This window comes from Micromys minutus, assembly GCF_963924665.1.
Source record: "Micromys minutus genome assembly, chromosome: 3".
NCBI classification, from domain to species: domain Eukaryota; kingdom Metazoa; phylum Chordata; class Mammalia; order Rodentia; family Muridae; genus Micromys; species Micromys minutus.
In genome coordinates this window covers 16,103,998-16,176,086 of record NC_137972.1, presented here as the reverse complement: position 1 = coordinate 16,176,086, position 72,089 = coordinate 16,103,998, and the positions used below count along the sequence as shown (strand labels likewise).

Below are 72,089 nucleotides of genomic sequence, written 5' to 3'. Positions count from 1 at the left end.
TATTTTATCAGTTATTGGTCTTAGAACATAAACCTTTGGTGTTGTGTTCAGGAAATTTTTCCCTCTGCTCTTGTGTTCTAAGCTCTTTCCCACTTTCTCTTCTTAGGGTTTCAGTGTACCTGGTTTTATGTGGAGATCTTTGATCTACTTGCACTTTAGCTTTATACAAGGAAATAACAAAGGAACTATTTTCATTCTTCTGCATGCTGAGTGCCAGTTGGATCAACACCATTTGTTAAAGAGGCTGTTCTTTTTCCATTGAATGTTTCAGCTCCTTGTCAATGATTAAGTGACCATATATGTGCGAGTTAATTTCTTCTATTTTATTCCATTGATATACCTGCCTATCTGTAGGAATAACGTGGTTTTTCACACTATTTCTTGGAAATAAAGCTTGAGGCCAGGGATGGTGATTCCTGGAGAAGTTTTCTTGTTGTTGAGAATAGATTTTGCTATTCTAGGTTTTTTGTTATTCCACATGAATTTGCAAATTGCTTTGTCCAGTTCTATGAGGTACTAAGCTGGAATATTGATGGAAATTACATTGAATCTGTAGATTACTTTTGGTAAGATGGCCATTATTACATTGTTGATCCTGCCATCCATGAGCACTGGAGATCATTTCAACTTCTGAGATTCTTCAATTTCCTTCTTCAGATATTTGAAGTTCTTGTCATATATATCCTTCACTTGCTTAGTTAGGGATATGTCAAGGTATTTCATATTGTTTGTGACTAATGTGAAGGGTATCCTTTCCCTAATTTCTTTCTCAGAATGGTTGTTCTTTCAGTAGAGGAAGGCTACTGATTTGTTTGAGATAATTTTATATGTAGCCATAAGCAGAAGTTGTTTTTCAGCTGTAAAATTTCTCTGTTGTAACTTTTAGGGTCCCTTATGTATACCATAATGTCATTGGAAAATAGTTGTTTTCTGACTTCTTACTTTCTGATGTGAATCCCTTTGATTTCTTTTTGCTGTCTAATTGCCCTGGCTCGGACATCCTGTACTAGGTATGTGCGTGGGGTGGAGTGGACAGGTTTGCCTAGTTTCTGATTTTAGTGGAATTGCTTTAATTTTCTCATGTTTAGCTTGCTGTTTCCTCTTGTTTTGCTACATATTACTTTTCCTATGTTTAGTTATGTGCCTTGGATACCTTCTCTTTCAGTACTTTTAACAAGAAGGGGTGTTGAATTTTGTTACATGCTTTTTTAGCATCTAGTGTTTTTTTTTCTTTCTTTAGTTTGTTTGTGTGGTGGACTACATTGGTGGATTTCTATATATTAAACCATCCCTACAGCCCAGGGATGAAGAGTTCTTGACCATGGTGAATGATCATTTTGATGTGTTCTTGGTTTCAGTTTGCAAAATTTTATTGAGCATTTTTGCATCAACAATCATAACCTAAACTGGTCTCAAGTGCTCTCTTTGTTAGGTGCTTGCTTGGTTTATGTATAAGTGTACTTGTGGCTTTGAAGAATGAATTGGGTAACATTCCTATAGTTTCTATTTTGTGGAATAATTTGGAGAGTGTTGTATTAAGTCTTCTATAAAGTTCTGATAGAATTATGCACAAAACTCATTTTCCCTGGGCTTTTCTTGGATGGGAGACTTTAGATAGCTGCTATCTTTTTTAGGAACTAGAGAACTGTTTAGATAGTTTGTCTGATCCTGATTCAACTTTTGCACCTGGAATCTCTCTTGAAAATCGTCCATTTCATCCATATTTTTAGTTTTGTTGAGTATAAGCTTTTATAGTAACATCTGTTAATTTTTTGAATTTTCTCAGTTTCTGTTGTTATGTCTCCTTTTTTTCATTTTATGAATTTGTAAATTTGAATACTATCTCTCTGCCCTCTACTTAGTCTGGCTAAGGGTTTAACTGTCTTGTTTATTTTCTCATATCTCTTAATTTTGTTGGTTTTTTGTATAGTTCTTTTTGTTTCTACTTACTTGATTTCATCTCTGAGTGCGACTATTTCAAGGCATCTACTCCTTTTGAGAATGTTTGCTTCTTTTTGTTCTAAGGCTTTCAGTTCTGATTAATCTGAGAATGTATGCTTGCTCCATTTTCATTTTGGAAGCACTCAAGGTATGAATTTTTCTCTCAGCACTGCTTTCATTGTGCCCCATAAATTTTGTATTTTTTGCCTTCATTTTTATTAAATTATAAAAAAAATCATTAATATTTTTGTACTAAGTTATTACTGAGCAGAACATTTTTCAGCATCCATGAGCACACAGAATTTTTGTTGTTTTTGTTGATGTTGAAGACTAGATTTAGTTCATGGTTATCATATAGGATGTGTGAGACTATTTCTATTTTTGAAATTAAATCATTGTTTTGTGACTCATTATACATTCGTTTTTGGGAAAGGTACTGTGAGATGCTCAGTGAAAGATATATTCTTTTCTTTTAGTATGGAGTGCTATATAGATGTCAGTTAAATCCACTTAGCTCATAATTTTTGTTAGTTTCACTGTGTCTATGTTCAGTTTCTGCCTCTATGATCTGTCCATTGATGAAAGTGGGATGTTGATGTCTCCAAATTTTATTGTGTGCAGTGCAATATATGCTTTGAATTTTTATAAAATTTCATTTATGGATGTATGATTCTTGCATTTGGAGCATAAATGTTCACAATTGAAAGTTTCTTCTTGATAAATTTTTTCTTTGATGGGTATGATGTGTACTTTCTTATAATTTTTGATAACTTTTGGTTGAAAATCTATTTTATTTTATATTAGAATGGCTACTTCCATTTGTTTCCTTTGACCCTTTTTTTGGGAAAAAAATCCCAGCCTTTTACCTTGATGTAATATCTGCCTTTGTCACTAGAATGTTTTTAATGCAAACAGCAAATCTCTGAGTCCTGTTTACATATTCAGTCTGTTAGTCTGTTTCTTTTTTTGGGAAGTTGAGTCTACAGATATTAAGAGATATTAAGGCATAATAATTTTGTCTCCTGTTATTTTTGTTGTTAGTGGTAGGGTTATGTTTGTCTGGCTATCTTATTTTGGGTTTGTTGTATTAAGATCACTTTCTAGCTTTACCTAGTATATAGTTTACCTCTTTTTGGTGGAGTTTTTCATCTATTATCTTTTGTATGGTTGTAGTTCTTGACAAATATTGTGAAAGTTTGATTTCTTTTGGAATAACTTGATTTCTCCATCTATGGCAAGTGAGAGTTCTGCTGGATGTAGTAACCTGGGCTGAAACTTGTGTTCTCTTAGATTCTGTATGATATCAGTCCAGGATTTTCTAGCTTTCATAGTCTCTGTTGAAAAGTCTATTTAGAAGATAGATCCGCCTTTATATGTTAGTTGGAAATTTTCTTTTACTGATTTTAATATTCTTTCTTTGTTTTGTACATTTGGTGTTCTTAATATTATTGTGACAACAGAAATTTCTTTTATTGTCCAGTCTATTTGGAGTTTTGTAGGCTTTTTTTACGTTCATGGACCTCTCTATTTTTAGGTTAGAAAAGTTTTTATATAATTTTATTGAAGATAATTACTGGGTTTTTAAGTTGGGAACCTTTTCTATCTTTTATAACTATTATCTTTAGGTATGGTATTCTCATTGTGTCCTGGATTTTTTGGATGGTTTGGATTCAGGACGTTTCATTTTTTGCATATTCTTTGACTACTGTTTTGATGTTTTCTATCGTATCTTCTGCACCTGAGATTCTTTCTTCTGTCTCTTGTATTCTTCTGCTGATGCTTACATTTATGACTCCTGACCTCTTTCCTTGGTATTCTATCTCAAGGATTATGTTTTGTTTGTTTGTTTGTTTGTTATTTCTTTATTGTTTCTACTTCTATTTTTTGGTATGTATGGTTTTGTTCAAATCCTTCACCACTTTGTGTTTTTCTATAGCTCTTTAAATGTTATTTTTGTGTTTTCTCTTTAAGAATGTTAATTGTTTACCTTTGTTCTCCTGAATTTCTTTAAGAGAATTATTTGTATTCATCTTAAATTCCTTCACTAACATCATGAATTATGTTTTTTTGAGTTCAAATCTTGTTTACTATGGTGGGAGAGCTGGGTTCTGATGTTGCCAGGTTGCTTAATTTCTGTTACTTAGGTTCTTTTTTGGCCTTGCCCCTTGCCATCTTGTTATCTGTGAAGTTAGTTTGTCTTGTTGTCTCTGACTAGAACTTGTTCCTCCTGAGTATCCAGTCCTAGGCAGTCCTGTGACCCTGTGCCTTTAAGTTTCTGGCAGGTTTCTTTTTGGACAGTCAGTGAAGAGAAAGTCAGGTCTCACCTGTTGTTTTAGAATTGAGAGTGCTTTTGGTTATTCAGCTCCCTGTGGGCAGGTTGTGTGTCCTGATGGCAGTGGGACCACCCTAGCTCTGAGCTAAGATGGACTTAATTAATCACAATACCTTCAAACATTTTTAAAATTAAATATATATTATGGCAACTTTAATGTTATTATAAATATATATGTATATATGATTTATCAAGTCAGTTACATGACAATTATATGATGTAAAATTGCACCAATATATAACACACTATCCAACTGATCAACTATCATATACTGCTATTTTAATTTTACATTACATAAATTCTGTCTTCATGGAAGCTGAAAAATGATTTTCTCTTAACATAATTTTCAGGCATATAATCTTACAAACTCAAAGATGTATTGTAAAAATTAACCAAATTTATGAGTTGAATGTAAGAGAAGTGTGTGAAATTCTATTTGTTGTACTTGTTCTTGGGAAGTTTACTTTTTATTTCAAGTGTGTTTATGAAAACTTTGGTTTGAGGGAGACTTAATAATATTGTCAACCCTGAGGTTACTAAAAATTATGGATATCCTGAGAATTTACAGATATAAAAACCCAAAGGTTCATGACATTTTGTACAGTAGTTGTGGAGTGTGACACTTTTATCCATGCTTGAACCCTTGTGAGTTTTCTCAACTAAATTGAGACATGCAGCACAAAGCATAGTAGAGAAGGAGAGTTTATTATTTTCAGGGTGAGTGTGGGCAATAACCAAAAGATCACTACAGACAAAAACACTCAGATGGCTGAAAAAATAGGCCTGGTGACAACTTACATATAATCTTGGTATTTCTGAAGTTAATGTTATATTCCTGATGGAGAATTTCTATCCAGGCAATTGGGAAAAATACTTGATTTAAATTTAAAAGGAAGGCACAATGTGGCATCCTTGATCTTTTTCAGATAAAATCCAAGTAGACTGTTGACCATTGTGAATTTTAGGGTATCGTGTGCTCCGTTCATCACCAGAGATGAGGCAGTTCCTTTTATTTTGAAAATGGTCATGTTACACAACATATTAAACACACACACAAACACACACACACACACACACACACACACACAGAGAGAGAGAGAGAGAGAGAGAGAGAGAGAGAGAGAGAGAGAGAGAGACAGAGAGAGAGAGAGAGACAGAGAGAGACAGAGACAAAGACAGAGAAAAATTAAAAATTTAAATGTAGAAATGCTTAATCTGAAGAGAAGACTCTTTGAGTAGTTACGGTAAAGCCCTGATACCTCCATTTTCCTCTCTTGTCTATATTTCATAATAATTCTTTCAGACTGCAATTTTCTTTTAATATGATTAATATTATTTAATTATTTTTACAGTCTACTCATTATTCCCATCTGGGTCCAACCTCTGACTGATTTTCTCTCTTTTTTATTTTAAGGTTTCTTTTTTTTTTCATTGAAGAACTTTATTTAAGAAAAAACAAAGATCAATGTACAAATTTTAAACATTTTTGCATAAAAGTATAAGAATATATTTTTGTCATTCTTGGCTTTCTTTTTTGAAAGGTTTGATAGTGTGCATTAAGATCTTATGAGTTACAATGAGCATAAAGTATATGTAAAACAGGATGCAACCTGGAATTAGTCAAGGATTTCTTGGTGTGTAGTAAATAAACATAATGTTTTTTTCTTTTCTTCTTTTTTTCTGGAACTTCATAGAGTCTGTGAGCTGTTTCTGGGGTGTTCAGAGCATTCTGGGGTTAGTATCCAATTATCAGTGACTCTATATTATTTCTATAGTTTTGTGACTTGGTTATCTCACTCAGAATGATATTCTCTAGATGCATCCATTTCCTTAAGAATTTCATATGGTCATTTTTTTCTGAGAGTTGAGTAGTACTCCATTGTGAAAATGCACCACAATTTTTGTATCCATTCATAAACTGAAGGACATCAGGGTTCTTTCCAGCTTTTGACTATTATAAATAGAGCTGCTATGAATATTGTGGTGCATGTGTCTTTGTTGTATGTTGGAGCGTCTTTGGGGTAAATGCGCAGAAGTTGAATAACTGGGTCTTCAGGTATTACAATGTCTAATTTTCTGTAAAATCGCCAGGCTGAATTCCAGAGTGGTTGTACCTGTTTACAACCCCACCAAGAGTGGAGAAGTGCTCCTCTTTCTCCACATCCTCGCCAGCATCTGCTGTCATCTGAATTTTTGATCTTGGCCAATATAACTGGTGTGAGGTGGAATCTCAGGGTTGTTTTGAATTGCATTTCCCGACTGAGCTCTGATTTGGGTTTAAGTTTGAATTAACAACATATAGGTTAAAACGCCAGATGAGACATTATCAGAGCAGAATGGCCAATTTATTTCTGGTGGTCCCATCATCACTGGATGCCAAGGAGGTCATATAATTTTGTTTATTTAGTGTAAGTAATCAGTATCCTTCTATGAAAGTGGGCTTAAGTCATGATAACGGGTATTAAGGCCAGGTTGGTCACAGATCTTGAATCTGGGTGGAGCTGGTATAGAAACTACTAACATGTTGAACAAAGAAAAATATTTTCCTTGAAATTCAGAAAGACAAATGAACTTCCAATCACAAAGACTTCCTTTTTTTCCCCTCTGAACCCTGTTTTGTATAATTGCTTCTCTAAACCTGAGAGAATGACTTGTCCCACTTACCTGCTCCTGCCAGGTAATATTCATTTTCTGGGATGCTAGCTAGACTTCCTCAATATGCATACATGTGAGATAAAGCAAATTGAGGAGTAGAGAGAGATAGATACAGTAATACAATAATACTTGGCTGGTGGTAGTTCCTACCATAGTGAAATATGTCAGTCCTTGTAAATCCTGACCTATTCTGTATAGACTATACAATTGTGAATGTTTTGGAAGTAATCTGATTTGTGACATTAGGCCTGCATGCTGTGATTGTCCTGAGTTTGGGACACAGCCTGGTAAATGAAAATTAGATGAAAAGAAACAGACTGATAAATAAAAAGCAGATGGAATAGAACATATTTATGGTTGATTCCTTTTTTACCTGCACAGGGAGAAAGTGGTTTCTACAACTTTAGTCACTGGCAGTTTTGTTTGCAGCTTTCAGAAATCCAGAAGGATTATAAAGCTGAGTCATAATTTTTCTTATGCTCCAGTTTCACCAGCACAAAGATAAACCTATAACACAGATGTTCTTTCCTCCACTGACCCCTCAAAGAAGGCAGGGATGTGCTTGAGCACATTTGTTTTGTAGAGCTTCTAGACCAAGGACTTTGGCTACTGAAAGGAGGTGATGATATCATGCTTCCAGTAGCCACTTTAATTCTTCTCTTAAACAAAGAGCTTAGGATAGGTATAATTAGAAATCACAGAGACATGTTAATTGTAGTGGTTTGAGCTACTTTTTTCCACTTGGATTCTATTGTGTCTGGTGTTGTATTGCAAAATATAGCAGTAGAAAAAAATTGTGGTAAGTATTAAAAATGAAATGGCGGCTACCGGTTAACACAAATTCTCACTCTGAGCAGTGCCGCCCGATCTGTGGTCCACAGAGCTGGATCTGTGCACCCTGCCCGCTTCTCTGCCACATGGTCCATGAGCTGCCCTTTCCTGGCTGCCTCACTTCCAGCTAGGAACTGCCACATTCCCCACAGCCCAGTAAAACCATGTCTCAAAATCAATAATTTATCAATCATTTTTATATGTTAAAATCTCAATACACAGTGCATCTAAACAATAAGTTTACAAACAAGTTGTGAAAGATATAAACTGCCCACCTAGATAAGACAAATTGACCGATTGAAACCCTTAAATATATCATATCTACCTATTGCAAATAAAAACCACATGGATCTAGAACCTCCTTCTCTGTCTTCATCTTGATTTTCCTCTGCTCCTTCTCCTCTTTTCTTCTTGGATTTTTCCCCACCTAACTTTCCTTAGTATCCAATGATAGGATGGACTCACCTTGTTGCATAATGACATCATCCTACAGAGAACTACAAGATACAACTAATTATCTACTAGACTTAACTATTTATATTTTATTGTAATCAACAAAATCCCTTCCAGAGGTAATCAATGATGAGCTATTAGATCCTTCACGAAAAGAATTACCAAGTTGAAACAGTGGAAAACTACTAGATTTAACAATCAAAAACTAACAAATTCAAGTGCTTACCTATTACACTCATTCCTCAAAGAAAAACAGGATTCAATCAGTGACCTACTGAACCAATCAGCTACTATTACTCTCCAGGCTGATGCAGACAATTATTCTTCCACTTACAGTCACTGGACCACAGATCTTATATGAATAACAAGAGTGAATTGAAAAATCACATCAACTACTAGTAATGGAGGATGTATTTTCAGGAGGACTGGAAAAATGTTTCTTGCCCACCATATTGTACTTTTCTGAAGAAAAACATGCATTTTTCACAGATAGTGACTATACCTGTTCATTTTCCCAGTGTCCTCTTTAGATGCTGAGAAAATGCCATTCAGTATTTTTTTAGTATAGAATAAAGTTTACTCTGTGCATGGAGAGGGGAGTTGATAGGGTAGTGGAAACAAAGGCAGAGAGAAAAAAAGTAAAGAAGAGAGGGGGGAGGGGAATGGGGAAAGATGGGACAGGGACAAGAAGAGAGAGTGAGAACAAGAAGGCAGGAGCCGATTCAGTATTTTTGATGAAACTAGTAACAACTAAAGTAGGGGCAGTTCTTGTCTTCAAACATGGTGACATTTTCCTCTGTAAACATTTCTTTTTCCTCAATTCTGGGGAAGGGCCTGTTCATGAGGTAAAGCACAAAAATGAATGTAAACCATGAGAAAATGATCACAGACTGACACTTCTGGTTTTCTTTTTCTTCTTGTGTTTTTGGATATTCCCTGGGTTTATATTTCAGATGTGATCCTGTTTCCCTAACCCCATCCTCCTACCCCTCCCATTGCTTCCATGGAGGTGCTCCCTCTTCCAACCACCTTCTCCTAATTCAGCAGCTTGGCATTCCCCTACACTATGAAAATGAGTCTTCATTGGTTGGTGTTTTATCCCTGGAAGCTGTGATGGGTTTGGTTAGTTGATCATTTGGTTTTTCCCATGGAGTTGCAGACCTTTTCAAATCTTTCGGTCCTTTCTCTAGCTCTTTCATTGGGGTCCTCGTGTTCAGGCTGGTGGTTGGCTGCAAACATCCTTCTCTATCAGTGTGGCTCTGGGTGAGCCTCTGAAGAGGCATCCATATCAGGTTGTTGACAGTAAGCTCTACTTGTCATCTGCAACAGTGCTTGGGTTTAGTGGCTTCATACAGGGTGGATCCCCAGGTGAAGCAGTCTCTGGATGATCTTTTCTCGAATCACTGCTACTCTATTTGTCCTTTTATTCCCCCCCCGTGAGGATTTTGTGTTCTTTTCTAAGAAGGACTGAGGCATCCACCTTCTGGCCTTCTTTCTCACTGAGCTTTATAAGCACTGTAAACTGTTTCTTGGGTATTCCAATCATTTTGGGCTAGTATTACTGCTTATAAGTGAGTACATTCCATGAGTGTTCTTTAGTGACTGGGTTACATCACTCAGGATGATAGCATCAAGATCCATCCATTTGCCTGTAATATCATGAAGTCATTGGATCTTAGCTGTCCTGACTGGTAAAAGGTGAAATCTTAGGATTTTTTTATTTGCATTTTCCTAATGACTAGGGATTTGAGAGTTTCTTTAGGTGCTTCTCAGCCATTTAATGTTCCCCAGTTGAAAATTCTTAGTTTAACTCTGTACCCCATTTTTAATAAGGTTATTTGATTCTCTACCAAACTGACATTTCTACACTCACATCTCTGAAGCTGTAGAGAACAGCACTATAGAAGGAGGAAACCAAGTCAGCTTTCCTGTTAAAGTGAGGAGCCGACCTTATAGATGATGCCCATGGTTCTCTCTTACAGCAGCTCTTCCGGATACACGACAAACCCCTTTCCTCTCAAGTACTTATGTGTTTGTTCCTGTGTTTGTTGGCCCTACTCATGGTCTCCAGCCTAAAATTTCCATTGACCACTGTCTTTTGTGTGTCAGTTAATACTTGTCCATTCATTTAAGGACACGGCATTAAGATGAACTAAGAAATCCGAGACCGAATAAATAAAAGAAGAGATTTGATAATTAATTAAGTCTGATATGAGAGTGAGTCAGAAGAGACTTTGTTGATGCCTCATGGAAAATAAAACACAGGGCTCTGTTTACCACCCTTTAAATATTACAGCCATTCTGCATGAAACGGTTAATTCTAATTATAATTCATGCTATTATAAGTAAAGTCATAATATAGTGTCTAAGATTTTTATGAAATAGGTAGAAGATATAAGCACCTATGTGTGTATTGTTCAAATGCCAAGAGAGGTTTATTTAAGTTAAACAAAGAACAAATTTTACTTCTTTTTACCCTGTGTCTCTGAAAATGCCTTATTTTGCTTAATATTGAGCACATTTCATATATTTTAGGCAATGTATTAGTTTTGATGGCCTTAAACTGTGTATGTATCTAAAGATACTGTCAACCTATTTGTCTTTCTGCCTCTAACTCCTTAATGGTGGGGTTTGAGGGGTGTCAGCATTCCTCTATACTCCACAAATATCAATATTTTATTTTATTATTTTTAGTTTACCATCATACCATTACTTGTTGTGTTTCCATGTTTTTCAACTGGTGACTTTCAAAACAAAATCCCATTGCAGTATCATGTACACAATTTGTACCAACTAAAATCCTGTTCTGTTTTGGGGAAATTTACAAATTGTATTCCAGTAACTCACTGTTACTATTAAGATTTTTTAATGCAGCTGTTACATAATCTTATCTTCCATCTCCTTTACCTTTTCTACATATACTGGTCGTCATTCTCATTGTCTACTCTAATTATGACAAATATTTTCACAGAAGATCTTCTTAAAGCCATATTGCTATTTTCTCAGGCATCTTACCAGGGTAGAGATAACTCTCTGTAATTTAAAAACTTATTACCCTTTCCAAATTATATTGGTTTGTACTTTTGAGGCCAGATTGATTTCTGTAACAGCGTGGTTGTTTTTTATTTTGCTTTATACTTAAAGCTTGCCTGAAACTCATAAGGTTTCAAGTGCCTCCTTCTCCATGGTGCTAAGATTTAAACTATGCATTGTATACCCCTGTTGTTGTGTTGTAAATAAAGGCTTTGTTTCCATACTGTCCCACTGTTCTAGATTCTGATTGATCTCAGGGTCATGATTCTTGTTGGTAGCAGGATTAATAATATCTTGGAAAAGTCTGTAGAGTTTCTCCCAAGTCTCTGCTCTGGAAAACAATGCTGCTTCCCTAATGAGGGGAATAAAAAATTTGCAACTTTGAACTCTAATTTGGTAAACTGACATCTAACTTTCATAAAATATGTCCTGTTCATCTTATTTCTATTTGGAACTTTAGCCCAGCAGAATAGTGTGGAAGTGGAAGAGGTTGTTAGTGTCATTCATAAAGAAGTAAAATTGTGTTATTTATTGTACATTCTATTAATGGTACACATAGATGTAAGAATTTAAATTCCTGTATTCTTTAAATTTTTTGTTGGTTTTAGAGACTATAAAACTCCACAAAACTGTGTTCAATTTCTGTTGAGTGAATCCAACATGTGTGTATACTGTAAGTGGTTCTAAAATTCTAATTAGATTATATATTTTTTAATTAATTTAACCTTAAATAAAACATTCATAATTTTTAGCTACAGCAAGCTTCCATATATTAGGATGTATTTGCCCATATATAAGTAATGAAACGGTAGCAGAATGCTAGCTCTAGTCTCCCCACATTGAGAAATTATTCCAGAGTCAAAATACAGAACGTTAAATAGAGATTCCATGGAGACTTTAATTAGATGTCCTAATATTCTTTGTTTTAATTAATATCATTAAAATTATTACAGTGAAAGTATACGACAAGGGCATTGTGGGATTTCAGGTGCGAAATAATGTGAATATAAGTTTACTACAATAATTGATTGTGCTTGATATCTATAAGGCTTATATATTGTTTTACTATATACAAGTATATTTCCTTCGATTTTCTTTAGATTTCAGTTCTGCTAGGATATATTATTGCTCACCAAATTTAAGTACTAGACTAACTTGCTCTCATAAACTCTTTACATAATCTAATTTATAAAATAATTATTGAATTTTGCAGGCATATTTTTTTTGCTTTTCTCACACATTGGTCTTTTGTACGAGAATTTTCCAATATTATCTGATATAGACTTATTTTGTGAAAAGGATATATTTAATATTTTCTGTTCTTTATTCATATTTTGATATTAATTTAATTTTTAACAGGATTTTAAATTTATTTTGGTCAAATAATTTTATTTAGTATTACATAATAATTGAAAATTAAGTTTTATCTTTTATATGGCTACTTTATATTTATGTACGTATGTATAAGTGTATGCATGCATGCATATATGCATGTATATTGCATACATAAATAGTGAGCAAGAGTTCAGGAGAATGCATGGTATCTATAGATTACACTGCCTTTTGAGAAAGAAAGAATGATTCCAGATTCTTTAGAATAACAGTCCTTAAGCACCAAGTCTTCTCTTCAGCTTCTGTTTTAGTTTTCTAAAACAAATCTCTAGAGTTCAACAGTATATTTCCAGCTTATTCTTACTTTGGAGACATATAAATATGATTTTTAAATATATCTTTATATATCTGGTATAACTGGACTGATCAATTTCTTTTCAATGGTTGGGAAATCCATTTTACATATTTGCTTCTTACTTTTCTTTACCTTTGAAGATACAAATTAGTTACCACAAAAATGCTATATGTTTTATACCTTTAAGATAGTACACTTTTATTTAGAATAGTGAAATGCTGTGAAATATTTGTATGGTTTAGCTACAAGTGGGTAAGAAGTACAATATTGGTATTCTATACAAGGAAACGAAACAAAACAAAACAAATGTACTGTTTCAGCATGAATGACTGGCTTTTGGGCTTTGCCTATGAGGGTTAGCTCTGGACCTTTCTTATAGAATACAGAGACAATTACATGAAGCTATTGGGCTTGTAACTTATGATTTTTCCCTTGAAAGGCTTGATGGTGGAGTTTTCTATGAAGTAATAATAATAATTGTATTCTAAAGAGATATCTTATGCAGATGTTAATACTGTCCCAATTATGGAAAATATTATGTGTCCTCCTTTATCCTTATGTTATTGAGCTTTTCAGGAGACAGAATATGAACACATAGTCTAAGATGTTACATGGGAGGGAATCTCGAGATGACCTTGACCAGGGACATATGGCAGATCTTCAGGTAAAAAATTAAGATAAGGGAGAAGGCTGAAGGAAAAAGTAAGCAATACTTGCTTTGGTTTTGAGAGTGACCTTGGTTTTGGCACTACTATAGCAAATCATCAAAGTTGATTGTTTCATGGTTCACAAAAGTTACTATGCAGGTCTGCCAAATGTCACTCAAACCAAGTTTTATTCCATTTTTTTTCCACTGCTAATAATGAGTAAAGAGATATATCATGAAATATAAATCTGAGCTATGAATTAATCAGAAGTAATAATAAAAAAACAGGATCTTGAGAAAAACTAAGAGAGAAAAGTGTGTTAGCAGGATCAGGGTTGAAGCAATGAAGACCATGGAGCTTAACTGTTAGTACCTTGGACTGTGGAAGTACTAAACCTGTCATTTGAATTCTAAATCTATTTGAAACTCAACATGCGTTGAAGGTATTTACTAATGTCTAGTGTTCACACTCATATCCTTTTTGTATTGGTTTACAGTGACTGTCGATAACAAAACTAATGAAAAGAAATTAAAAAAATTACACAAACCTGTAGACTAAGTGGAGACAAAGCAGAATTTCCTTTTCACATGGGTGTAGGCACCAATGACAACGTTACTTTAAAAGAAAGTTCTGATTCCTCAGAGGCCTCAGTTTTCAGAGTCCAGAGATATATCTCCTGCTGTTTACCTCTATGCATATGCGTCACTCTTCTGTCTGTGTTCAGATGTCTGAGTAATACACGGATCATTCACAATAAGATCTGGCTCCCACAAAATGTCTTGAATGGTATTACTTTCTTTCCAGCCATGTTATCAAATATAGTCATTTTTTGGGAACAGTTCAGATTATATTATCTTTAAACGTTTTACAGTTAATCATAAATTTTTAAACAGGTATAAAATTACTTTTAAGTACCTTTACCATAAGTATAGTTTCTGCAAATCTATTTTCTTTTTACCTTTAATATATATTCTTGGTATGTTTAGTTTTACCATCTTTATTTTACTTTATTTTCCAGAAAAAAATATTATTTTGTTCCCAGGTGGTTTGGCATCATTCTTGCCTTTAGTTATATTTCTATGGCTTTGTATCAAAATATAATGGTCCTATTAAACTAGAGATTAGGCAATGTCTTCTTTCTTAAAATCCAGAATTTTTTAAATTGTACATGAAGTAGTAAGCTTTAAAACATATATTAAATATTTCATTATAAATATATATTATAAATATACAAATATAAATTAAATATTTTATATATAATGGGATACATTAAAATTTATCTCAAAGGAAATCAAACAAAAACCAAACACAAATACAACAAACACACTTCTTTATTCAAACATAACAAAGAAACTTAAACAAAGAAAGAAACAACTAAATCAAAAAATATCAAAGGAGCAAGCGATTAAATAAACAAACAAAAATTAAAAGGCATGGTCAATAAAGTGAAGGTGAAGCAAATTCACCCAAGAGAAGGAGAAGGCATAAAATAATCAAACACAGGAAAAAATCAATCAAGAAGAAACAAAAAGAAATATACATAGAGTCAACCAAACCAGGAGTTAGTTCTTTAAAGAAAAGCCCAACAAGATAGATAAGCCCTTAATCAGACTAACCAGAGGGCACAGAGACAGTATCCAGATTAAAAAAAAATCAGACATGAAAATGGAGACATAACAACAGAAACTGAGGAAATTAAAAACATTTATTAGACCCTAGTAGTAATACCTATACTCATCAAAACTGGAAAATCTATCGAAAATGGATCAGATAAACTTTCTAAACAGTCAAATAAACTCTAAGAAAATAAAAGCAGTTATCAAAAGTCTCCCAACTAAATCAAGTCTAGGACCAGATGGATTTAATGCAGAATTCTATCAGACCTTCAAAGAAAACCTATTATGAATCCTCTTCAAACTATTCAACAATATAGAAACCAGAGAAACTCTACCCAATTTAACCTATGAATCCACAATTCCACTTATACCGAAAGCACACAAAGGGCCAAAAAAGAAAGAGAACTTCAGACCAATAGTCTTTATGAACATTGATGCCAAAATGCTTAATCAAAATCTTGTCAACTGAATTTAAGAACACATCAAAAGAATCATCTATCATGATAAAGTAGGCATGAAGAGATGCAGAGAAGGTTCAACATAGGAAAATACATCAACATAATCCACCATATAAACAAACACAAAGATGTATTTGACCAGCCCCAGCTGGGAGGGGTTATTTTTGGTGTTGATTCTTCTTGAGGTTGCAGCGATAAAAGAGCATTTGTGTAGGGTAAGACATGGTCTTAGAAGATATGGGGATAAAGTTTTATCTTACTAGATATTTAGGGTTGCTATAGAATAAAAACAAAGTTTGTTTATCTAAATCTATGTTACTATGCTACTATAGCTGACTTGCCTTCTTTGTTTCTCTGAAGCCTGTATATGTGGTTCATGACATTTAGTACCTCTTCCTAAAAACAGAAAAGGATTAAGAAAATAGCTTTTGCACTGTCAGCAGGAACTGCTCAGATCTAACTTTCATCCTGCTTCTCAGAAGTTGCAGGAAGAAAAAGGGAAACAAAGTGATTATAATGTTTATTCCTAACTTGTAAAAAGTTAACTATGAAAGCTATCTAGCGAAAAGAAGGAAGATCCTAAGAAGGAAAAGGGAAAAAACTTCTAAGCTGGGAAAGAAGGAAAATTCTCCTAAGGAAAAACATTTCTTCTATCTACCTTTGTCCTCAGTACTTATACATCTTACTGAATACATGATCACATGTTACAAAGTTCACCACAAGTGTCCACAAAAAAAATCAAATAATGAACTGAAATAGAAAATTATAACTGATAATGCAGATCCATTAGAAGTAATTATCTGGCAAAGCATCCATTACCTGCCTCAGCTCCACAGGTTTATGAAGGTTTGAAACCATAACAAAGTTATTAGTAAAGTGTTGTATAGATAAACTGAGTCAATATTTTATCCACTGTCCTAGCACCTATAATAAATCTTTAGTTCAATTTTTATAATCTTTGGTTAATTTGTTTACAAACTCTTGGATATGCTCTGAATAGGAAAATGTCTGGTTTCTATCTAAGAGCCTTAAAATGGTAACATATGGGACTCTGGCAGAGTTCTCATTGTAGTTTTATCAAAAAAAGACATAACAACAGTTCCACTATAAAAGGACCTAATAATCACCAATATAATTTTAGGAATTCTTATGGGATCATTATTAACACTTCACAAGTTATCTATTTGTCTATATAGCAACACTACAAGACAGTACATCCTTGTGGGTCTGCAGAGATCTAATCTCTATAGGTGTGGTATTGTTTGGTGATTTTTATATTTATGATTAAAGGTAAAAGCATATTAACAACAAGAGTCTTTTCTAAAATGAATTCCCTTACAGCCTTGCTTAATAAGGGTGAATCAGTAACTGATTATATAATCTGAGGCAGGCCATGTAAGGATGATCACCTGTTAGTTATTAGCTTGTCACATTATGATTAGTCACTTCGTGTCAAAAGTCTTGGGAAGATCAGAATTTCAAGGCTCATACCTAAACATAGAAAAGTCAATACACAGTAAACCAGAGGCCAGAATCAAACTAAATGAAGAGAAACATGCAGAAATCCCACTAGATTCAGGGACCAGAATGGGCTGCCCACTTTCTCCCTACCTATTCAATATAGTACTTAATGTTCTAGCAAGAGAAATTAGACCACTAAAGGAGGTCAAAAAGATAAAAATCAGAAAGAAAGATGTCAAAATATCACTATTTGTACACAATATAGTAATATACTTAAGTGATACTATAAATTTAAACAGAGAACTCCTATAGCTGGATATAAAATTAACTCAAACAAGTCAGTAGCATTCCACTACTAAAAAATCGAGAGGCTGAGAAAGAAATTAGGGAAATGACAACCTCCACAATAGTCAGAAACAATTAAAATAGCTTGGTATTTTAGACAGACTGAAACTAATAGAAGAGAAAGGGGGAAGAACCTTGAACACATAGGCATAGCGGATTTTTTTTCTGAACAAAATACTAATGGCATATAAATTTTTTTTTAAATATTTTAGTCATCCGGGAAATGAAAATTATAACAACCTTGAGATTCTACCTCACAGCATTCAGAGTGGCTAAGAAGAGATACCATTGGTCCTGTAAGGGCTTGATATCCCAGTGTAGGTGATTGCCAGGGTAGGGAGTTGGGAGGGAGTGGGTAACTGAATAGGTGAACAGTTATATAGTCAGGAGAAGAGGGATGGTATGTAAGGATTTCAGAGGGGAAACTGGGAAAGGGAATAACATTTGAAATGTAAGTAATAAAAATATCCAATAAAAATAAAGTTAAAATAGAAGATGGCATTATAGCTGATTCCAATGAATCAAGAGGCTTACTGAGTGATATTTCCGCATGGAGAAGGGAGTTGTGTATAAGATTCTATTGTTATCTGTATCTGTAGATCTATTGTTTAATTTCTGGGAAAGGAAGGGTTGTTTTTTTTTTTCTAATAATGCAACACTTAATAAGTTTCTATACCCAATTGAAAGACTACACATCCATGAAAGAATATTTTGGCAGCACTAATTGACATTGGTTGTGCACATGCACACACTCACACTGACACACACACACACACACACACACACACACACACACACACACTTACAAATTAATGCAAGTAGATGTAAATTCATTTAGAGAAAGAATAAGAATAGCAATAATGAAGTAACGCAATATTAGAGAAGCATATGAGTAAATCACAGTGATAGGGATAGGTATGTAAGAATATCACAACAAATCCATTATTTTGTATGATAACAAAAACACTAATTAAAAGCATAAGAATAAAGGATAAAAGTATGTTATTTTCATAAAAATTTATAGAGCAAGGCATAATCATATTACACTAAAAGTATAATTTTGGTAGAATACAAATGCACTCAGTATTCTTAAACAAGAATCCATGAAGCTAAGAAAAATGTATACCACTAAAGTGGATTTTTGTGAATTTATACTGGAGAAAAAGAAGGATTTGATCAAACCCTCTAATATAACATGCATGAACTTCTCAAAAATAAAAACTAGACATTGCATAAATAAATAATTGTGTTATATATTATAAAATTAAAGAAAAATGATGTGGGTGGTGTATATCAAGTTGACACCAATCTGTTTTTTTATTGCCTTCTTCCTCCCTGGTAGGTGTGTTTGTCACATCTTCCACAATCTTAATTTTGTGTCATTTGCATTCAGAGAGTGTAATTCATTTCATGATTCCCTATCCTCATCAGTTCTTACACTGAAAGAATATCAAGTAAATGTTCTAATCTCAGTGCCATTTGGCAGGAAGTTCCACAAGGAACTAGATGCATTATCTCCAGCACTCACATTATTGGGAATCTACACTAAACTTAACACTATGCAGTTTTCTTAAGAGTATGTAAAATATAGTCACCTGATGTCATTATTAATTTAAACTATCAAGGAAGACTTGAATAAGAAAGGGATAGGTAATACAAGCAGCATGAGAGAAAAGAGACATCAGACTATGTACCCCAAGGGAATTCACTGGAAACAACATCATGTGTTCAAATTTTAGAACTAAGATATGGTAAAAATTGTAACATTAGCAATATCATTAGAAATCTAAATTCAGAAATAATTTAAGAATATATGAGATATATATAGAGGTTGTGATATAGAAGTGGTTGGGGACATCATGGTCAGTTGTTCTTTGGCCTTTGACCAATAGCACATTTTTGTATCCTCGATGTCATCAAAAAATTAGCACTTTGGATGAAGGTAAACAGCTATACTATCTGCATGTATAAAGTTTAAATTATTTTATATATACTTAGAAATTACACTGGTTAAGGGATGTGGCAGTAGTAGGTACAGTACTAGGAAGACTGTTGACTGCTTTTCTTCCTTAGCAACTTCTCAGCACATTTGAATAGTATGAAAATTTGTCAACTGGAAGTTTCTAGCATTGTACAAGTTTGATACTTCCAAAATATATGTCCTAAGTGTGTAGTGACAAGTGTAATAGAATCATGCTTTTATGTTCTGGAAGGGAACAAATTACAATGACAATAGCTTATATGGGACAATAAACTTTTAGTTTCCACAAAAGAAGCATAGACTATCTAACAAATAACTTGTAGCCAAGTTTGGAAGACTTTGTTTAACTTTCTTTGTTAAGAAATAGACTGTTATCATTGACTTTGGTTGCTTTTGAGATCATGAAGGTAAGACTTATTGTAGATGACAATACACAATTTGGATATAGGAGACATCAGTAAACTCTAAGGGATTGTGAAATAAATTTTTACTTTCTCCCATACTTTATTTCTAGTAGAGACATATGATACAGCATCTGATACAATAACAAATACAGTTTTATCCATTGTCATTACTTATTTATGGTATTTAATTATTTGTTTCACTGTGTCACCTGATCACATTTTTTTTGTATTCAGTACAAGTGAATATATGTTCTCTAAATAAATAAATAAACAAACAAATAAATAACCCCCAACCTTGATGCTGAGGTTTACAATTGAATCAGTAAACTGAATGAAGGAGAGACCAAGTTTTTAAAACAACAGAAAAAAATATATGTTTATTTTTATTTGTTTTGTCTAATTACAAAGTCTCTTTTAATCTGGAGCTACTTACATAGAGATTAAGCTGTGAACTTTCTGATATTTGGGATTAAAGGCATATACAATTAAATCCACCATGTTCTTCTTCTCATTCTTTCATTCACCTTCTCTGTCCTGCACTGTCTCTTCCTCTCCTTCCCATGCTTTCTCTATGCTGTTGTACATTCAGCTAAGAGAGAAGTGTTCTTCCAAACAGAATTATTTACAAGACTCAATGCCTCTCAAGCCCAAAATCAGTAACTCTGTTCTTACTTGCTCACAAAAGCAATGGAAGCAATAGGGAATGATGAATGGTCTTGGGAACAGGGAGCAAACAGTCCTCATCACAGCAAATGGAGAACTAATGGCAGCAGATGCCAAATCTCAGAATATATTGCTCACTACCCTTCATTAAGTCCCAGGTCTGAAGTGAGACCTTTGCCTTATAAACACCTGAGAGTGAAATCCTAGGTCAACATAGTGAAGATAAACTGTTCATTGATTTAGACAAATTGATCACAGGTGTAAAGAGAAAGAAAGATGCAAAAATTCATAAAAATAGTGGAGGCAAGAGGCATAGACAGGAAGTTTAGTAAAAATTCGGATTCAAGTTTTCATTGAGAGCTCAGGTTACTCATTAATCCATGGTTTAATTTGAAGAGATTAGCAGTTCCTCTTTTGTTTGAGAAGAGATTTTTATAATTTCTACATCCTGTCACTTAAAATTATGCTGTAATGCCAGGTTTCACTGACAAGGAAATATTAGATTAAAACACACCACTCTGCCTAGAGCTGACTGCATTTATTATTAACAGTAGAACTTCACATAAATGTCACTAACAAAAGATTTATGCTTGGGATGAGATTTGTGATCGAGGGAAAACTAATAAAAATAAAAATAAAAACATAAACAAAAAAATTCTAGTTCAGGTCAAATGTTGAAGCCAAGGTGTTTACTATGATAAAGCAAGATCAGGTGAAAGTGTTGCTTTGAACATATTTTTTCTTTTATTGGATATATTTAATTTAAATTTCAAATGTTATCCTCTTTCTCAGTTTTTCACCCATAAACTACCTATACCATTCTATCAGACATTTATTGATACCAATATTCTCCAAACTATTCCACAAAATAGATTCAGATGAAACTACTCAACTTTTTTAAAGCCACAATTACCCTCATTCCTTAACCATATAAAAACCCTACAAAGAAAGAACTTCAGTCCAATCTCTCTTTTCAACATTCATGCGAAATTACTCAACAAAATTCTTGCAAACTGAATCCAAGAACACATTAAAATGTTCATTCACCAGGAACAAGTAGGCTTTATCTTTGAGATGCAGGGATGGTTCAACTTATGAAAATCACTCAAGGTAATTCACCACTTAAACAAACTAAAAGAAAAAAAAAACACATTTTTATCTCACTAGATGCTGAGAATACATTTGAAAAAATTCAAATCCCATTCATATTAGAAGTCTTGAAAAGAACAAGACTCTAAGGGCCATACCTAAACATAATAAAAGCAATGTAGAGCAAACCAATAGCCAACAGAAAACTTAACAATGAGAAACTTGAAGGCAAACTCACTAAAATCAGGGTTTAGTCAAGGCTTTACACTCTCCCCCTACCTATTCAAGATAGTACTGGAAATCCTGGCCAGAGCAACTACACAGCAAAAGCAAATCAAAGGGATACAAATCAGAAAGGAAGAAATAAAAATATCTCTATTTTCAAAGGATATAATAGTATACTTAAGTGACCCCAAAGATTCCACTAGAGAACTTTTACAGCTGATAAATAAGTTTAGCAAAGTGGCTGAATATAAAATTAACTCAAACAAATCAGTAGCCTTCGTCTACTCAAAGGACTATCATGAGATAGAAATTATGGAAAAGATATCCTTCACAATAGTCACAAACAATATGAAATACCTTGAAGTGACTCTAACTAAGCAAGTGAAGGACATGTATGACAAGAACTTCAAATCTCCAAAGGAGGAAATAGAGGAAGATCTCAGAAAATGGAAAGCTCTCTCATGCTTGTGGATTGGACCAATCAACATTGTACAAATGGCCATCATACCAAAAGAAATCTGCAGATTCAATGCAATCCCCATCAAATTCTGTTGCTACTGTCTCTGACCAGCAGAAAAGGAACAATGACACAGCGTTCTTCTCAAAGCAGTTTATTCAGGAACCTTACAGCATGCAAGTAAAATCTTTTGTCTCCCCTTCTCTCTCCCTCTCTGCACCCCCAAGCGCAGTCCCATTTTATTCTCCCTCAACTCCACCTCCTCAGTCCATGTTGCATGGCTGCAGTTCATAGGTCCAAGTCATCTGGCCTGATCTCATGCCATGACTGCACCTGTGCAGCTCACATGGTGGGAGTGGCTAATCTCGGTGACAGGAGAAAGTCAGGTGCTAGTCACAAGACTTGGCTGGAGTCCCAAGCGCTATCTTGGGATGGCTGCCACACCCGCTCTCCACATCTCCCCCTGCTTTATAATTTTAGCTGAGAGAATGTATGTCTTAGGTCGCCCCCTGTGGCATTGCCCCTTACCTGTCATTGGGAGAAGAATAGCATTGGTTAGATTCCTGTCTTAAGTTGGTGACACTCCCAGGGAGTCTTACCCATCACTGACTACTTCTTTAGCATGCCAAGCCACACTTGAGAAGACTGCCCAGTCTCCACTGCTGCAAAAGCCTGTATTATTAAGGCTTGAGTTCTGTGCTGTCGAAATTGTATATGGCACATTCACCAGAACACCAGGACGATTATGAGGACCAAACAAAGCAGCAATCCAGCTAGTCCAGCCCATCCTTTCAGCCATGAGGTGGTGATCTAATCAGCCAATTCTAGCTGAGGGGGCCCATACAGGCCAGGGAACAAAGTGTGGCATTCTAGTCTTTCATTATAAACAGTAAACACAAAAGGTAACATTCTGTCTTCCAGTACACTCAGAAACAGAGGTCTCAAATCCTACAGACCTTTTCCAATGAAAGCTTGCATTAACCCAACCCCCACCCCTCAACATACCCAAAGCAGAAATATCTGTACAGCTACCATTCACTCCACTCAGCAACCATGCATTAAAAAGATTTCTGGCAGTGGCCTGAGCAGGATTTTTATATGTTCAATTATATCCTGAAAAAGATGTATTATGACTGCTACTAGTATAGGAAGAAAATGTAAAATACTTATTCACAGCCCAGGCCACCTTCCTGGCCTGGCATCTTGTTCAAGGTAGAAGGGAATCATGGGAGCCCTTGTAAAAGGGACCCCATCAAGGCTGAGAAAGTAGGTATACTATCATTGTCCTTAGGAATCATGGCAGGCCACACCCCTTGAATCCAGGTGGCATTGGTTTTGGTAGAACCATTAATGAGTAAATCAAACCAGGCTGCAGACTGATAATAAAATTGAATGCAGTCTCTATTTGGGAAATATTGGTAATTATTTGAAAGCATAACAATCCTTTAAGGGAGAATATTGCATCCCCAAGGGGATGTAATATCCTCATCCCAGGGTAAGAAAGACAATTGCAAGGAGGTATTGGATGCAAACAATCGAGGGAAAACTTGTGCTGAGTGTGTGGGAGGTGAAGGCTAAGGGAAAACTGATAGGAGCCCCCATATCAGATCTTCAGTCTTCACCATCGGGTGCATCAGTGCCACCAGGAACACCCACAGCTTCTTCAGACTGCTCATTCTGGACTATTCTGGCCAACTTCTCCTGGACCCACAGCTGTTGTCGATGGTCCTAAAGAAACACACAAACAGACCCTCTTGCCCAAACCAGCACCAGATTGGGTCCCTGCCATCTGCCAGTCAGGACATCTTTCCACATAACCAGGCCTTTGGGAGAAACATCAGGATTGGCATGATGCTCAGGCTCAGCAGCGACCCTCCCATGCTTGTCTTCATTTAAAAAGTTAAGGTAATAAGAATAGCCAGTCTCTCCCTAGCAGAAAAACCTGTGGAGGCAATTCCCCTGTTTTGTTTAACTAGACAATCCTTGAGGGTGTGGTGAGGAAGCTCAATGATTCTTTGTCTTTGAGGATTATAGGGCAATCTGTGAGTTACTCGAACACCCATCATTTTGCAGAAGGACAAAAAAGAAGCAGAAGTTTAGGCAGGCTCATGTGTTTTTAATTCTTTGGGCGGCCTCCAGGCGCTTCATGCTTCAAAGCAATGGGCAATTACATGCCATGCCTTTTCCCTTGTATGTAGAGATGCAAAAATAATTCCAGAGGCTGTATCAACAAGAACATGGAGATACTTTAGTTTTCCAAATTCAGGAAAATGAGTGTCATCCATTTGCCAGAGATGTAGAGGGCACAGCCCACGTGGGTTAACCGCAAACCCAATTTGGGATAGCATAGGGGCACACGTCTGACACCCTTTTACAATATCCTGTGCCTCATAGTGCATGATCTTAAAGAATGAGGACAGGGTCTTGGAATTAACATGGAACTGTGAATGAAATTCTTGAGCCAATGAAATAGGTGATGTATCAAAAAAAATCAAGCAAGCCCTGGTGGCTTTATCTGCAATATCATTTACCTCCGCTAGGGGACCCAGTAAGTTAGTATGGGCACAGATATGCTGTACAAAAAGGGCGATGTTCTTTTTAAAATCAAGTCACACAAGGTGACAACGAGATGTCCAATAGTAGATTTTGAATTGATTTTAACCACTACTGCTAAGCAGAGCAACTTGTTAACAAAATACTGGCTATCAAAAATCAAATTAAAAGGACCTGGAATCGACTCAAATAACTTAATCACAATTTGCAATTCAATATCTTGGGGTGATGCAGGAGGAAATTGTATGGAAACTGGAGAGGACCCTGCCACCACATATGCTCCTTGTCCTGTCTTGGAACCATCTGTAAAGATAAGTGGGACATCTGGCAAAGGATCCTTTGAAGTGATGCAAGGGAAAACTACAGGATGAGTGGTAATCAATGGTAGGATATGATCCTTAAGGAAATGATTATATAAGTTACCCTGAAAACTACACCTCAAAATTTCCTAATCATCTATTGAGGCTGATAAAACTTCCAACTGTTTTACATAATAGGGAACTATTAAATCCTTAGGTGGGATGCCAAAGAACTGTAATGCATTGCTGGATGCCAAGAAAAGCCAATTGAGCCATTGAGGTAAGATAATGAACAAGTGTCTTGGTTGGAGAAATCTTTGGATGTATCCATATTGAGGGGGCTCCCTGCCATAAGACTCCCGTGGGTTAGGCTTCTGTTGGTAAGATGCACAGCACGATAGGCTGCGACTCATCTCGGCGCCTTAAGGACAATACTTGAATTATTTTTTTCAGCAGCTGTAAGGCTGCTCGGGCAGCATCAGTGAATTGTGTGGGAGATTTTAAATCAGAATCACCTGGCAGAATATCATAGAGTGGTTGCAGATGTCTGTTGGTCAGAGATAAATATAATTGAACCCATTGAATATCTCCTAATAACTTTTGAAAATTATTTAGTGTAATCAACTTATCAGTACGAATATGGATTTTTTGTGGGGCTACAAAATCTACAAAAGGTTCAGTGGGCCCTTGGAGGATCTTAATTAGATTTCCTCTTACTTCCCCTCTATGTCAGAGGAATTTCCAACCTCTAGTGCCTAAGATATCATCTGATCATATACCTGAGGTGGATAATTAGTCTGAGCTGCTGCAAACCTTCCTTGTCCCATCAGTATGTTCTTATCCCAGGTGAGCTGACCATTGTGAGCATTAAAAATGGCCTCCTCTGCAGCAAATTCAATATAGTATGCCTTCCAATCTCAATATTGACCAGAGGTCAGGCAAGCATGAGCCAAATTTTACCAATCACTAGGGGTCATGCAATACCAGTGTAGGTGTTCTAATTGTGCCACAACATACATAGCACTAACTCCATAGGTGCACACTCCCTAGGCTAGCCTCTGAACAGTTTTTCAGTCTAGTGGCTCATGATAACGATTACCATGTGCATCCTGAAATACAGGAAAGCACTGGGCTTGTAGCTCTCTCCAAGTTTCAGAATGCAGACTATGCCCTTCTGCTCTGCCTGGGGCCTAAGGAGGCAGAATTGGCTGCCCCAGAGCCAGCGGTTCAACCAGTACTTTCACTTTCTCCAAACTGTTGGCTATGCTCTCCAGATTGTCTTCTGACATTTCTCCCTTACTAGACCCTTCTCTTGCCTCTGGATTCTGAGAGAGCTCTTCCCTAACCTGCTTCAGAGCCTCATTTCCTTTCTCCAGCACCACACAACACTGTTCCTCATCTCCTATACAGTTCTTCACCAATTTCCATACTGGCAGCACTTCTTTAGCTAGTACCATTTTCTCTTTGGCAAACTGCAAATCATTTCCTAATTTTTCCCAACTAGACATTGTGAGATGTACAGATACCAGGAACCAGGGAGCTACCAGGTCCACTGTTTTTAAAAAATTCTCTACAGTCTCCAGTTTTAGCCCGATTCCTTTGCTTTCAGCAAATCCTTCAGAGATTTGCAAACTGTCTGAACTGATGTTGTGTTTCCCATAGTGCTGGGTGCAACGTGTCCTTGTACCAGGAACTTTATCAAATCAGAGAGCCTTCCTCATCCCCTTTACCAGAGAGCTTTATAGTCTCAAACTGAGAACCTTGATTGTCCCACTTACTTGGGAGCTTACAACATTGAAAACATAGACAAAACAGTCATAGAAGATGCAAAAGCCAAAAAGCTCCTAACCCAAAATATCCAGGAGATTCAGGACACAATGAGAAGACCAAATCTAAGGATAATAGGAATAGAAGAGGGTGAAGAATATCAACTAAGAGGCACAGTAAATATCTTCAACAAAATCATAGAAAACTTTTCTACCCTTAAGAATGAGATGGCCATTAGCATAAAAGAAGACTAGAGAACTCCAGATAGAGTAGAGCAGAAAAGAAATTTCTCTTGACACAAAATAGTCAAACACCAAGTGGCCAAAGCAAAGAAAGATTACTAAAGGCAGTAAGGGCAAAAGGTCATGCAATATATAAAGGCAGACCAATCAGAATCACTCCTGACATATCATCAAAGACTAAGAAAGCTAGAAGATCCTGGACAGACATCATGCAGACCCTAACAGAACACAAGTCTCAGCCCAAGCTGCTATACCCAGAAAAACTCTCAATAACCATAGAGGGAGAGACCAACACATTCCAAGTCAAAACTAAATTTACACAATATTTGACCACAAACGAGCACTACAATGAATTATAGGTGGAAAACCCAATACAAGGATGGAAACTGTATCCTAGTAAAAACAAGAAAACTGCTAAGCAAGAAAACCAAAAGAAGAAAGACACACAGGCACAATTCTACCTCTAAAAGCAAAAATTGCAGGAAAAGACAACCAGTTTTCTTTAATATCTGTTATAATAAATGGCTGCAATGACCCAATAAAGAGACACAGACTATCAGACATATCAAATACATAAACAGAATCCAGGATTTTGCTGCACACAGGAAACTCATCTCAAAGAAAAAGACAGGCACTATCTCAGAGTATAAGGTTGGTAAGAAATCTCCCATGCAAATGGCTCCAATAAATATAAGAAGATTGAAATACTCCCATGCATCCTATCAGATCACCAATGTATAAGGCTGGTCTTTAATAACAAGAAAGACAATAAAAAACCCATATACATATGGAAATTAAACAATTCTCTATTAAATAATAGCATGGTCAAAGAAGAAATAAGGAAAGGAATGAAGGATTTTCTAAAATACAATGAAAACAAAAACACAGCATACCCAAACCGATAAGATGCAATTAAAGCAGTACTGAGAAGAAAACTCATAGCTGTGAGTGCTTCCAAAAAAAACTTGGGAGTGCATACAATAGCAACTTGACAGCACAGTTGAAAGCTCGAGAACAAAAGGAAACAGATACACCCAAAAGAAGTAGACAAAAGAAAAATTTAAAATTAGAGCAGAAATTGACCACATAGAAACAGAAACAACTATTGAAAGAATCAACAAAACCAAGAGCAGGATCTTTGAGAAAATTAACAAGATTGATAAAGCCTTAGCCAGACTAACTAGAAGGCAAAGAGTGAGTATCCAAATTAACAAAATCAGAAAGGAAAGTGGAGACATAACAACTGAAACTGAGAAAATTCAGGAAATCATCAGATCCTACTACAAAGGCCTATACTAAATGAAGCTGGAAAATCTGGAGGAAATGGATGAATTCCTAGCGATATTACAGGTACTAAAGTTAAACCAGGACCATTTAAACCATCTAAATATTCCCATAACACCTAATGAAAGATAAGCAGTCATGAAAAGCATCCCAACCAAAAAAAAAAGCCCAGTTCCAGAGGGGTTCAGTGCAGAATTCTATCAGACATTTATTGATGACCTAATACCAATAGTCTTCAAATAATTCCTCAAAATAGAGTCAGATGGAACACTACATAACTCATCTTTTTGAGGCCACATTAACTGTAATTCCTAAATCACACGAAGACCCTACAAGGAAAGAGAACTTCAGACCAATCTCATTTATGAACATTGATGCAAAACTACTCAACAAAATCCTTGCAAACTGAATCCAAGAACACATAAAAAAGATAATTCACCATAATCAAGCAGGCTTCATCACTTGGATGCAGGGATGGTTTAATATACAAAATTCTATCAGTGTATTCTACCACATAAACAACCTCAAAGTCAAAAAGCACATAATCATCTCACTAGATGCTGAGAAATCATTTGACAAAATTCAATACCTATTTATATTACAAGTCTTGGAAAAAACAGGAATCCAAGGCCCATACCTAAACATAATAAAAGCAATATACAACAAACCAATAGCCAACATCAAACTTAATGGCGATAAATTTGAAGCAATCCCACTAAAATCAGGGACTCAACAAGACTGCCCTTTCTTCCCCTACCTATTCAACATAGTACTGGAAGTCCTGGCTGGAGCAATTAGACAGCAAAAGCAAGTCAAAGGGATACAAATTGGAAAGGAAGAAGTAAAAGCATCAGTGTTTGCAGATGACATGATAGTGTACTTAAGTTACCCCAAAAATTCCACCAGAGAACTTCTACAGTTGAAAAACAACTTCTAAGGGACCATCTAAGGAAATGCTCTACATCATTAGCCATCTGGGAAATGCAAGTCAAAAGAACCCTGAGATTCCACCTCACACCAACGAGAATTGCTAAGATCAAAAATTCAGATGACATCAGATGCTGGCAAGGATGAGAAAAAAGGGGAACACTTTTCCACTGCTGGTGGGACTGTAAACTGGTACAACCACTTTCAAAATCAGTCTGGCGATTCCTCAGAAAATTAAACATTGAACTACCTGACAACCCAGTTATTTAACTTCTTGGCATATACCCCAGAGACGCTCAAACATACAACAAAGACACATGCACCGCAATATTCATAGCAACCATGTTTATAATAGCCAGAATCTGGAAAGAACCCAGATACCCTCCTGTAGATGAATAGATACAAAAATTGTGGTATATTTACACAATAGAGTACTACTCAGATATCAGTAACAATGACTTTATGAAATTCTTCAGAAAATGTATGCATCTAGAGGATATCATCCTGAGTGAGGTAACCTAGTCCCAAAAGAACAGACATAATATGCAGTCACTGATAATTGGATACTATCCCCAGAAAGCTCTGAACATCCCAGAAACCACTCACACACTATATGAAGTTCAAGAAAAAAACATCAGCTAAAATAAAATAACGAAAGGTATGAAAAACCATTATGCTTAATCTTTACACACCAAGAAAACTTTGACTATTTCCAGGTTACATCTTGTTTGACATGTACTTTATGCTCATTGTAACTAGTAAGATTTTTACGCATACTATCAATCCTTTAAAAGAATCAAGTCCTGCAAAAATGTATTCACATGCTTTAATGAAACAATGCTTAAAATCTGTAAATTTATCTTTGTTTTTTAAAAAATAATGTTGCTCAATTTAAACAAACAAACAAACAAACAAACAAACAAACAACAACAACAATAACCCTTAGATTTCACCTCACACTAAGCAAAATGGTTATGATCAAAAACTCAGATGACTGCGGTTGCTGGAGATAATTCAAGAAAGAAAAACATTCCTCCACTGTTTGTAGGGTTGTAAGCTCATACAACCACTCTGGAAATCAGTCTGGCAGTTCCTCAGAAAATCTGACATAGTCCTACCTGAAGACCCATTTATTGCACTTCTGGGCATATACCCCAGAGGTGCTCCAACATACAATAAGGACACATGCACCACAATGTTCACAGAACCCCTATTTATAATAGCCAGAAGATAGAAAGAACCCAGATGTGCTTCAGTAGATGAATGGATACAATTTGTGTTATATTTAAACAACATAGTCCTACTGATTTCTTAGAAACAATGACCTTATGAGATTACGGGGGAATATCGTCCTGAGTTAGGTAACCCAGTCACAGAAGAACAGACATAACATGCAGTCATTGATAATTGAATACTAACCCCCCTTAAAACTCTGAACACCCCAGAAACAACTCACAGACTATATGAAGTTCAAGAAAAAAACGAAAGAAAATGAAAAGCCATTTTGCTTAATCTTTACACACCCAGAAAACTTTGATTAATTCCATGTTGCATCTTGTTTTACATGTACTTCATGTTCCTTGTAACTAGTAAGATCTTAATGCACACTATCAAACCTTAAAAAAAAGTACTGACAAAAATGTATTTGTATACTTTTATGCAAAAATGCTTAAAATCTGTACATTTATCTTTGTTTTTCAAAATAAAGTTGTTCAATTAAAAAAAAAAACGTGAAAGCCTCAGTCCTTCTTAGGAAAAAAGAGTATATAGCACCCTCTCAGAGCATGGTACACCTGAACCTTATTAGCAATCCAGGAGCTGAGAATATATACTTGTGGCAATTTTTGGTATTCATAAATCATTATGTTTAATCTGTACAAACCAAGAAATCTCTGACTGTTTGCATGTTATGTTCTGTTCTACATGTACTTTATGCTATGAGAACTAGTAAGATTTCAATGCATACTTTCAAACGTCTAAATGAACTAAGTATTGACAAAAATATGTTCATATAGTGTTATGCAAAAGTGCCTTTAAAATTTTTATATGTATCTCTCTTTTTTAAAAATAAATTTGTAAGAGAATAAAAGCATTTTATGAAGTCATTTTTAATAGCTGAGGAGTACTCCATTATGAAAGTATGCCACAATTTGTGTATTATATTCATCAGTTAAAAGACATCTGGGTTCTTTCCAGCTCCTGGCTATTATTAACAGGACTGCAATGAGCATAGTTGAGCATGAGTTTTTATTTTATTTTGGAGCATCTTTTTGTTATATTCCAAAGAGTGATAGTACTATGTCCAATTTTCTGAAGAGATGATTTCAAGAGTGGTTGTACCCTCTTGTAATTATTTGAAAAATGGAGGAGGAGCATGGGGTACCACATCCTCACCAGCATCTGCTGTCATCTGGGATATTGATCTTAGCCATTCGGACTGGCGTGAAATGAAAAATTCAGGCAGTTTTGATTTGCATTTCCCTGATGAATGGGGATATTGAAGATGTCATTAGGTGCTTCTCAGTCAGAAAGTATTTATCAGTCAAGAATTCTTTGTTTATCTCTGTACTCTATTTTTAAATAGAATTGTTTGATTTTTCTGAAGTCTAACTTCTTGAATTCTTTTTATGTATTGAATGTTAGCCCGCTATCAAATGTAGGATTGGTACAGATCCTTTCCCAATAAGTTGTTGTAGTTTTTCCTCTTGACTGTGTCCTTTGCCTTACAGAAACTTGACAATTTCATGATGTTCTACCTGTTGATTCTAGATCTTAGGGCAAATGCCATTGGTGTCCTGTTCAGAAAATTTCCCCCTATGCCTATGTGTTCTAAGCTCCTCCCTAATTTCTGTCCTGTTAGTTTCAGTGTACCTGGTTTTATGTTGAGGTCTTTGATTCACTTGGACTTCAACTTTGTACAAGGGGATAAGAATGAATCAATTTGCATTTTTCTGCATGCTGACTGACTGTTGAACCAGCACCATTTGTTGAAGATGCTGTCTTTTTTCCATTGAAAGTTTATAATTGCTTTGTCAAAGATCAAATGACCATAGGTGGATTGGTTCATTTCTGGGTTTTCAATTTTATTCCATTGATCTACATGCCTATCTTTGTACCATTACCTTGAGGTTTTTAATCACTATTGATCTGTAATATAGTTTGAGTTCAGGATTCATGATTTCACCTGCATGTTATTTATTGGTGAAAATAGTTTTTCATATCCTGGTTTATTTTTGTTAATCTAAATGAATTTGCATATTGCTGTTTATAACTCTATGAAGACTTGAGTTAGAATTTTGATTGGGCTTGCATTGAATCTGAATATTGCTTTTGGCAAGATGACAATTTTTACTATGTTTATCCTACAAACCCATGGGCTTGGGAGATCTTTCTATCTGCTGACATCTTTTTCAGTTTCCTTCTTCAGACACTTGAAGTTCTTGTCATACAGTTTTTTCATTTGCCTGGTTATGGCCACACCAAGATGCATCCTATTATTTGTGACTATTGTGAAGGGTGTAATTTCCCTAATTTCTTTATCAGCCTGTTTATCCTTTAAGAAGAGAAAGACTACTGATTTGTTTGAGTTAATCTTATATCCAGCCACTTTGTTGAAGCTGTTTGTCAGATTTAGGAGTTTTTTGGTGAAGTTGTTGGGGTCATTTGAGTATGCTATCATCTGCAAATTGTGATTTTTTTTTTGACTTCTTTGTTTCTGATTTGCACCCCTTTGACTTTCCTTTGCTTTCTAGTAGGTCTGGCTAGGACTCCCAGTACTATATTAAATAGGTAGGGGGGAAATGGGCAACCTTGTGTATTCCCTGATTTTAGTGGGATTCCTTTGAGTATTTCACCATTTAGTTTTATGTTGGCTACTGGTTTGCTGTATATTGATTTTACTGTTTAAGTATGGGCCTTGAATTCCTGATATTTTCAAAACTTTTAACCCGAAGAAGTTTTGATTTTGTCAAATCCTTTCTTAATATCTAATGAGATGGTCATGTGACTTGTTTTACCTTTGTGTTTGTTTATATAGTGGATTATATTAATGGATTTCAGTATAATTAACTATACCTTCACCCTGGGATGAATGCTAGTTGTTCATGGTGAATGATCATTTTGATATGTTTTAGGATTAAGTTTACAGGACTTTTATTGAGTATTTTTGCATCATTGTTAATGAAGGAAATTAATCTGAAGTATTTTGTAGGGTCTTTGTGTGGTTTGGCTATAAGTTTAATTATTGCTTCAAAGAATGTGTTGGGCAGTATTGCTTCTGATTCTAATTTTTTTTGGAATAGTTTGGAGAGTTCTGGTATTAGGTCTTCTATGAAGTTCTGATAGTATTCAGCAATGTGTCCTTCTGTTCCTGGGATTGCTTTCTGTTTTCTTTCTTTCTTTGGTTAGTACAGCTAAGTGTTTATCTATCTTGTTGATTTTCTCAAAGAATTCGCTAGTAGTTTTGTTGATTCTTTTACAAATATTTTTTTTCCTACGTGGTTAATTTAAACTCTGAGTTTGATTATTTTCTATTGTCTTCTCTTCTTGCTCATATTTGCTTCTTTTTGTCCTAGAGTTATCAGGTATGGTGTCAGGCTGTTAGTATAATATCTCCCATTTTTCTTTTGGCAGCACTTAATGCTAAAATTTCTTTAATTTCTTTCTTCCTTTATCTAGTTGTCATTGAGTAGCATGTTGTCCAACTTCCATTTCTCTATGCGATTTCTGTTGATTTTGTTGCTTTTGAAAGAATAGTATTAGTCCATTGTGATCAGATAGGTATCTGTTGACTCCTGTTTTGTGATTAGGTATATGGTAACATTTGAAGACATTACCATGAGTTGCTAAGAATAAGGTATATTATTTTGTTTTAGTATGAAATTTTCTATAGATATCATTTAAATTAATTTGGTTCATAATTTCTGTTAGTTTCTCTATGTCTCTGTTTAGTTTTTCTTTCGATAATCTGTCTATTTTTGAGAGTGCGTGGTTGAGGGAACCCAGTATCATTTTGTGTGGTGTTATGGATATTATGCAAATGAGTCAGAATAATTTCCACTCTCACTGTTAAGAATCCCACAACAATCCCATTCTAAACAACCATATCATATTTACTGAAGCCTAACTAATACCCATGAAGGCTCCATGATTCCTACTTCAGTGTCTGTGATCCTATGTTGATTCTGTAGACTTTGTCTTCCCAGTGTCTTTAACATCTTTAGGTCCTAAAATACTTCCCCTTCCCTCTTTAAATGGATTCCCAAGCTCTAAGTTTTTGATGTTGGTCTTTCCATCTACTCACATCACCTGATGGAGGAAGACACTAAAAGAATAAGGTAAGCTCTGATCCATGAATATCACACTAGAAATACTTTCATTATCTCAGTTTTTATTGCTGTTTGGTGCTATATTGGGACTCTGAGTCATGCATTATTTGTGTCCTGGCCATGCATTTAATGTTAGCAACCAGCTCCTTATAGTGATTTGGTCCTTCAATAAAGCAAGTCATTGTTTGGCCACATCTACAAACTCTGAACCAACATTGCTACAGATCATCTTGCATGCAGAGCAGGTTTTAAAGTACAAGTTGTGTAGCTTGGTTCATGTCCTAATCCTGTCAGGGGAGCCTAGCCTTGTTTCAAAAGATGGCCCATTTAGAATCCATACCAGCCACTGAGTAGATATCTCATTAAGGTAATCCTCATATGTCTTAGGATGTTTACAGTGCACCAGGTTTCCACATAACCGTTTACACAGCTAGGTATGCCTATAGTCTCCTCCACAGTCTCTCCCTCTTCCCCTGCCTCCCTAAACAAATGCTTTCTCTTCTCACCCCTACTTGTCCCCAATGCATTGAATACTTTCTAATTCTCCCATCTTTACTTCCCTGGTGCATGAATGACAACTGATTTTCTTACGTTTTGCTGAAGAAAGTGTGCTAATAATCCATGTATGCTAGGCAAGCACAGGAGTAAATGCAGATGTCATAATATTCATAATGACGGGCTGTTTCTGTCCATGTGTCAACTTTGCTGATCAAATATTACTGGGCAATACGATAGCATTTTTATCCAGTGATATTCTGGGAGAAAAAAAAACAAACTCTCTGGAGCTCTTCCTTCAGACACTGCTGTACATAGTACCTGATAGCAACATCTACATTTTATTGAGTTCTTGATCAATACAGTTATTTCATAAGCCTTTTGGGGGGGTGTTTTGTCTTTGCATTCTTATTTGTTCAGGCATTTTGAAATAAATGGAATCCATAAGGCACAAGGGATGGTTCTTTAAAAAGACAACAATTTTAGGGAAGGAGGCTCCAGCATAACTGTACATATCCAGTATACTGCAGTCCTATAGTAGACACCTAGCAAATTCAGCCCCATTGAGAAGTATTTTGAATGGAAGTTCCAAGGGCCTCTGCAATTATTCCAGTTATGAGAGTTTCACATGATATTTGATTTTGAAAATAATTATTATCCACACTTTAGACAGTGCTAATGCAATGCAATGGAATATCACAATGATATGGATCATTTGACATAACTTTCCAAAGTCTAATATTCTGTGATGTTACAACTTGAGTATTCAGAACAAAAGGACTCATTCACCAAACTACACACAAATGAACAATAGTACCAATGGAAACAGTTTCTCTAACCAGTTTCAGATATTATGAGCACTAAAGTGTCCTTATCTCTGTTTGTTTTTGTTTTGTTTTATTTGGAGTCAGGGTCTCACTACTGAGCCCTGACTGAGCTGTAATATCCTATATGTCATGGCACTGGAGGAGCTGAGAGTTATACATCTTATTCTGAAGTCAAACAAGAGAAGGTTCACCCTTATGTGGCTAAGAAGAGGTCTCAATGCCCACCAAACAGTGACACACTTATTCCAACAATGTTAAACCAGTTCCAACAAGGCCAGACCTTCTAATATTGCCACTTTCTGGGTCAAATATCTTCAAACTACCAGAGCCTATAAACACAGGACAAACAGACTTCCCCACAGTAAAAACAGAGCCAATGTCAGCAGAGAACCATCCACAAAAGACTTTGCTTGCTTGCAGGTTCACATAGCCCTGGATCTGAAGGGAGATCTTTGCCATAGGAACACATGGGAAGAAACCCTAGCAAACCATATTGAAGCAAAACTAAACAATGAATTAGATTAATTGCTCACAAGTCAGAGAAAAAGAACAAAGAAGAAAATGTTCATGAGCAAAGTAGAGCTTAGTTGCACAGGCAGGTTATTTTAAGAATATATTTGTAATATATTGAAAATAATTACCAAGCTTTTGGGATTCTCAGAAGATAGAATTTGAGTAATTAGTATAAAATCCTATGTGAGAGAAACCATAAAGATGAATGGACTTCAACAAGAGAACATTATAGATCCCCAATTAGAAATTATGTAGAGAGAAGTACCAAAGGAGAGAGCCAAACTGATTTGTGAATGTTATGTGTTTGACCTTAAATGTGGCAGTACTTGGAAAAGTATCACAGTCCATTGTTTCCTAGTTCTCAGAAGAGCATGTTATCCTGCCAAGTATCACTCACCTTAAGTCCTTCTCAGGTTATTTTCTCTCTCAAGGATGAGTGAAGAGCTTAATATATCATAAAATAGAAATATGTGCAATAAACTCATTAGATGTAATAAAAATAGAATCTAGAAAAAAAGCTGACAAGAATTAAACAGATGGGAAGGCTGGGATAGAAGTAATTAGAACAGTGTAGCTGTTACCTTATCACAGAGTGATGTGGAAGTCCTCTAACTGCCATCTGGATTCTAAACCTATTTCAAACATAGCATGTTTTCCTGGAGTTATTCCTTTGCACTCTTCATATCCTGACTGTAATCTGTGTCAGTTTCCTACGGCAGCCAATAATCAGACAAACAAACAAACAAATAAATACAATGCAGCAACAAAAACAAAACATAACAAATACCAAACAAAATGGATAAATAAAACTATGCAATCATCAGAATAGATGGATGAAAAGCAAATTTTATTTTCACATTCAGAATAGGTTATGGATCTTGTTAAAGTTGTGATCATTTCTCCTAAACTCTGAGACCAAACAGTACAATTTTGGGTATTGCACAGATCATGTTTTTTTTCTCATATTTTCTCTGTTAATCATATTTTTAATAAAAATCCAATTATAAAAGTCATTTTATTTGCTGATACTACAGGTTTGGTCTCTATGCAAATACATTTGATATTAACTACAAAACACATCTGAGGTAAGATCACTTGTATATTCTGCATTTTATATCTTTTTAAAATATTTTTTCTTTTACCCCAAGAAGTTTGACTTCATTCTTTTCTTCAACTACATTTTATCTCTTTCAATCTCAAGAACAATAGTCATAGTTTCAAAATTGAGATTAAACCAAATCTGCTTATAGCTTATCATCAGCCTCCATTTGGCTTTGTAATGTGTCTGAAGGAATTTGAAAGTTAGAAATCTCATCTCTACAAAGGATCATCTATACCTCTATTTTCAAGGAGTAGTGAGTCCTCAAAATGTGTGAAAATATAGAATATACCCCATATATTAAATCATTATTTTCACTTCCAGTGTGGTGGAAAACTGAAGTGACATTTATTAGAGTGAGCACCAAGAGGGTAGATCAGTCTATGCCAACAGTGAGTGAACTATACCAGGTCCTGTTGTTAAAAAATACCTCTAAGAATTTAACTATCATGTTAGCATTTGGGATGGAGAGAATGCATATAAACTTTTCAATGACATTTTGAACACAGAGTGTGTTTGTGTCTAGCTTTGGACATGAGACCCATTGTCAAAAGAACAAGCAAGCAAAAAGCATGAAAAAAAAAACCTCCAAAAACAAAATAAAAAACCCACAAATTAATAAAATTCCAAATGAAAGAAGGAATTAGATTAGGCTTCAGTGAGAATCAGCAATTTATTGAATTCTATCCCAACCACAGAGTAAAAAGTTGTACATAAAATTCCTATATATAGAGCAATTTGCAACTACCTCCAATACTTTACCTTTCACCGTTAGAAGGGTATGGATCCGGAAACAATTAGGCAGTACTAATTAAATTACTAGATTTGACCCCCACCCTTTGTGTGTGTGTGTGTGTGTGTGTGTGTGTGTGTGTGTTTGTGTGTGTGTGTGAATTTGTGTGTGTGTGTGAGTGAGAGGAAGGGAGGAAGAGGGAAAGGGAGAGGGAGAAGGAAAGGGAGAAAGAGGGGGGGAGGGAGAATGAGAGGTAGAAGGAGAGTGAGATGGGGGGAGAGAAAGGGAGGGACAGAGAGGCAACCAAAGTAATAGAAGGAGAAGATTGTCATTAGAAAGAATCGAGAGAGGTAGTTTAAGAGATGCTTATGCAAATAGTACAGCCAGACACACACACACACACACACACACACACACACACACACACACATACACACACAAAACCATGATTTTGTATCATTAAAAACAGAGTAAAAAGCATAAGAAAAAAATAAAACTATGTTATTTTTAGAAATATGGTCAGAAACAGGCACAATTATCTTAAGCTGAATAATTTAGACCAACACTAGTGCACGTGTAAGTGGATCAGCAAATTTAAAAAGCCAGTATATAATTTATGAAAAATACAAGTTGTGAATTTTTGGGTGAATAGGATGGAAATTTTATTGAAAAGAAAAGGGAGTAGATTTAATCAAAGTTCATTATATGGACTTCTGAAACTACAAAAATAAACATTGAATATTAAAATACTTACATTAAACATTAAAAATCCAAGCAGAAAAAGTGTTTATGATTTATAATTTTAAATGGATATTTGTCCATTCATGATTTTTAACTTTCTCCATAATACTTTTGCTTGCCAATGCTTTCATAATCAGATATCTTTATGTGCATTGAGATCAGGGGTGATATTTTTCTTTCATCATACATTAACATTTTAACTTATTGTTGACACTGGTAAAGGTCAGGGACATGATTTGAGCTGAATGACATTTGGTAAAATCTACCCTTGTCTTGAGAGACACATAGCCAAGGTCAAGGCTGGCTTCCACCAGGATTTCAGCTTCAAGGAGCACACAGTTTCAGATATGCAGCCTGCCTCTTCCCACTGTTTTTTTTTTTTTTTTTTTTTTTCTACGTTTTCTACTTGATGTTCCCTTTGGAGTATTGAATGATTGATATAGCTGCTTTTACTGACTAATTTAAATTAATTGAGAAAAGTATGAGTAGGCAATGTCTAGGTTTAAAAAGCAAGTATCAGGAGAGAACGAACCACCAAACTGTGTACTCAAAGAAAAAAAAAATGAGAGAGTCACTGCACACAGAATACGTTTAGTTTCAAATTAAGAATACAAATATAGTGGGAAATGTATATTAGAAATTGTATTATAAAGCTAAATAAATGAGTTATATGATGAGATTAAATTAATTCAGGAGAGAGAATACCAACAAACAATTTTCACAAAGAAATGGAGAATAACAAGAATCAGGATTTGACAGAAAATTGTCTGTACTGAAATTTTGTCACATAGCCTCATATGTAAAACAGTGCATAGAACATAGAGACAAACACATGTGTGATTGTCACCTATGGTGACAGTTAGTAAAACTACTACTTAGCAGGAAAAACATACAAACTTAGCCTTATAGAACCTGCTGGAGGAAGCAGGAAGTTCTCAAAAACACTCACAAGATGAAGCACAGGTGAAACCTGGAAAATATATATTCAGAGTTCAAATTCCTTTGGAGAGTTTTTAGCCACATTCATTTTACCAACCTTTATTCACTTAATAAAACTGGACAGGTTTTAGATCATGCCATCTGTAACACCAAGAAATGTCTTCCTTGAAGGAAATCATTTGAGCCTGGGAAAAGCCTTTTGTGTTTGAGACCACTGATGTTGTTAATGTCAATGTAGTATCCTAACATGTTAGCATCCTTGATAGAATTATACCTATATAAACAAAACCATACTTGTATGTCTCAGAAAAAGAACATGCACATTATGACTGATGAGATCTTGCTACAGGCATCATCAGCCATACTCTGTTACTGTGCTCTTTGACACTTTTTTTTTAGTCATAGCAAATTTACTGAAGCTTTTATTGCCTCTGCAGGTAACATGACAGGGATTGGAAAAGACACACTTGAACTTACAGAGATATGCAGATGATAGTCACTGAACTTTGACCTCAAGTATTTTTATATGTGGGTACTTCTCATTTTATACATTTTACTACTTAAAAAGCATTACATTTAAAAATGTGTACCTGTTATGACATTTGGCAAAATGTAAACTCTCCTGTGGTTCTATCTGAAAAAACAAAATGAATCAGCTTGGAGACCTGATCCAAAAACTGGGCCCCACGACTGAAGCCGGCGAGCTGGCTGTGCATGAGCGTGGCCCTTCTCCCGCAGACTCACCGATGCCCTCCCCCAACAGCAGAAGCATTTTTAGTACAAAACATTCCCCCTCAAAATAAACACATTAAATCAATTTTCTCTTTTGAGCCCTAGCAATAGTTTTAATTCTAAAATGCCATCATGGTTAGCAACCTTAACTTTTTTTGCTACATAATTAAAAGCTTTATATATTTTTGTTTATAATTACACAGTAATTGTAAATGTTTAGTACCAAACTGATGACAAACACTATTTTGTTAAAAAGTCTTGCATTTAAAAATAAAATCTGTAAAACCCAAAGCATTAGGCCACACACAAATATCAAGATTTTTATAAAAAATTATGAGGCAGGGAAAGAAGCTAATGGAGTCTCATTTGAAAACAAATCATATCTGAATCAATCAATCTGAAAACAATACAAGAACTCAAAATGTTCCACATAGGAAATAAACAATATAGGTCTGTAAAACTTTTAAAGATATATGTACATATATCTTTAATTTTTTCATAATTGAAGTTCTTCATATTTACAAAAATAAATCAAGAAATACTGAAAACAAGATTCTTTTTTTCTTTTAATAACCAATCCCTGTAACATGAATAGAAATTTACTCTAAGTTTCCTCTGGTAGAAATGCATTCCTAAATTAAAGTTATGATTGGATTAATGATATATCTGTAAGGTAAGCTTTCTATGCATTTTCCAAATCATGTGACTAAAGCAGCCTTAATCATTTCTGTGTCTGTGTAAAGTTCTGCTATCCTGAAGAACATTCCTTGGTGCCCTGCACACGACCTGGATACATAGAGCAAAGTCTGTGCCTACTGAAGAGCAGTCACCCAACATTCAGTTCATCATTTTAACTTCCTCATGGAGATATTTATAAACACACCCCTTTCACATGTCAGTATGTTAACAGAGAAACAAGCATTTTCAGCAGGAGAGCAATTCATGAGTCCTGTCATGGGAAATAACAAACAAACAAACAAAACAAAAACAAAACAAAAATCAAGACTGCATTCTGCTTTGATGTGGAAATAGCAAATTCGAGTGAGACAAAAACAGCCAAAAGTCAAATAATTTATAGAGCAGAAGCCACTGGTATTCGGCCACAGCACTCGCCTGTCTGACAGTCTCTGCTCTGGAGTAAAGACTTGGCGACCACAGTGACATAGCAGTAAAGCCATCCCAACAGTCGGCAGTCACACTGTTGGACCACGGCCTGAGAGAGCAGCACCATGAGAAAGGTTGAACTTCACGGCTCACCACAACCATTTCAAAAATTTAAATCTTACTATCTTCTTATAAATTACGTGAATTGCATTGTGTTCCATAGTGAGTTGAAAAAAAAAAATTAAAAACAGCAAAAACCTAAAACCCTCATGCCTAAATTTAGAATATTATAATGTATAGCAATCTAAAACATTCAAACAAATGAAACAGTTTAACTTGTTCGAAGGCACAGAAGCATTTCTGTGTGGTGTGTGGTGCACATGAGAGCAGAGTCTAACGTTCGGTCTCATTACAGTATTTCTTTAAATAAGAGTTCACGGTAGGACACTGTATAGACATGGGTCAGATAACCACAGACTTGTTTTGTAGAACCTTCGTGAGAGTCTGAAACACAAGACTTATTCAGGGAGTCATCAAATTATCCTTTTTTTCATGTGTTGGTTATTTTGACATTTCTTTTATCAGGTATTCTATTCACACCAATAGTACATGTGGTTTGCCAGGAAAATTAAATTCCCCCAAATCAAACACCATTCCAGATGCGGTACATCAGATAAGTTCTCATTTGAGTGCTACCAGCATAGTCTTTGCAACTAGCCCAAAGCATATACTTAACAAGTTTTTATAAATTGTTTGCAGTGTTCCTTATTATGTTTAATTCTTATGCCAAACTGTTTTCTGATGAAGACAGCGTTGTGCTTTATGCAAGAATGGAAACCTCTAAATAATCACCATCAAGCTTCTGTGACTTATGGGAAGACAAACTAAGATGGTCCACAGGTATAAGATGAGATCCACAATGTTGGAATTATAAGTGTTTAGAGTGGCCCAGACTAGAAGACAAACCCAAACCACCAGTAGAAGAATGGAGTACGATATGGTCCAAGATGTATCCTTAAAGTTTTGTCTCAACCCTCAGTCTGAACTCTGAAGATTGATCTTCAGTTCAGTCCAGCCAGCAGAATTGACTGTGCATTTTCCATTGTGTTTATTGTACAGACTATGTACATTCTAGAAGGTTCTTTAGTGCTACACTGTTGTACTTTTTTTCCCAGCAATTTGAGGGCGTGCAAATTCCACAAAGTCATCAATAAGAACAGGCCATGCTCCTTCTTCATCATAATTGGACATGTCATCTGCAATTATGAAACTGAAGTCTAACAGAAGGTTCCACGTGTCTTTTGGTATTGATCGTTTATGATGCTCCAACAAAAATTTATTCCATAAGTCTAAGAATTTAAATCTTCTATTAAGCACTAAGTTCCAGTAAGCAATGACCATATCTAGATCTAATCCTTTTTGTCCTGGATTCTTTGCAAAATTAAAAGTAAACTGGTAAAAATCCTTAAATCGTCCTGGTTCTTTCAATTCTTGTTCCATCTTGGGTATTTGGGCCTTTAGTTTTTCTATGCTGTCACATCCTAACTCTGTCATGCCGTCCATGAACTCCTGTCTGGGGAACTCGCACTGTGTGGCCGCCCTGAACTTCCATGCGATGATCAACACACTGATGCTGGCTGGGTCAAGGGCCAGATCATCACAGAACTGCTGTATCCCATCGATTCCGATTTTATTTTCATCCTGAGGGTCTTTGTATCTATTGTACAGTTGTTCTAACTTCTTCCTGTCCAACGATCCTTTTACGCTCTCCCGTATATAAAGTTCTGGATTTTGAAAAAAATTATCTGTTGCAACATCTAACTTCCAGTCATTTTGAGAAAGACAACTTACTGCATTTTTTTCACTAGATTGTGTGAAGATCATAAACTGACGAACTTTATCCTTCTGTGATGATTTCAACTTGTTCATGTTAGTGTCCTCCAGACCTCTCCCCTCCTCCTCTGGCTCCGCAGTGAATCTCTTTGACACTTTTAAGCTCTAGTGACATACATGTTTCTATCTATGTACTTAGTTACCAAACAATAAACATAAACATCACCAAGTATAATCATGGATTGTCAAGTAGATTGATATTCCAATAATGAACTAGATTTTATTCTAACCAGTGCTTAGTCCATGGAAAATATTCTTTAAAACTCTTTTGTGTTTTTCTTCTATGAATACAATATTTGCATAATATTCTTTCACCCCTCTCACTCTTGCTATCCTTTTTCATTTCTTCCCAAATTCATGGCATCATTTAAAATTATTATTGTTATACACATTCATACATTGTAGAAAGAATATCTTCAGTATTTTATAGAAGCATCAGCTGTCATTTAAAACCCATGGCCTATAGGAAAGGGTAGAATAGAAGGTGGAACATCTGAAAAACAGGAAAATTTCTGGTGTAGAATAAGGCAAGAGTACTTCCATTAGAGAAGATGTGATAAGCTTGGTATATGAGCACAGGTAAGCAGCTATGTGGGAGAACATAGGTTAGAACAAATGAGGTATATTAAGTTATGATATAGTCATAGAAAAGCCTACATGCTGGGAGTCAGCCATGTCTAGGTTTTCCTTGTCAGTTCTCCTTGAGGCAGTCAGGGAGGGAGAGTTTTGTTGGAGGGTAAGACTTTGCTGTACAGTGTATTTAAGGCTGCTGTATAATAATAAAATGTTTGATTATTAAATTCTAAGTTGGCTACTGTAGGTGACCTGCCTTCTGTGTTCAACTGAGGCCAGAAACTGCAGTCTCCATCACTTAGCAACCTTTCTTATAAATCAGTAAATTAAGTAGCAGATTAATGTTAGAGCATTTTCGTTTTTGTTCAGATGTCTCTTGCTTGTCCAGCAAGAAAAAAAAATTGGAGAAATACACTTCTATAGAACCAGGAGAAAAGACTAATGTTCACAGAAGGAAAAAGTTTTTACATAAGCAAGTATGAATGAATACCTAAATTAATATACATACTTACATATGTGCAGGTATACCTTTCCATTCAAACCAGTTGAGTCTAATTTGCATGCATTCTCATAATTACACACACACACACACACACACACACACACACACACACACACACACACACACACTTATATACACTTTTAGAACAAAATACCAAGCATTAGTATAGAAAGAACTCACTTATACTGGATGAAAAATAAGCTTCAATACTTATTGCAAAAAAAAAAGCTTCCATACTTTTAATTTTAAATGAATTAAACTTAAGTTTGTAAGAATAAAACTTCCTTTCATTAATGAGATTATGCCTGCCTTCTTGTTAAGACCTGTTCAGTGTCACAATAAGAAGCCTGTCCTCTCTTTCTGTTCTATCATCAGCTTCTTCTTTTTTTCTCTTTCTTACTGTATTATGCACATTGCTCTCTTGGTTTTTTTTCTCAATTTTCCCTATAGTTTTCATGTTATTCCCTCTACTTCTAATCTTGCTTTGTAATTCTGTTCTGATATTACAATGATGTTCTTATTCTCAATACCTTTTATCCAAATGCTATGCCTGTACTTCTAAGTTCTTGAGTTCAATTCTGTTGTAAAAGTGTTCTGCTGAAAATGTTCTACACGAGTCACCTTTTTTTTTTTATATGTCCTCAGCATGGATATATCTTTCAGAATACATGATTACAGGGCAGAAGGCACATGGAAGGTGGAGTTGTTAAAAAAATAAAAAAATAAATATATAAATAAAAAAGGAAGATGGAGAGGAGGATTAGAAAATAATGTAATGGCTCCCGTTCTATGATGAATGTAGTATGTAGACTACATTACTGGAGAGGGCAAGTGCCAGAGGCTATAGTCTAGCCAAACATGCTATGACCCAGGGGATTGAGATTGTGGGAAGGAGCCCCCATATGGCACCCTGTGACTGTTTAAAGATGAGTCATCAGAACAACACAATAAAGTCAGCGTAAATACCATTGTTGATAGTTATAACCTATTGAAAATAATAGTTTAAATTCAAAATGGCACAGTTTTCCTTAATGTACTATGTAGGCTTTTGCCTAATAGTAACTATAATTGCACTTAGTAATTAAAAATAAATGTACATTAATCGTAAACTTATATAAAAAGAAAGGGGATTACTTGTATGTTTTTCCACATAAGGTATGCTTATAAATTTGAAAAAAAAATTAATGCATTTTCTATTGCCAAAATCATTGTGCCCTAAGAAAGATATATTCTATTATTCATCATAAGGACTAACAGTTAGGCTTGGAGCAGAATTATTGTCTTTATTTTTCCAGGAGAGAATAAGCTTCCAAATAAGGAACCCAGAGACTAGTAGAGACAAGAATTAAGAATAATGTATGTCACATTAATTATCAGCCTGGCAATAGAGAATACAAATGTCTTTTGTCAGTGGAGTTAAATAAATCAAATAAGCACACATGGCATAGGGAAAATGAGATATTGTTTTAATTAGAAAGACAAGGTATTAATGCCAAATGATGTCTAAATGGATACACTGAAAGACAATGGCCTAAATTAAAATGCCATAAGTTGAGGGATATTTTATGCTACACTGATTAGGCAATCAGTCTCTTACTTGTGGGGCCTGCAGTGGGAGGAATGATAATGTTTCAGTCTAGAACATCATATATAACTCAAGCCGAGACCGCCGAGTAAGTCACAATATTCTTAAAAGTATTCTCATGAACTAAGATGGAAAGATGTTTATTAAATTGAACACAGGAATGCATATGATACTAAGAGATAAAATATCAGGATGAATAAGTTCACATAAATGTAAAGTATCTAAAAATGTGGAAAAATAAAAAATAACACAAAGATTTTTAAAGGTATATAGATATTAAATGAATTAATAAATGCTTTGATCCCAATAGTTGGGAAACAATGTTAGAAAAAAAAAATATGTTCCTTGTAATTTCAAAGTCAACTGATTTACAGACCCAATCCAGGACAGCCTGAGCTACAGGGAGAAACCATGTCTCAATAAATAATAAATAATTGTCATTGTAAAGGAATATATTTGGACTCCATACAGATTTGTTTTTATTTCTCTACCTAAATATAGTTATTTAGTCAATAGTAATGGTAATGTTGCCCATCCTCTTTGAGAAAAGTCAAGATAACAGCAGAAAAATGGGCTGATAGATTGGACTAAACTATACCAAAGAAGTAAAAATCAACTTTGATAAGGGCAGATGTCTACATAGAAGAAAGGGAGAATTAAAAAAAAAAAAAAAAAAAACCTAAACAACCATGTGATGTACTTGCTGATCCCTAAAATTGTGTCATCTCTGAAACTGACTGAGACATAAAAATATCTCCAGTCAAAACTTCAACTACACATGAGTAACAATATTCTTAGCTATAGAATTCTCAGGACTTATTATTACATCCTATCTATTCATATGGCATGAATGAAAATTTGTGTTAAAGTTTGATTATACACTCCATATTAACTTTAAAGAAAGATAGTTGTTTTCACCTGCCCAAACAAAGAAAAATATCTTAAATGATTCTGTGCATTTTGCATACTAAAACATTATGTTAATGGAAAGATGTGTATTCCATCTAAAAGCCAAGACAAGATTTACCTTAGGGGATGCTGAGATGCTTAAGCCTACTGTCCTACCTCTGTTCCTGACTTTTCCTACCTCAGACTACATCAATGATATTTCTTTTATGGACTTACTTGCAGGACAAAACAGCTAGCTTACTTAGCCTAGAATCATAGGCTGCTACAATCAAGACTGAATTTATTTATTTGTTTATTTTTTTAAGACTGAATTTAAGACTGCACTTTTTCAACATAGTGAGACTGGACAATAAATGTTATAGCAAATTTCATTAAATTTGATCTATAGAGAGAATATTTTATAGGGTACCTGTTAATAAAAAAAGAAAGAAAGAAAAAAAAACAATGACCATTTACTCTGAAGCAAGGTCTATATTTATCACTGAGGTGTGTTTCTTGTATACACTAGAATATTGAATTCTGTTTTCATATCCATTCTGTTAGCCTGTGTATTTTTATTGATGTTGAGAAATATTAATTACCAGTAATTGTCATTTGTTGTTATTTTGATGTTGGTGGTGTTAATGTGTGTGTGTGTGTGTGTGTGTGTGTGTGTGTGTGTGTGTATGTGTGTGTATGTGTATGTATGTATGCATGTATGTACTTTCCTTCTTTTTGCTGGTACAAAATTACTTATTTCCTGTGTTTTCTTGTATGTAGTTTCCTTCTTGGGTTGAAGTTGTCATTCTAACGGTTTTGTTGTTGTTCTTGTTGACTTTTCTTTGTGAAGCTGGCTGTTAGCTTAGTCTTAATGTTGGTCCTAAAGGACTGGAATGCGGACTATCAAAAAGCTGTTCCATGTATGTGGGATATGTTATTTTGGATGGGCTATCTTGTTTCCCTTTATTGGAAAAACAAGAGTCATGTCAAGCCTAGCAGAGACATGATGAGCCAAGGTGAAAGATGCACAGGGAAGGGGATAATAACTCATAAGAGAAGGGTGAAAATGAGAGGAGAATTGTTGAAGGGTATGACCAGGAGGAAGGCAGTAAGTTAGATGTAAAGTGAATAAGGGAAAGAAAGTTAGACAAACAGAAAAGCCAACAGTTCATTAGCTGAAGCAGGAAACAGGAGATATGACACTGGCAATAATAGAATATATTCTGGGAAATAGTAAGAGATCAAAGAGAGCCACAGGGAGAGCTGAGAGAGTAAAGGTCAGATCTATGGACCAATAAAGAGATCAACAAAAACCCAGAATGTAAACAAGCAGAGATATAAACTTGGAAAAAAGTTGAAGAAGATGCTGGGGAGACAGGAAGGGCAGATTTAAGAAAAAGTAACTAATGAATTTTTAGATATATAATCATTTAAATGTCTATTTAAGTATAGAGCTAGTCAGGGAATGAGCTAACACCCATTTAATAATCATTTAATAATTAATTATTAAATGCCTAGGCATTTAATAATAACTAATTAGTCTCTGACTCAGTGTTGTCATTTATAGAGCAGGACTGGAAAAAAACATGGATAAGTTAAATATAGAAATCGGTCAACTGTGGGGCATAGAATTCAAATTTTGTCAATTCTTGGATGAGAGACAAGGCAGTCAGGTAAAAGTTAGAAATTCAAAGCTGAATGGAGCAAGCCAGCACTTCTAAGCTTGAAACAGTCTCCCAGTTTTATTCCTTTAAATAGTTGTTTATTTAGAAAATTACAGAAGAAACGATAGAGTGAAAAAAACCCTATGTGATGGAGGGGTACTCTTCAAATGCAGATGATAACAATGGCCCTTTTAAAACAAAGCTGCTGGATAGGGAAATTGGTACTTTTAAGAAGACATGAAAGGGGATAATACTTTAAATGTAAGTAGAGAAAATATTCAATAAAACTGTAAAATATTAATAATAATAACAATAACAACAACAACAACAACAACAACAACAACAATAATAATAATAATAATAATAATAATAATAATAATAATAAAAATAATAATGGAGGCCTACCTGAGTAGAAAGAGAACCAGCTGAGCCCTATAGACAAGCACTTCTTATAGCAGTTTTCTAGTCAGGAGTAGGATAATAGAGATCTTCAGAGGCCAGAGATGAGGGACTGGTTCTGGCAAGTCACTTGCTACCTAATCACATCGTGATGGCCAGACCAGCCTCCTCATGGATTCTAGACAACTTCCTAGAGTTAGAACTGAAGATAGTGAACTTCTGTCATAAGTGGAAGGCAGGAAGCCTCTTCCTGATGAACAAAGAGATAGCAGCAGGCAAATGACATCTCAAAGTCTGACCTAAACAAAGTAAAGAATGAGAAGACCAGAAAAATCCAAAGCAATGAAGCTCATGACCAGGTAAGAAATGTTTAAAGTTATGTTTAATTGTTAGAAAATAGAAGAGACTGGAAGTAAAAAATTTAATTAATGAGGTCAAAGATGATTATCAAAGAACATCCTCATAGAATTTGCTTCATGTAGGGCAAGCTAATCACTTAGCAGGAGAGTTTCCTTGCATTAACTGTACAGGGAATACTGTCCAAACTGAAGAAAAACTATGTAAGGAATTGGATTGCTGAGATTTGTAATAGCAGGCTAGGCAAGTTCTTCATAATTCCTGTTTCCCAAAAAAATTGTAAAATACTGAACCAGAAGAATGAATATGACTTGTCTGACATTACAGAGACAATTTGTGGGTAACTGTTCAGGCAGCCAAAAACCTTTGTCATTTCAATCATGTTGGAAGCTGTTTGTACTGTAATTCCTGCATAGTCAAAGATGGTTTCCATCTCAGGTCTCCAATGCCATTAAAGACTAGTCTCACAATGAAGATTAAATTATTAGTTTTTAGACAAATTTTAAGGTCAATGACAGTTTTGATAGAAAATTATTTAAACCATTGCTTTTAGTAGCTAAGAATTAATCTATGCTAATGAACCACATTTTCTGTATGTATTTTCCTGTTGAGGGACATCTGTGTTGTTTCCAGAATCTGCCTATTTCTAGCTTTGGGCTATTAAAATTAAGGCTGCTCTGAACATAGAAAAGCATGTTCCCTTGCTACATGTTGAACATTTTGGGGTATATGCCGATTATTGTTATATCTGGCTCTTCGGTTAGAACTATTTCCAATTTTTTGAGGAACATCCAGATTATTTTCCAAAGCAGAATTATGACATTGCAACCCTATCAGTAATGAAGGAGCATTTCTCTTTCTCCATATATTCAGCAGCATCTGCTGTCACATGAGCTTTTTATCCAGCAATTCTGACTGAGTTGAGGTAAAATCTCTGGGACATTTTGATTTGCATTTCCCTGATTACTAAGGATGCTGAACATTTCTTCAGGAGCTTCTCAGACATTTCATATTCCTCAGTTGAGAATTTTTTGCTTAGTTTTTTATGACAGTTTTAATAGTGTTATTTGGTTCTCTTGGGTCTATGTTTTTGAGTTCTTTGTGTATTTTGGATATTACCTCTCTGTTAGATGAAGGGTTGGTATAGATCTTTTCCCATTCAGTAAATTGCCATTTTATCCTATTCACAGTAACTTTGCCTTACAGAAGGTTTTCAATTTTTTGAGGTTCCATTTGTCAATTGTTGATCTTAAAGCCTGAGCCATTGGTATTTTGTCAGGATGTTTTCAATGTGGAGGCTGTGTTTGAGGCCTTTTCCTACTTTCTTTTTTATTAGATTCATTATATCTGGTTTTATGTGGAGGTTCTTGATACACTTGAACTTCAGCTTTGTAGAAAGAGATACGGATGGATAGATTTACCTTCTTCTACATGCAGACAGCCAGTTGAACGATCATCAGCATTTGTTGATGATGTGATTTTTTCATTAGATAGATTTGGCTTCTTTGTCAAATATGAAGTGGCCAGAGGGATGTGGGTTTATTTCTGTGTCTTCAGTTCTATTCCGTTGGTCAAACTGCTTGTCACTGTCCATTGCTCTTTCTATTTCTTTGAAAAATTGATTTGAACTTTGATGAGGATTGCATTTGTTTTGTACATTGTTTTTGGTGAAATGGCCAGTTTTACTATATTATTCCTATTTAACTACCATGAACATAGGAGACCTTTCTACCTTCTGAGGTCTTCAATTTCTTTCTTCAGAGACTTGAAATTATTGTTATACAAATCTTTTATCAAATCAATCTTGGTTGGTTAGATGCACACCAAGATATCATATATTACATTATTTCTGACTATTGTGAAGGGTTTTGTTACTCTAAACTTTATTAATCATTCCATTCTTTTACATCTCAAATGATATCTCACTTCCTGGTTACCCTTCCCCCAAATCCCCATCCCACATCAGTCCTCTTTCCCCTCCTGTTTGTTCTTATAAGGGTGTTTACCCAACCTTATCTGACACACCACTTGAACAGAGCATCCCCTTATGCTGCAGTATCAAACCTCCACAGTACCCAGGGCCCTGCCTCCAAAATCATTTGTCATGCAATGCCATCCTCTGCTTCAAATGTGTCTGGAGCCATGGATTACTTCCTGCACACTCCATGGTTATTGGTCTAGTCTCTAGGAAAATTGGGTGATTTTCTTCTATGGGGTTTCAATACCCCTTTGTTCCTCTAGTCCTTCTGCCAGCTTACCAAACAGGGTCCCTGAACTCAGTCTTATGGGTGAAACCAAGTATCCACATTTGCATTGGTCACTTGCTGGTTAGACCTCACAAGGAATAGATAAACTAGGTTTCTGTCAGCAAGTGCCTCTTGACCATAGAGAGAATGTTGGGTTGGGTGTTTTCTGACAGGATAGATCCCCAGGTGGGGCATTCTCCAGATGGCACTTCCTTCAGTATCTGATCAGTTTTTGTCTCTATTATTCATTGATCAGTGTTTAACTTTTAAGATAGGTGGGTCTGCACATCCCTTGACCAGAGGCTATACCTATCTGCTCAGGGTAGTTTTTACAGGTTCTATTGCACACTTCTCAGAGCACATCATCTCATCACCATGGAGCCTCTCATGTCCTGGTGTCTGGAAACCCCCAGTGGCTATCCCCAGTTCTTTAACCCTACCTGCCTACTTGTTTTTATTCATTTACCTGTTTCTCTGTATCGTTCTCCCATCTCCTCCAGGAATTGATACTGCCCCCTTATTTCCTTCCTGTCCTTCTTCACTCGCAGGTCTCCCATTCACTCCACTTCTTTTGATAATCTTGCACTCTGCTAAACATGGGGTTGAAGCATCCACATCCTCTTCTTCCTTTGTGAGATGTGCCATAAGAACTTTTAGGAGAATCATGGGCTTTGTTAAATTTTGGGCTAATATCCTTTTATCAGTGAGTACATGCCATGTGAATTCTTTGATGTCTGGATTACCTCACTGGGATATTTTCTAGTTCCATTTATTTGCATAAGAATTTCTTGAAGTCATTGCTTTTAATAACTGAGTAGTACTCCATTGTGTAAATGTACCACATTTACTGTACCCATTCCTCTGTGGAAAGACATCTGTGTTTTTCTTGGCTTCTGGCTATTCTAAGTAAGGTTGGTATGAATATAATGGAGCATGTGAATTTGTTATATGGTAGAGATTCTTTTGGATATAGATTGAGGAGTGGTATAACTGAGTAATCAGGTCGCACTATGTCCAGTTTTCTGAGAATTTGCCAGACATATTTTCAGAGTGTACCATCTTAAAATTCTCCCAACAGTTGAAGAAAGTTCCTCTCCAACATATGCTGTCACACGAGGTTTCTTTTTAAGTTGGATATTTTCTGTATGCCCAGTTTAAATGTTATTCCCCCTGCTCTGACTACCCCCTCTCCCTCTACTTGCTTCCATGAGTTTTTTTTTTTTTTTTTTTTTTTTTTTTTTTTTTTTTTTTTTAATCTTAGCCATTCTCACTGGCGTGACATGGAATCTCAGGGTCATTTTGGATTGCATTTTACTGATGACTAAGATGTTGACCATTTCATTAGTTGCTTCTTGGCCAATCAATATTCTTTAGTTGAGAGTTCTCTTTTTATCTCTGCACTCCACTTTTTAATAATATTATTTGGTTCTCTGTGGTCTAACTACTTGGTGTATTTTGGATAATAACACTCTATTAGATGTAGGGCTTGTAAAGATCTTTTCTCAATCTGTGCATTGCTATTTGGTCCCATTATTAGTGTCCTTTGCCTTCCAGAAGCTTTTCAATGTTTTGAAGGCCCAATTTTCTATTGGTGATGTTAAAGCATTAACCACTGGTGTTCTGTTTAGGAAGATTTCCCCTATGCCCAATTATTTGAGGTTTTTGCCCACTTGCCCTTCTATTAGTTTCAGCATGTCTGGCTTTTTTGTGGAGGTCTTTGGTCCCTTGAACATAAGCTTGATACAAGGACATAAGTATTTATCAATTTTTTTTTTATTCAACATGCTGACTGCCAGGTGAACTAGCACCATTTGTAGTAAATTCTAGTTATTTTCCAATGGATTCTTTTAGCTTTCTTATTAAAAATCAAGTGACTATAGGTATGTGGGTTCATGTTTTGAGTCTTCAAGACTATTCCATTGATCTCTCTGCCTGTGTATATGCAAGTACTATGCAGTTTTTTAACTACAATTCTTCTGCAATACAGCTTGAGTTCAGGAATGGTGATTTCCACAAATTTCTCTTGTTATTGAGAATGGTTTTCACTATTTTTGCTTTTTGTTATTCCAAATAAATTTGAGAATTGTTCTTCCTAATTCGCTGAAGAATTAAGATGGAATTTAGATAGGAACTGTATTAAATCTGTAGATTGTTTTTCATAAGATGGCCATTTTATTATATTAATTCTTCTAATCAATGAGCATGGGAGATTGTTTCATCATTTGAGGTCTTTGACTTCTTTCTTGTGAGACTTGAATTTCTTGTCATATACATCTTTCACCTGCATATGTGGGGTTATTTGAAGATATTTTAAATTATTTTTGTTTAAGACTTGTTTCACTCATTTCCCAATTATACTTTGAGTAGAAGAAGACTATTGATTCTTTAATTTTATTTCCTGCTACTTTGCTGAAGTAGTTTATTAGTAGTAGAAGCTCTCTGGTAGAAAAGCTTCTGTATATTATCGTATCATCTGCAAATAATCATAGCATAGATCTACTTCTCCCAAATTTTTACCCTTTGTTCTCCTAGAGTTTTCTAATTGCTCTGGTTAGAACTTTGAGTACTATTTTGAATAGGTAGGGAGAGAGTTGCCGGCTTTGATTTATCCCTGACTTAACTGGGATTTCTTTGAGTTTCTCTTCATTTAGATTGATTTTGGCTATTGGCTTGCTAATTATTTTTCTTATTATATTTAAGAATAAACCTTGAATTTGTGATCTCTCCAATAATTTAACTTGAATGGGAGTGGTATTTTGTCAAAGACTTTTTCACCATCTAATGAGATGAATGTGTGTGTGTGTGTGTGTGTGTGTGTGTGTGTGTGTGTGTGTTTGTGTGTGTGTGTGTGTGTTTAATTTGTTTATATACTTGATTACATTGATGGATTTCCTTATATTGAACCACCCCCATCATACTGGCATTTGTGCAATGAAACCTACTTGATAATCATGACTGTTCATTTTGCTGTGTTCTTGAATTTGGTTTGCAAGTATTTTATTATTTTTGGATTGATATTCATAAGTAAAGTTGGCCTGTAACTTGCTTTCTTTTTTGGGTCTTTTTTTGTATGGTTGGCAGTGTTACTGTGGTTTTATAGGAAAAATTGGGTACTGCTCTTTCAGTTGCTATTTCATTGAATGGTTTTGGAAGAATCAGTATTAATTCATTTTTGAAATTCTGATAGATTTCTGCACTAAACCATCTGGCTCTGGGCTTTCTATGTTTGGGAGGCTACTAATGATGTTTTTCTTTCTTTGGGGGTTAAGAGACTTTTGGATGGTTTTTCTAAACTTATTTTAATTTTGGTATCTGGTATCTGCCTAGAAATTTATCTATTTCAACTAGATTTTCCTGTTGTTTTGAATAATAACTTTTGTAATAAATCTGTTTATTTTTGAATTTTCTCAGTTTCTGTTGTTATGTCCTTCTTTCCATTTTTAATTGTTATTTTAGATGCTGACTCTGTTCCCTCTAGATAGTTTGGCAAAGCATTTATCTATTTTGTTTATTTTCTCACTGAACAAGATCCTAGTTTGTAGATTTTATTTTTGTATGTTTTCCTTTGTTTCAAAGTTGTTTGTTTCAACCCTGAGTTTGATCATGCCTAGCTTCTACTTGTACTTATCTTGTGGGCATTTGCTTCTTTTTGTTCTAGAATTTTTAGATGTTCTCAAGCTGCTAGTGTATGATCTCTCCAATGTCTTTATGGTGACACACAGAGCTATGACTTTTTTTCTTAACACTGCTTTCATTGAGTCCCATAAATTTGAATATGTTGCTCCTTTATTGTCAACAAATTCTAAAAAGTCTTTAATTTATTTTTTTATTTCTTACCTGGCCAAGTTATCCTTGTGTAGATATTTGTTCAACTTCCTCGTGTTTGTGGGCTTTCTGTTGTTTTTGTTGTTATGGAAGTCAATCCTCAGTTTGTGATTATCAGATATAATACCTGGGATAAATTAAATGTTCTTGAATTTGTTGAGGTTTGGTTTGTGTCTGGAAAGAAACAAAATATGGTAATTGGGTTTTTAAAAAAATATCTTTTACTTCCTTTAGTGTTCTCTGTTTCATTTTTCTTTGTTAGTTAATGGGAAGGGTGCTCAAAGAAACAGAAAGGATATAGAAATACTGTTAAAATATTAGACAGAAGGGATAGATCACTAAATTTAGTCTTAAACCAATAAACATTTTATAACTGTATTTATACATTTTAAGAGATCTTTGTGTTTTAATGTAAAATTGAGGTTATATTTTGAATATAGGTACAGAATATCAAAATAAGCTTATTTGTGATATATTGGAATAAATTATTACATATTGATATTAATTTAAGGTATATTTTAAACATATAATATATACATGTTTTCAACATTATTTGATGGGATATCATATCTTAGTACACTTTTATCTTTATTTTGTATATGAGTATTTACATGCATACATTTTCATAAGATTGGTTGCAAAGAGGTCATAAGGATTTATTATGAGGTCAATCTTTAGAATCCCAAGCCTGATAAAAATTCATAATCAACTACAGCTGAGTAATCAGGCAGCACTATGTCCAGTTTTCTGAGGAACTGCCAGACAGATTTTCATATTTTTCACAGTCTGTTGGTTACCATTTTGTCCTATATACAGAATTCTTTGTCTTACTTGAACTGCAATTTTATGAGGTCTCATTTGTCAATTCTTCATCTTAGATCATTGATGTCATATTCAAGAAAATTTTCCTGTGCCTATGTGTTCAAGACCCTTCCCCATATTTCAATCTTTTAGTTTCAGTGTGTCTGGTTTTATGTAGAAGTCTTTGATCTACTTGGACTTGAGCTTTGCACAAGTGCATGCTGTCAGGAACCTGATATAATGGTCTCCTGAGAGACTCTGCCAGAGCTTGAGGTAGATGCTTGCAGCCATCCATTGTACTGAGAACTGGATCCCTAATGGAGGAATGAAAGAAAGGACTGAATGGGATGAAGGGATTTGTATCCTCATAGGAAGAACAACAATATCAACCAACCAGAATCCCCAGAACTCCAAGAGTCTAAACCATCATTCAAAGAGTACATATTGAAGGATTCATGACTCTAGCCACATATGTAGAAGAGAATGGTCTTTTGTGGGATCGATGAGAGGAGAGGTCCTTGGTTCTGTTAACACTTGATGTTCCAGCTTGGGGGAATTCCAGGGTGGAGAGGCTGGAGGGTGTTGGTTTCTGGGTGGGGTAGCCTCTCATAGTAGCAGGGGGATGGAGATGGGATAGAGGGTTTCTGGATGGGAAGCCAGAAAAGGGGATACCATTTGAAATGTAAATATAAAAATATCCAACCCAAAATGTTGCCTTTTAAAAACATAAAACACTCTTGGACCTCAAAGCTATTCTGAGAAAAGTAACACCATGCTGGAGATATCATAAAATCACATTTTACCATGTTACACAGCTATAATATTAAAACCAGTATTATACTTGCAAAAACAAACATGTGCATTAACAAAATGAAATAAGAGACCCAAAAACCTGAGTGGGCATATTAACAGGGATGCAATATTTGATGACAATACAAATGGAGGAAATACATCTTCAAAAATACAGTTCTGAAAAAACTAATATATAGAAGATACAATGATGTTAGACCCATATTTACCACCCTGCACAGAAAATTAACTGGAAATGAATAAAAAATGTTAATGTAAAACATGATATCCTAAAAATACTAGAAGAAAACTTAGGCAGTACTGGATAAGAAAAACCTCTGTGAAACAACATTCTGAATAAGCTTTTATTTAGACAGGAATTAAGACTAATAACTGATGAAAGAGAAATATTAAAAATTGAAATCTGTATAGCAAATGAAATAATCAATCAAGATAAAGCACACAAGCTGTAGGAGAGTCTTTGCCAGCTCTCATAACTATGTTATTAAAATAATATTCAGGCACACAAGAAAGTCAAAAGAAATTAAATATCCACTAAGAAAACAAGTGGCTTAAATATACTTGCAAAGAGATCTATGAAGAAGATTCAAAAAAAGAGAAAGAAAACAACGCCTAACAAATATGGATAAAATGTACAACAGTTTTAAAAGTCAGAGAATTTCAAATTAAAAATACTTTGAGATTTTATCTTACATTAGTCAGAATGGACAAGATCAAGAAAAGAGCTGAAACAAATGACTGTATTTGGGAAGGTGTATATTTATTTATATTTGGTTTGCAAACTTGCACATTCAGTAAAGAAATAAAAGTAGAAAATTATTAAAACCAAAGCAACTCTACTTGTTCAGTGTGGATAATAGGGTGCTGAATTTGGCCTAAATCCTTCTTCTCTAGGCCTTCCTAAAGTGTATAAACCCAATTGTAGTCACTCTCTTTAATAATTCAGTTCATTACAGATGATTTTCCCCTTGAAGAGAATAAGTTGATCATAGTTTCCATGGTGTAAATATGGGTTTTAGAAATAGATCAATTTTCATAGACAGTTGTACCCTGAATGTTTGAATTGTTATATTTTCGCCCATGCTAATGAAACTTTCTGGAGCTAAGAGCTCTTGATTGTTTCTACAGGATCTCTAAACGCCATAGACATACTAATATGATAATGAATGGTTCTAACTAATTGGCACGTGTTAGTCCCTAAAATGACAAAGAAGAACATAGATAAAAAAAGAGAGGAAAGTCAGGCAGACTTGCTGCTGTTATGTAGGTAGTAGAAGCATCAGATTGAAAAAAATTATTCCAGTCCCTTAAAGCCTGGATCCTAAAAGACAACCTGGGAGTATGCCAAACTCAAACACTTTCAAAGAATTTTTCATTCTCAACAATGAATATAGTGACTAATATATATTAAATAATAGCACTACCAGCAAGTTCACCAGACACAAATAAAACATTGGACTAAACTCCTTTGGAAATATATTCTGGGACATTTTAAATAAGCGTAAAAGGATGAAGCAGCTAATGGTCATGATTCAATTTGATTTTGTAAGAAGCAGCTGAGACCCATTGTCAGCTCTGTGCCTGAGAATAATAAACTTGAAAAAATGTGAGTTATAGCAGTTGTAGTTGCAGAGGATGTTGGCTCCCATCCTTTTTACTTTAGTGGCACCAGTAACAGTTCAGGAAATTTCAGCATGTCCCAATTTTTCAATAATGTTCTTCCTATTATGTTTCAGAGAATGTGTAAGAGTCTTATGTTCTTCTGATAAATATGCCAATAATATAGTATTAATTTTCTTTACTATCCCAATAAGATTTGAGAAAACAGTTTATGAGTATTGTCTCTATTTTTAGTAAGGATGGGGCAAGAATTTGAGAGTGTTGGCCACAAATTAAAAAAACATACAGAAAAACACACCATGGATACTAGGAATGCCTTCCATCTTCTTTGTTCAAAAGGCAAAATATAAAGTGAAGACATTATAGCATATGTATCCCGATGCTTTTTCCTGGGGCTCTCTATTAAAAATTAATATTTAAAAAATTATTTTTCTTGAGCTATCCCGAGAGGAACTCTATTCTCCTGCTGACTCTTGGCTTACCTCCATCAGATTTCTGAACCATACAGGTAAGCTTTCCTTTCTCCACCCACATTCATTCTGGCTGAGACTTCTGCCCCAATCCAAGCAGTCCTGAGCAGTCTGCTTTCCCAGAATTACCTCCATTCTCCTATCATGTCTCCTCTAAATATATCAAATTCCTGAATCATAAAGGTAAGCTTTCCTTCCCTCACCATTCTTCATGCTCCCTATGCCTTCTGGGCCAAGTAAATGTTTGCTGTGCAGTCTGCTAGCCTATGGAGACACCTGTTCTTTAACCAACTCTCCACCTACCTTCATTGTACCTGAAGCTGCAGAATGATACAGATCTGCAGTTATACAATGATACAGCCCACAGATACCCTTTAGAGGTCTGCCATACCAGGAACATGAATGTGAACATCCCTCCCAATACATACTACAACAAGAACATTAAAGGATCAAAACAGTCTAGATGACTGAAGGCCATTAAAGAACACAATCAAACAAACTCAGAGGAATATGACACCCACAAATTACAGCTACCCCACTACAGCAAGCTCTGGATACCTAACACAACCAAAACACAGGAAAATTTCCTTAAATAAAACTTACAAAGGTGACAGAAACACTTAATGAGAAAATTAATAAATCTTTTAAAGATATAAAGGAAAATATAATTAAAGAATTGAAAGAAAGAAAGAAATCTGCATAAGACCCAGAAGTCAAAATAGACGCAATAAAGGAACACAACAGGAGATAGAAAATCTAGAAAAGAGATCAGAAACAACATGCAAACAACACCAACATAATAAAAGAAATGAAAAGAGAATCATCACTTTAGAAGATAAAATAGAACAAATTGATATATCTGTCAAAGAAAAAATGTGTAACCTAAAAAAATATCTTGACACAAAACATCCAAACAACATAGAGTATTATGAAAAGACCTAACATAAGAGTAGTAGGCATAGGATAAGGTTAACTTTCCTGTCTCTGTTCAAGAAAATATTCTCATAAAATCGAATAAGAAAAAAAGAGATGCCTATAAGCAAAGAAGAAGTTTATAGATATAGTTTGCTTATGGATGCCTATAAGCAAACACCAATCAGACTAGATCATAAAAAAAAGTCTTCCAGTCACATAATAAGTAAAACAAAACCTAAAGAAAAAAGAAAGAATATTAGGACAAAAGCCTATGTAAAATACAACATCAGAACTTTAAGTCTTACCTGAACCACTTGACTTCTAAACGCAATTCTAAAAGTTAGAAAGAAAGCATGGATCAAGAAAAAAGAAACAAAAGGAATATATTTTAATTAAAATAGAACTGTATCACATCCCCCATCCTTCCTATAGCTCTTCCCAGTTTCTCTCCAATCTCCTCAAATTAATAACCTGTTTTCCTATATTACTGTTACATATATACATATGCGTAGGTATATGTACCCACAAATACTTAATTACAACCTTATAAAATGTATTTGTATACTTTTATGCAAAATTCTTAAAATCCGTACATTTATCTTTGTTTTTTAAAATAAAGTTAAAAAAAGAAAGAAAGCATGGATATCTTGAATGCTCAAAAAAAAAAAAAAAAAAAAAAAAAAGAAAAAACAAAATAAAACAAGCAAACACACAAACAAACAACTACATGTAAATACCTAAAATACTATACCCAGCAAACATGTGGATTACCACAGATGAAAAAACAAAATATTTGTAAAAAATTCAAAGTAAGGGAATATCTATTTACAAATCTAGCCCTACATAAAATAGTAGGAGAAAAATGCCTACCCATAACTATATCCAAGAAAACACAGGAAATAACTAATTCTATACAAGGAAGAATAAATTATAAAAGCACACTTACACACACACACACACACGTACACACACACAAATACACACATGCACGCGTGCACACACACAATAACACCACCATTAAAATAACAGGAAAGAACAATTACTAGTCATTAATATCTCTCAATTTCAATGAGCACAATTCTCCTACAACTTGCCAGAAAGTAAGAGACAAAATGGGAAAACAGTATTCTTCATTCTTCTGCATAAAAGAAACATACCTCAGAATTAAAAATAGATATTAACTCAAAGTAAAGGACTGGAAAATAAGTTTTGTAAGCAAACAGACCCAATAAGGAAGCTAGAGTAGCCAGTCTAATATGTAACAGAATAGAGTTTCAACCAAAATTAATTAAAAGAGCTAGGGAATGGCAGTTCATATTTATCAAAGGAGAAATCTAGCACTTCTCAAATCACTGGCCCAAGAGGAACCTGCCGAGAGCCCAAAGGATACAGGAAACAAGTAGCAGTCTGATACAGGATCTTTTTGGTTTCTGCCTGTGCATGAGTTGACTTTGAGCAGTTTGTACCCAGACTCTCCTGGACTCTTAGGAATGCTGAGATGTCTGAGAGACAGGAGATAACGCCACTTCTGCTCAAATTTCTGGCCCAAGAGGAACCCATCTGTAGGCTTCATGACATGAAAATGAAGGAGCGGTCTGGGACAGTATTCTTTCTATTTCCTCCTGCACTCAGAGCTGATCCTATGCCAAAGCTCACTGAACCCAGATCCTGCTGGGAGAGTGCTGGTCTCCCAAAATTGATGGCACAACCAAGATTACAAATTTACACTACTGCTGCTCAGAAAGACCCACCCAGAGCAGTAAAAACACAAGAAATGAATAACAGTTTGGAAAAGGATTCTTCTGGTTTCTGTCTATAACCTGTGCTGACCCTCTTTGTACTAGAAAGAGCTGGTTCCCTACTAGTGCTGACCCACAAGATTACAGGAGGGTCAATCCACTGTCAGAATAAGCAAGACCAACTCACACCAGAGATAAGCAGATGGCAAGAGGAAAGTACAAAATCCTAAGCAATAGAAACCAGAATACTGGGCATCTTCAGAACCTACTTCACCCAACATAGCAAGTCCTGAATAACCTAATACACAGATAAAAAAAATTCTGATTTAAAATCCCAACTCATGATGATGTCAGAGGAATTTAAGAAGTTAATAAATAACTTTCTTAAAGAAATACAGATAAATAGGTAGAAGCCCTTAAAGAAGAAACAACCAAAAAGGTAAAAAAAAAAATTGAACAAAACCATCCATGATCTAAAATTTGAAATAGGAACAATTTTAAAAACTCACAAAAAGAGTTAACCATGTACATAGAAAAACTAGGAAAGAGATCATAAGTAATAGATGCAAACATCAGAAACAGAATACAAGAGATGGAAGAGAGAATCTCAGGGTCAGAAGATATGATGGAAAACATTGAAACAACAGTGAAGCAAAATGCAAAATGCAAAAAGCTCCTGAGCCAAAACCTCCAGGAAATAAAAGAAAAATAATGAGAAGGTCAAACGTGAGGATAAAAGGTATAGAAGGTACCTAAGATTCCCTATTTAAAGGACCAGTAAATATCTTCAAAAATTATACTAGAAAACTTTCTAAATAAGTAAATAACATACATAAAGAGGTATCCATAAACATAAAAGAAGACTACAGAACTTGAAATAGATTGGAACAGAAAAGAAATCCCCCCCATAGCATTAGAGTCAAAACACCAAATACAAAAAACAAAACAAAAAAAAGAGTATTTTAAAAAGTAAGGGCAAAAGGTCAAACAACATATAAAGGCTGACTTATCAGAATCACACCAGATTTCTCAACAGAGACTATGAAAAATAGAATGTGCTGGGCAGATGTCATACAGATCCAAAGAGAACACAGATGCGAAACCAGTCTACTGTCTCCAGCAAAACAATTAACATTGAATCAGAAAGCAAGATATAACATGACAACTCCAAATATACACAATATCTTTTCACAAATCCAGGCCTACAAAGGTTAATTGAAGGAAATCTCTAACACAAGGAGGGAAACTACACCCAAGAAAAAGCAAGAATGTAATCTTTCAACTAATCCAAAAGAAGACAATGACACAAATGTAATTTTACCTCTAACAACAAAAATAAAAGGAAAAAGCAATTGTTGGTCCCTAATATATCTCAACATCAATGGAATAAATGAAGCAATAAAAATACACAGAATAACAGATTGAATACTTAAAGAGAACACAGCACTCTGCAGCATACAGGAATCACACCTCAGTGACAAACAAGAACACTACCTCAGAGTAAAAGGCTGGAAAATAAAGTTCCAAGAAAATGGTCCAAAGAAACAAGCTAGAGTACCCATTCTAATATTGAAGAAAATCAACTTTCCACCAAAAGATTTCAAAAAAGGTTAGGAAGGACACTTCATACTCACCACAGGAAAAATTTATGAAGATGAACTCTCAATTCTGAACATCCATGCTGCAAATGCAAAGACACCCACACTCATAAAAGAAACCTTACTAAAGTTCAAAGAATACATTGCGCAACACACAATAATAGTGGGCAACTTCAAAACCTAATACCATCAAAGCACAGATTACAGAAACAGAAACTAAACAGAGACAGGTTGAAACTAATAGAAGTTATGAACCAAATGATTTTAACAGACATCTATAGAACATTTCATCCCAAAACAAAAGAGTATACCTTCCTCTCAACACCTCATGGTACCTTCTCCAAAACTGACCATTTAATCAGTCACAAAACAGGCCTCCCTCAACATATACAAGAAGATTGAAATAATGCCATGCATGATATAGTAATAACACAATCTGAGACAGTCTACATTAACAACAAAAACACCTGATCACATACAAACACCACACACACACACACACACACACACACACACACACACACACACAAATGTGCACTCAAGGGGAGAGAATGTATAAGGACAGTGAGTAATGCAGGCAAAAGTAAGGGAATATTGGTATTAGAAAGTTAAAAAAAATTAGTGTCCTATAATACTCATGAGATAGTACAGTGATGTATATGCATGAACATGTCACAAGAAAAAACACTATACTTTGTATAAATAAAAATACTTATAAGAAGCAGAAGAAAATAATATAAGTATGTTATTTTCAGGAAAATGGATAGAAATAGAGATCGCCGATCAAAGCTAAATAATCTAGGCTTATACCAGTGCACATGCAGATGAACTCAGTGACTTTCAATGAAATATCACACACAAGTAAGAAAACATTCCCAGTTGTGAAGACAGTATGTAAATAAATAAGTAAAAGTTGGTATATCTGATCAAACTTTATTATATACATGTATATAATTCTTGAACAACAAAAATAAACATTCGACAAATAAACAGTTGCATTAACCACTTTTAAAATTAAAGCAAGTTTAAGTGTTGTGTAGAACTTAGCTGACTCAAGTCCATTATTTATCTCCACTTCCCTCCCTAATAACTTTGCTTGTCAACAGTTCCATAATGTGATTTCTGTTTCCTTCGAGATCATAGGTGATATTTTTTTTTCATGAAACATTACACTTTTCACTCATTGTTGACACTGAAGGGAGTCAGGAAATGGATCTGATTTGAATGGCATTTAGCAAAAGCTACTGTTGTATGGGAGAACACAAATTCAAGGCCAGGACTGAATTCCTCCAGAATTCTGTTTCTAGGATTACAAAGTATCAGACATTGAGCTTTCTTTCTTCTATCATTTCTCTATATCTTTCCCATTGAATACTTAGAAAGTGAGGTTTCTCTCTGTGAATTTAATATCCAGAGAAACCTTAATTTCCCTTGCATTTAGCAGGAGGAACTCCCAGAAATAAGTACCTTTTCTATCTCCCTCAGAGCCCTTAAGTGTAGAGAGAATTTTGAAGTAATAACTGAAGTAGATTTGCTGAGTGCTAGCATCTCCCCTTCAGAATACATACTCATCACTGCAGAGAAAAATAAAACAATTTAGAATGTAGTTAGAGAGTATACTGCTTTAGGAGAGTGTGGAAAATTAGCTTTCTATATGAAAACTGTTGACTGTCCTTTCTAGAAAACATCTCAGAAACTTTGGAATTATTTTGGAAGTAGATTTCACCCTGGATATTTCCAGGATGTTTCCAGCTTTATTCTTACAACTATGTTTTGAGTATGTGGTATCATTTATAAAAGGGTCATACATTGAAGGTCTAGAATGCAAACACAGACTATTAATTTTTGTCTGTTTCTTTGACTAACAATATTAAGAGAAGTTTTCCATGCTTGGTTTTGTGTTTTTTGTTTGTTAGTCTATACTGCTTATGGAGTGAATTATTGTTCAAGCAATGAAATTTGTTTAAAATACACCTGTAAGTTTTGGATATATATACATTTATGTACTCTAATTGTATTAAGTAAAACTGAAATGCTTCCCTTTTGTTTTAGTATATTTTTTACCTTTTCCTTTGTATGGCCCTCTATATCAGTTATAAGTTTCTCATTATTTAATATTTTCTCATATCATCTTATCCTATCATTGCCTTCTCTAGAGCATCTTTTCCTTCATCCCAAGGTTAGTTTTTACTTCTGTGCTTACTCTAGATGATATGTTCAAATCTAAAGATTCACAGGAATGATTCATATACAAAAGAGAGCATGTAACATTTGCTTTTCTGTGTCACAGTGACTTCACTCATGATAACATTTTATAGAGCTATTTATTTTCCTACTAAATACTTGACAAAGTATCAATGCTTTAATCACAGTGGCAGAAAAGATTAAATTAGAGAAAAAGGTACTATTTCTAGCCGTATTTTCCAAATGTACTGAGAAAGCAAACATGGAAATACTCATGTTCACAATAACCACAAAATCTACCTATGATGTAATTTAACCAAAGATGTGAATAATGTCTACACTCAGAGCATCACATCTCTAAAGAAAAGAGATTTATGAATACACACCAGAGGATAAATGATATTCCCTGATCATGTTTTGGTATCATTACTATTGGAAACATGTGTATCCTAACAATATTTAGAGATTCAACATAATAATCTAAACCAAAATAGCCATGAAAATCTTCACAGAAATTGTATGAAATTGTAAAATGCATATAAGGGCACAAAACACTCTGGATCACCAAAACTATTCTAAGAAAAATATATTGGGTAGATTATAAAATCAGATTTTAATTCTTGTTACAGTTTTATAGTATTAAAGGAATTTTATCATATTAAAATTGTATAATATTGGCAAAAACTGATGCTTGGGACTGATATACAAAGTACAGAACAAACTCAAGAAGATAGATTCTAGAGAACCAAATAATCCTATTAAAAATGGGTGAAAAACTAAACAAATTCTCAACTGAGAAATGTTGTATGGCTGAGAAGCACATCAAAAAGGTTCATTATCCTTAGTCATTAGAGAAATAAAAGTCAAAATAACCTTACTGCTTCAATACCAGCACCTGCCTAATACATATCCAAATTTTCATAGCAAACTATAAGACCACAATTAAAGAATTAGGGGAAGAATTGAAGGAGCTCAAGAGTATTGCAAATCTGTACAACAACAATATCAACTAACTAGACCATGCAGATCTCCCAGGGACTAAACCACCAATCAAAGAGTACCCATGAAGAGATCTATGGCTTTAGATACATATGCAGAAAAGGATGGACTTATCTGTCATCAATGGAAGGGGAGGCCATTGGTTCTGTTGAGACTTGACACCATAGCATAGTGGGATGCTAGAGCAGTGAGTTGGGAGTGAGTTAGTGGGTAGAGGAGCACTATGACTGAGGCAAAGAAGATGGAGAAAAAAGCAGTATGAGGTGTGAGGATTTTGGAGGGAAAACAGGAAAGAGGGATATAATTTGAAACATAAACAAATTAAAAGATTATTTTTTTTAAAAGTAAAAGGAACAGGAGACCCATACATGAGTGTGCACAGCTAGAGTCATGTGACATTTGATAAAGATTCTCAAAATTCACCATGTAGGTAAGACAGCATCTTCAACAAAGACCATAGGAGTAATGAATGTTCACATGCAGGAAAACATTATCCATAATTACCAATCTATGCAAAAAATGAATGTCCTGAAACTACTAGAAGAAAAAATAGAAAGGAGTGAATAAATTTCAAGTGTAGAGAAGAGCTTTCTGAATAAGACTTCATTCAAACAGAATGTAAGGCTAACAATTGACAAACAGAATTACATAAATCTCAAAATTTGTTCAACAAATGAAATAATCAGTCAAGTAAAGGTACATCTCATCCTTCTGAGTTATACATCTGATAAGAGTTTAATACACATAAAACACAAAGAAGCCAAACAAACAAACACAGAAACAAACACAAAAACAAATAAACAACAAAGAAAAAACAACCCTGAGGGCTCAAATGAAATCTGGAAAAAGATCTGTAACGAGGATTCAGGAAGAAGAAATAGAAATTGCTAACACACATTGAAATAGTTTTCAAATTTCTTAGAAGTTCAAAAATTTCAAATTAATGGTCCTTTGAAATTTTATATTACACTACTAAAAAAGGTGAAGATCAAAAAAAAGATGACAACAGGCTATGTATGCTGCAGATGTTTGAAATGTGAATCTCCATTTATTTTATGGAAGAAGAAAGTAGGGCAAGCAGTATGGAAATAGGGGTGGAAATTCTGATAACATAAGAGTAAATTGACCAGATAACCCAGATTTACCACTCCTTGGCATGTGCCAAAAAACTCAACATCCCTCTCTTGATATATTTACTCATGTTCACTTTCCCTCTAGTCACTCTATCTAGAAAAAGAAAAAGGAAAAACAAAATAATTAGCTGAATTTTACTCGACAGCTTGAGAATATGGTACATACAAATGGTGAAATAATACTTGCTTGTAAAAAGACAATTGGTCTTTAATAACATTCCCACTTCAGATGCTTCTTCTGTAGGTGTGGCAAGTTTAAAGTATCTTACATTCTATCCTGCTTGGCTCCAGACAAGGTCACCCAACTGATGCTCAAAGATACCATTGTTTATCTCACTTTTATATAGACTATGGTCTTGCATGTCTCAACATTCAGTTGGGAGACAGACCACAGCCTCCTCAATATTCTTGTGGTCCTACTCACAACAGCTTTGCTGGCCCTGATCTCTGCTAAGAACCCAGATGAAGGTACCATAGGATACAGGGTGGGATCAGGAAAGATTCAAGGAAGTCAGCGGAAAAAGAGTGGACGAATAACAGACATGGATGAGAAGAAAGACAGGCCCACAAAAGCTAGAACTGATATGTCCTTAGCATATAACAGTATAATTAATTGTCATTGTGAAAGTTATAATATGCTTGTAAAGGAAAGAAATGACCTGCTTTGTGTTTACAAAGGTGCTTTCTACATTGTAAAAAACATGGGGAAAAAGGACAGATATTTGAGCATATTATCATAGTCAGAGCGAATATTAGGAGCAGTCAACTTTAGTATATAGTGGGTTCCAGAAATATGATACAGACAAGCATATCAAGATTAATTCAACAAAATAGAAATACAGAATATATTTAATATTCTAGATATTGACTGCACTGATTGTGAGAGAGTTCATGGTATCATTTGTCCTTGGTGTTCCTATACATAATTATAGACCATATTGAACAAGATGGGGAAATATTTGGTTTTCCCCATTTTCTCTTTGTATCTCCTGTCACTAGGTATTTTTTCTATAATTAAAATTAAAATAGACACATTGAACCCAGAAACATAAGGAATTTGTTGAAAAAGCACTACATCTTTATTGTCTCTTTCAGGATTGTAGTGTATATATATATATATATATATATATATATATATATAAAACAGCTAACATATTTTTTCTAGCGATTGCAAACTCTAACTAAAACCCTTTGCACAAGAAGAGATTTAATATAGTACCTTATAGTATAAGATGCAACCCTCCTGATGTTAATCTGATGTTTTCTTCACATTATGACTTCTTTGACTCAGGAAATACCTAATGTGATAAATAAGGGTAAAAACCCTTTCTGTTTGTCAGACATAAGGTCACATTTTTGTGACAAATAAAAATGCCAAATTCTCTGTATTTTTGGAATGTGGATGCCAAAGTAAGGCAAGTTGAGGATGCCTGGGAGAGGAATTTAATGGTTGGCCAAAAGGACCTGAGAGGTAAAAAATGTGATCAGGTGAGGAAAAAAAAAAACAAAATGGAAGACTCTTCATTTAGTGTGGTCCTTTCTATGCAGATTTTGTGCAACAAACACAGAAATCCTATTCAGAGACCCTTCTGCTAAAGCAAATGCAGTGAGTGGTCATCAGCAGAGTGCCAATCACAGGAATGAACCAAGAAGTCAACAGGGGGAACAAAATAGAGAAGCATTTCAAAAGTGCCTTTCCTCTTCTCCTGTATACTCACAAGGACCACATCTACTAGGAACTGTAGTGGATAAACTCATTTCTCAACAGAATATAAGAAATGCCAGAACTTTTATTTCCTTTTCAGTGAGAGAACATGGTATAAAACTTCTTCCTAAACATTTACAAAATGTTACTGGACTATATCGGGTAAGACAAATGAGTCAAATTATATAAATATGAGGTGTGAAAATGTATAGTATAAAAATTATTTAACTGGCACCATATATATATATATATGACATTAGCCTCAGTCCCATTTCAAATCTGACATTTAGATAGTCCAGGGTGATATATTGTATAATTAGACCTATTACACGGTATCTGGTGAACTAGGTCCTTTGCAGACCATAGCTCCACAACTCCCTTATGCTTCAAGGCTTCCTTATTTATATTTATTTTATTAATTCATTTTTTATCAATGACTACCTTTTCAGTTGTCCTTGTTTATAGAAATACAGAAGCAGACCCCCTTTGCTAGTATGTCCTTCCAATTTACCCTCACTTGCCTCTCATCTCAAATGTGTAAAATCTGCGCCATTCACATAGGGATGTCTAGATCAACTTTCTTTAAGTAATACCTTAGAGACACTTCTGACCTTCCTCATATTTTAATATATTCTTCTAAATTTGTGTATGTTCCAGTTCATTAAAATCTATTTTTTAATCATACACATGTTTCAATATTATAGTTACATGTTATCCTAAGTTCTCATGTTTTTCTGTGAAAGCTTTTACTGTTAATCCTTTGTTGATCTGCTTAGAAATATTAGTATGTGTGTGTTCATTTATATAAAATAATATCAAACCTTACATTAATGACATTCTATGTAGACCTTTAGATTACTCATTTAAAAAAAAAAGAAAACATGGTTTTTAGAAAACTTCATTGCTTTATAAGTGTGTGGAGCTTCCCTCACCATGATTTGCTTGGTTTTAACTCACTGTTTGTGTTCTCAGAATATTTTTTGGTTCTACACTATCTCCTTACTGCTTATTCTCTTAATAAATGTTTACATTTGTTTCATTTGTTAACTCAGTCAGGCTCATAGCAATGAAAAATTTTGGAAATATATCCTGGAATCTTTCAAATGAGAACCAATGGTTGAACAATCTAAGAACACTTATTCACGTTCTTCTTATAATAAATAACTTATTTCCATTGTCTTCTCTGGGCCTGACAAGAGTAAACCTGAGAAAAACAGAAAAGGAATGAAATATAGGAGATGGAGGAAGAAGAGGGTGTGTGCTCCCACCCCTCTTACTACAGGGGTGGAACCAGTAGCAGATGAAGAATTTCCTGCATATTCCAAATCTTCAATAATTTTCCTCCCTCCTTTTTTCTTTTAGAGAGCACCTGTTCTGTTGTTCAGAACCATGGGTTAAAGGTTCAGTGTTAACTGTTCACACTGTCCTAATAAAATTTTCAGCATGCAATTTCTGAGTGTTGTCTGTGTTTTTTAGTAAGGAAGGAGACAGACGTTGAAAGCTTGGCCTACAACAAAACAGAGCCTAGAAAAACACACCATGAATATTTGTAAATATTTGCATCTTTGTTTTCCCCACAACCCAGATAGAAAATGAAAATACTTACGGGGGATATGAACCCACTAGTGGAAGGCAAAGTAGAACTAAAAAAATGGTAATCTTAATGGAAGCTCTAGTTCCTCCTCCTAAACAGGATTGCTTCTAAGAGGAGCTCACAAAGGCACAAAACCATAAAAATAATATAAAAAAATGCTGAAGGTTTCCTGAGACGGGAGTTCCTTGCTAGATCGACTACTGCACTGCAGTATGAGGACGTTGATGAAGACTCTTCCAAGTCAGAAGTCACTGCATCTTCAGATAACTGCAAGACAGACGGGACTTCTTAAGATGTACTATACACCAGCCTCCGAGAGGAAGAGAAATCCTCCAACCACTCATAGGAAGTACCCTATCCCCTTCCAGCCTCTCCTGGTCTCCTTCAACAGGATTTCTTCTGCAGACTTATGAGGCCACCTCCCCATACCTGAGCTCAATGACTTCTCCTTATCCCCATTTTCTTCTGACTACCTGGTCCTTCAGCTTCCTGAGCCCAGCCACTTGAGGCCCAAGATGAAGAAACAGCTCTGTCTATTCCAGAAACTCAAGATGTGAGGTGGGACCCCTTGACTGCTCTGTTGGTGGGCAACTGGCTTTCCTTGTCAGTGGGTCTGGTATCACTGTGCAGTCACCCCTGTTCCCCCATGCCTCCTCACATGATGCCTCCACATTCAATCCTTAGCACCATCACTCAGTAGAAGTTCGGCCACGCAGGCATCACGGATGA

The 72,089-nt window shown here is 35.0% G+C and overlaps 2 protein-coding genes across 2 annotated transcripts; one reads left to right on the top strand and one right to left on the bottom strand.

The window, feature by feature from the left end:
* Positions 1-43,009: 43,009 nt before the first annotated feature.
* LOC308419182 (DCN1-like protein 1) lies at positions 43,010-43,789 on the bottom strand (the record flags this gene model as incomplete). Its single annotated transcript, XM_080914803.1, has 1 exon — positions 43,010-43,789. The coding sequence occupies one exon, from the start codon at positions 43,787-43,789 to the stop codon at positions 43,010-43,012; it is 780 nt and encodes a 259-aa protein (XP_080770929.1).
* Positions 43,790-69,432: 25,643 nt separating this feature from the next.
* Positions 69,433-72,044, top strand: INO80E (INO80 complex subunit E; the record flags this gene model as incomplete). Its single annotated transcript, XM_080913746.1, is given in 6 exon segments — positions 69,433-69,532; positions 71,525-71,649; positions 71,651-71,701; positions 71,703-71,811; positions 71,814-71,914; positions 71,916-72,044. Coding segments are annotated over 6 exon segments (615 nt in total).
* Between the last annotated feature and the right edge of the window lie 45 nt (positions 72,045-72,089).